The sequence below is a fragment of the Lolium perenne genome, chromosome 7, assembly GCF_019359855.2.
Source record: "Lolium perenne isolate Kyuss_39 chromosome 7, Kyuss_2.0, whole genome shotgun sequence".
NCBI lineage: Eukaryota > Viridiplantae > Streptophyta > Magnoliopsida > Poales > Poaceae > Lolium > Lolium perenne.
In genome coordinates, this window is record NC_067250.2 from 14,921,916 (window position 1) to 14,994,004 (window position 72,089).

A 72,089-nucleotide genomic window follows, 5' to 3' on the forward strand; every position below is an offset into this window, starting at 1 on the left:
ACGACGTCAATGCAGGGCTCTACCATACATTCCTACGCCGGTAGTTGAAACCCATCATAGACCTCATTACCGTTGGGACTTCTACGGGTTCCCACCCCAGCATCATGTCTCTCGAGATCATGTGCACCCAGTAATGAGCATCCGTTGATGAACGAGAGGTGGAAACACTTTTGACTACTCCGTCCCACTCCGGATCTTATGGTTAACACGGGTATTACGACACAAGAATCACTGGACGACATTTGTTGTTTAATCCTAGATGGATATAAACCCTTGCAATGGAACCTCCACCATATCAACACAATCCATGGTTCCATTGCCCACCACATAGTCATATTCATAGTTATGAAAATAGTGGTTTTGCCTTTTTATGCAATAGTGGTAAACATAGCACTTTGCAAGTAATTTGGTAAAATTACTCAAATGACATGAGCAAGCGATGAACTTGCCTTTCTTGGCTGCAAGATTATGCAGACAAGGTCTTCGATACGCAATAACTTCCAATTCTGAAATAGCATCATCGTCCGGTAAGGACGATGTTTAAAAGATTGGCAAGGATGCAATAATGCATAAGTATGAGATGCAATCGCTCTAAGCGTGACCTAACCCCGAGGATTTAGGATTAGTGAATGGTAATGATTAGTTCAGGGTGTGTTGCACTTTTAGAGTGATTCACAAACAAGGTTCTTATTCAGGGTTGTGTTGTTTTAGAATCATAAGCAAGTGGCAAAATGCATAGTAACAATCATACACACCCAGGAATAGTAGTAGTATAATAAGTAAAGAGCAGTTGTCTATTTTAAGTCCTATAGTGCATGGTTGATGATTACTTATTATATAATTCAAAAGAATAACTTTTGGAAGAACATTTTCTTTAATAAAGAACAAGTATGACAATTAGGTTGATGGGGTTCTATGGTTTACTATGGTTCCAAATGGGTTTCTGGAGTAAGTATTAGATGGATCACAATATAGTTGGATTTATCAAAAGCTAGGGATCATATGGTTCTAGTGAAGCATATTATAAGCAAATCTATATGTATAGGTGTTATCAAGGTTGGCATACCTTGTTGTTGATAGCTGGCTAGGGTTTATCAATCCCCTTAAGCAGGTCTGATGGCTACTCCCTATTTTTTTCAAAAGAATAACTTTTGAAGAACATACTTCTTAAGTAATAAGAAGTATTACAATTAGGGTTTATAGGTTCTATTAGATAGGGTTGATGAACAATCTCTATTTACTTCAAAAGAATAACTTTTGAAGAACATACTTCTTAAATGATAAGAAGTATATTAATTAGGGTTGAGGTTGTTCATGGTTTGCTACTTGATCCATTAAGTAAGGAATGATTGACTCCTAAATAGGATGGTTAATAAGTATCCAACACTAGTGGGGTTTAGTGGAGTATGGTTAGGTAATGCAAGATAATAAGCATGGTTGCTATTTGGTTTCCTCACAATGGTGTGATGCTAATCATGGATAGTTAAGGATGGTGATCTTGGGAATAGGAACTAGGGTTTTACACTTGGTTGATCCTACTAGATCAACAAGTTGTATTTAATTGAGAATATAACATAGCAAGTAACTAGTGATAGGGTGCTTACGTTTTATGTGGTCATGGCAGGTATTTATTTGCTACTATGGTTCTATGATTTGAAAGGAGGTACCTTGATCTTGTGTTCTAACCTAGGGTTTAGGTTAGAAGCACATTAAGTTTCACAAGAAATAGTGGAGCTAAGGTTTAAATGGCATTAGGGTTTTATGTTTCACATAAGATGATGAGGTTCTAGTTTTCTTCCTTATGGAACTTAGGGTTTCCTAATTGTCAATTAGTTCTTGGATTAATAACTTCATTTATTAAGTTGAAGTTATTAATAATAATAATATTGGATTTGACATTTTATTATTTTTTTAAAGAATTAATAATTAAGACAATTATTAATTAGGGTTTAAATCCTCCTATTAAGGATTTAATAAATTATAAGCAAAGGAAAATTAGTTTTAATAATTTCCTGATTTGCTTACTGCTTTTTATTATTTTTAGAAGTTTTTCTTAATTATTGAATTTTAATTGAATTTGGAATTAAAATTAAAGGCTTAATTAACAAGTATTAAATAAGTGAATTTTTATTAAAAATAAAAATCTCATTTTATATTTTTATTGAATAGGGTTTATCTTTATAAGAATTTTGATATCTTATATTTATTTTTCTGAGCTACATTGGATTTTCTACAATTTGTCAAAGTTGCAGCAAATTTCTGGATTTGAATTTAAACAGAATTAACTAGATGCACCCGGGATTCTACCCAAACAGTCACTGGTTGGTGGGCCATCGGCCAGGTCATCTGCCACGTCGTATTTGACCGAGTCAAAATCATTGACGTGGCCAGACACACGGTGGCCGGCGGCAGAGGGCGTCGATCGCCGACGATTCCGGGCGCGCGAGGATGGGCGACTGGTTCCATTCGAACCAGCGCACCACGAGGAGCCAAGAGGTGGTGGCGCCGCTCCGGTATAGTCACCGGAGCGTGCTCGGCGGCGATGGACGGTGGCAGTACCCACGGCTAACATCGCAGCGGTGATACGGCGAGCGATCGAGAGGGACAGGAGGTGCTTGAGCATCAGTGACTCACCCTGAGCACGTTGAGCTTGGTGGTGAGGCGAGAGGAGGTCGGCAACGCCGGAATTGCTAGCTCCGGCCGTCGGAAAGGAGGAGGTCATTGACGGTGCTCCAGGAGGCTACGGCTTGATTCCTCTTGCCCAGTGGGCAAGTCGAGCACGGTGATGACGGCGGTGACCACGGCGATGCTTGGGAGGGCTCCAGTCATCGGCGGTAATGGTGGCCGGGCGAGCTCGGGTTAGCGTCTGAGATGAATTCGAGCGGAGGAAGAAGGAAACTGAGACCAGGGTTCGTCCTGGGGCTTTTATAGGGCTCTGTGGCCTGCCTCGTCACGGGTTGGAGCAAGGGGAGGTCGCCAGCGCGAGGGAGAAGACGAGCACAGCGTCGCGGTGGCCTCCAGCGCACGGAGGGGATGAGGACGAGCTCATCCTCTATTTTTTCTAGACGAAGGGGTACGGCTTGTGTTGGGTTGTGATTTGAGCTGGGCCTGGCTGCTTGATGGGCTGTGAAGGTTGGGCTTCTGGTGGGCTGCGGCGGCAGGTAAGGTCTGGTAAGCCTCCTCTTCTTTTCCTCCTTTCTATTTTTATTTTCTGTTTTCAATTTGCCCATTTAAATTCATATTTGAATCCTGTTATATTTGCAGGTGTTTTATATGTTAATTCCATTTTGATGTTGTGTAGTGAATATCACATCATTATTCTGTTTGAAACAAGTATTTCACATTGGATTATGTTACATACTAATGGGTATTTGGATTTAAATGTTCCTATGGACATGAGTTTGAATATCATCTTGAACATATTCAAGTCATTTTCCAATGATATTTTTCTCACTTGGTGATATGTAGGTTTTATTTGGTATTACTTTGCAAGAAACAATTTCATGGTAATATTTATTACTGAATTGCAAATAAGAAGGTGGCTTTAATGGCATGATTTCATGTACTAAAATGTGTCTAATGACTTGAGCTCTTATTTAGAGAATTTGGTTTCTTGCATATGATTTTATGTGAGCATCAATGTATTAGATTTTATAATTTCTATTACAACCCCCTTTTAAGGTTAAACTATTATTATAATTTAATAACACCTTGAAATACCTAGAGTAGATATTACTCTTATCATGGTTTGGTATTGGTTCTAAGGATAAGTGGTTGATTGATGTCTATGCCCCCTCCTTTTCCTGTAGACAGTGTTGGGCCTCCAAGAGCAGAGGTTTGTAGAATAGCAGCAAGTTTCCCTTAAGTGGATCACCCAAGGTTTATCGAACTCAGGGAGGAAGAGGTCAAAGATATCCCTCTCAAGCAACCCTGCAACCACAATACAAGAAGTCTCTTGTGTCCCCAATACACCCAATACACTTGTCAGATGTATAGGTGCACTAGTTCGGCGAAGAGATAGTGAAATACAGGTGGTATGAATGAATATGAGCAGTAGCAACGGCGCCAGAAAAGTGCTTGTTGGCGTGCAGTAAGTAAACATGCAGCAGAACAGTAAATAAGCGGAGATTGCAGTATTTGGGAACAAGGCCTAGGGATTATACTTTCACTAGTGGACACTCTCAACATTGATCACATAACATAATAGATAAATGCTATACTCTACACTCTCTTGTTGGATGATGAACACCGCTATTTGTGTAGGGCTACAAGAGCACCTCAATGCCGGACTTAACAAGCTCCACAACATTCGATATTCATATTTAATTAACCTTAGAGTGCATGATAGATCATTGTAATTATACCAAGTACTAACATAGCATGCACACTGTCACCATCATACTATGAGAGGAGGAATAGATCACATTAATACCATCATAGTAATAGTTAACTTCATAATCTACAAGAGATCATAATCATAAACTACGCCAAGTACTACATGATGCACACACTGTCACCATTACATCATGAAGGAGGAATAGAGTACTTTAATAACATCACTAGAGTAGCACATAGATGAATAGTGATACAAAACATATTGCAATCATAAAGGGATATAAATAAGCACTTCACTATGCTATCCATAACAGTGAATAAGTATTCTGTGAAATATAGCCTAAGAGACCCACACGGTGCACACACTGTCACCTTTACACACGTGGGACAAGGAGTCTCCGGAGATCACATAAGTAAAATCCACTTGACTAGCATAACGACATCTAGATTACAATCATCATCATATGAATCTCAATCATGTAAGGCAGCTCATGAGATTATTGTATTGAAGTACATAGGAGAGAGATTAACCACATAGCTACCGGTATAGCCCTTAGCCTCGATGGAGAACTACTCCCTCCTCATGGGAGACAGCAGCGTTGATGGAGATGGCGGTGGTGTCGATGGAGAAGCCTTCCGGGGGCACTTCCCCGTCCCGGCAGCGTGCCAGAATAGAGTCTCCTGTCCCCAGATCTTGGCTTCGCGATGGAGGCGGCTCTGGAAGGTTTCTGCGGGTTTCGTCGATCGTTGTAGGGTTTTCACGATGGAGGCCTTAAGTAGGCGGAAGGGCGGCGTCAGAGGGGCCCTGGTGGGGCCACACCATAGGGTGGCGCGCCCACCCCCCTGGCCGCGCCGCCTTGTGGGATGGGGCCCCCCTGGCCCCCCTCTGGCCCTCCTTCGGTGCTCTGGAAGCTTCCGGGAAAAATAGGGTTCTGGGCGTTGATTTCGTCCAATTCCGAGAATATTTCCTTACTAGGATTTCTGAAACCAAAAACAGCAAAAAACAGGAACTGGCACTTCGGCATCTCGTCAATAGGTTAGTTCCGGAAAACGCATAAAATCATCATAAAGTATGTTCAAAACATGTAGGTATTGTCATAAAACAAGCATGGAACATAAGAAATTATCGATACGTCGGAGACGTATCATTGATCACCACCATGGTTTTAATCATATGGTTTAGCACTAGGTTTTTCTTATGTTCAAGAATTGAAGCATAAGATTTACTTGATGTGCAAATCTAGGGTTCAAATGCTATTTACCTAATGACACATGGTTTGGAATCTCAATTAGAGCCTGGTTTATATTATGATCACCATATTGGTACATAAAGTAGGTTTGAGGTTTAATTCTAGGTTGTGATATGAGATGACACCATATTGTATTTGCTAGGGTTTAATCTCCCATAACCAAGATAAGATGGTTACTTGCTTAATTTTTTATGTGCTCCTTTAGTAAATGAGGACTTGGGAATTGGTTTTATCTTCTACCAATAAATTTCTAATATTAGCCTTAATCTATCATTAAGGTAATTAAAGTGGTTATGGTTCTCTTTATAGTTAACTTTGGTCATGATGATGAATGGTTTCTCACCATACAAATTATAGACTTAAACTCTAAGTCTTTCTTATGTGTTTATGTCTTCTACTTCAAGTTCTTAGGGTTTATGATCACTACCCTAATTTATAATGATCAATGTTTGGCTTCCTAAGTTATTACTAGAAATATTTAGATATGGTTGTACCAATTACCCCTCTCACTCCACAAGGACTTGGATTATAATCTAGGGTTCTACTCAAGGAATGATGATATGACTATCTAAGCATGTGGTCTGCCTAAGAATTCTACCTTGCTATCTTCTGTAGCTTGTTCTTCAGGAATTCTGATAAACCTGCATCTTGTGGCATGCCTCCACCTCCTAGCTGCTTCATCTTGATCCTAACTATTTTATGGAGTGGCTCAATGTGTTGGTTTTCTTGCATCATGGTGCAAGATGATGGAATGAATGGAGTGTGAGACTCCCTTTTATAGGCTTGAGCAAGCCCTAGTATCATGACACATAGGTGGGTGACTCTTGTTTGGATTTGATGAGTAAGGTGCTTGGTTGTCATGCCCTCATCCATAGCAATCCCTTAAGCATGAGGTGGCATAGCTTAGGATTCAAGTTATGTAGATATTTTCATCCTATGTGGCATGCGTATTATCCTCTCATGTGATTTTTTTTTTTGGATGGCCAAGTGGCTTTTGTTACTAAATGTCTTATGAATGATCTTATGTTTATGGTTGAGTCACTATATCATATGTGATTGTATTTATATTATAATTGGGATCAAAATGTCAAGAATAAGAATTATACCCCAATTTTGAATGATGATTTTGATTTCACCAAGGCATGATCACATAAGTTTCAAAGTACACATAGTTTATTTTATTCAAATAGTTTGAACTATAATTCGTAATGTAAACGAATTTAGTTTTGTAATATTCCACCTACTTAATAAGTTATGATTAAAATCAAAATGTGTGGCTTTTATGCACTTAGGTCCTTGTGTTTTACCATATTTGGCAATTAGTTTTAAAGTGAATTCAATTATACCCCAAGTATAGTTTCTTAACTTTTAAGTGTTAATAACTTAGAGTTGCATCTTATCTCTTTGATGGTTATATACCTCTCCCAACTCTAGGGTTTAGTGATAAGCTTTTGTTGATGTTAAGTTCAAGAGTTTAATTCAAGAAATACCATGAGATTCATGGTAGGTATATTTATTTGTTAAAGACATGGAAAAGATAAGTGAAGAATGGTTTCTCCATTTATTGTTACTAGATTTCCAATTGAATAGATGTTCTTATGTTATGGCAAGGAATGCCATGTTATGATCTTTTATAAGATCAAGCAATTGATCATTGAATAAAATGTTGTTGTGTTAGTTCCACTTGATCTAACCCCTTAGATCAAATCATCTCTACCCAAAACAGGTTTTAACAAAGGTCACACTGAGGTTTATAGCACTTGACTTGATGAGCTACTTCAATTCCACCAAGGTCAAGTGAAACTTCAGTTACTGTGACTATTTTACTTTAAAGCGCGAAAATTCCCTAGATTTTCTATGCATGAATGCAATGCACACATCTGTTTCCTCTATATTTGTAACCCCATTACCTGGGATATTACAGTCTCTACCCCTTAAACTAAACTTCGTCCTTGAAGTTTGAACTCTCTCACGTTTCGGAGTGTGGATCTGACTTGTGGAGACTAAATATTCTCTCGAACTCTGTGGTGATCTCACTAGATATAATTGAATATATCCCTTGTCCAGATTCTTCCTGGAATCCAATATTGTTTGTCTCTGAACAGTGGCTTCTGACTTCAGTTCCATGATTTCTTTCCACATTATAATATTGTTTCCTTTCTCATTGAAGATTCAATGATTGACTCTTCTTCTGGTGCTGCTAGTCTTAAAATGAAGACTAATTTGATAACATACTCCTAATTGGTAAAATAGGTCTTTGTTTTCCCTTACTACCAAAACTACAATAATGGTACTTGGTAAGGTACTTACCATGGAAATGGTCGTGATGGTTTATTTCCCTAAGAATGGATTAGACTTATTTAGTCCATCCAATCATGGTTTATAGTTGATACCTATAACTATTTTGGGTTCTTTAGGTTCCATGAAAGGAAGCATTCTATTAGTCTTTGATTTTTGGTATAGTTAAACTCCTTCAGTGTTTGATCTTCTTGAGCTATATTTGATCTCCGGTATTTCCTTCGTCCAACTTCATTAACCTTAGTTTACTTGAGCTCTCGTACTTCTGAGTAAATACTACTCACTTTCTCAAGTTATAGTCCACTTCTTACTTCCTTGAGGTATAAACCTCGGCTTCTGGTCTGACATCCTTGTGAAAGTAATGTACAACAATCTTATGAGAATAAGATCGAACTTCCTCTCAGTTCAGACCTTCTTCATCTATCTAGCTCAAAATATTGAGTTATTGTACATCCAGCTCAATCTTTACTCTACCCCTTAGAGTTTTCTTATGGTCTTCAACTCCTTTTCCTCCAATCATTGGACTTATGGTTAGAATATTGGTCTGGGTATAACTTATGGTTTGTACTTCTTCTAAGGTCTCGCGAAGAATGTTTGTGGTGTATCCACTCAATTGTGGACCTCCAATGTGAATCTTTCGACTAAATGATTATAGGTCATTGTTATTTGGCTAACAAAATTTTATTTGTTCACAACTTCTTGGTACAAATAATCCAATGGTGGACTACTTGATACCAATTGTGGCTATTTGTTATCTAAAAGTGTACTCTATTATAGGTTTTGATCAATTGGTCGGGACATCTCCTACTTTATCACGCAGTATTGATCTTATACCCCAACTGTGGTCTTCTGATATCAACTATGGTCTTCTTATATCTGCTATGGTTTCATAGGTCATCTTCCTTCCTTCAGGGTTTATTTTGCAAGAAAACCACTGGCTAACACTATGAATATAGTATCCTAAGTGATTTCCCGTGCATTCCCTCTTCTATAATGACTATGGTTCTACTTCTACTTCACCATAATCATCATATTTCTCACCTTCATGCTTCTTATGTACTAAAGTACTCCTCTGTTGAGGCAAAGCATGAATTTTGATTGTTACTTCCTTCTGAATATTGTGGTTGCTTCCCACAACTTTGTTTCCTTTATCTGATGAACCTTCATCTTGTCTTCAGAATCTTCAGAATTCGTCACTTCCTCACACGAATACCATTACCCTCTAGATCTATAGCATCAAGTAAGAACTTGATATTGCAACATGCATTTGCATACCAAAGTCAAACTTCATGTATGGATCTAGTCAAATAATAAAAATCCAATAAAATCCAAGAAGATTCAGCTTTGTGCTTATAATACACACCATCATAAGCCTGAATAATAATAATTGAGTAGGACATCTCTAAACATCAGGCTCAGATGTGTAGTATATAACACTACATAAGATAGGTTTATATCGTGATACTTAGCACTTATATATGGAAGTCTACTATTTGTCTCAACCTTTACCTTAATTGCACATTTGTAATGAGATAAACTTGAAACAAAGTGGTCTAGGATAGCTAAGGTTAAACTAATTTACTGTGGAAGTACTAACTTAGCTTCCATTTTGTTGAGGACTACTTCACATGCTATCTCTAGATTCTAACATAGCTACTCTAAACTCCTAACTATTAGAGCATAGCTTCAATACTTCCAAGTGTTTCTATCCTAAGACTATGGTCATGATGTGCTTGACACACTTCCCATGGTTTTGGAACACCACTCTTGCACTACTGTTGAACACCTGACTTCTTATTGTACTCCTCCTAAGTATTTATGATGTTCTAGTCCATCACATAATGATTCTCTGGTGAATCATATATGATTACTATCACTACCATGTAAGTAGACATATTTTATTCCTATCTCTCTTCCTTACCTCCCATGATTGACTCATCATGGTCTATTCTACTGCATCTAACTTATATTTATTACTTACTATCAAATGTATCACAAGTTTGGATAAGTTTTACTTACCCATTACTTGTTTTGGTATACCCTTCTAGTAGGATATCTTCCTTATATACTTATCTTTATTACTTGATATTACTCCTATTATAGGTCTGGATAAATCTTACTTAATCATAACATGTGTTGGTACACATCTTCCAATAGGATATCTTCCTTATGGTTGTATCCTCTCTTTGGACTACCATGTATTGTATACCAACTGTGATCTACTCATCTATTATTTTAAGAATGTAATAGTGTACTACATGTCTGGGATTAGCTAACTAATCTTAACTTAGATGGGTAAGAAAGGTTGACTCAAGTGTGTCAGGATTACTCTCAAGTGAATATCCATCTCAAGTCATAAGAATATTTGGTTTAACTAAGACAACTTCCTATACACACTACCAATCCTATAGGTCTCCTTTACAGGGTTTTAATCCTAGGGTCAAAGCATTTGCTCTGATACCAACTGTGGTGACCCGGCATACCACTGCATGGTGTAGTATGCAAGTCTGATATAACACCAATGAAACACCGTTCCACTAGTATTATATCGCTCAGAGTGGTACAACAGAAACATATGCGGGTCCAAGGTATGTCTATAGAATTACAACAATGACTCAGTTACATAAGATCATCACAGCCTCCTACTTTACAATGAGGTAAAACTGCAAATAAACTCCAGAAGAACGACTCGTAGTCTAGTCTTATCACGAACTCTGTTTGTAGAGTATTTAACTAGCTAAAGAGGCTATGAATAGATTCTAGCTAAATAGGAGCTAGGTTTAGGAAACTAGTTCCTTTCTATTGCTAAGCTAGGTTTTATCCTTGTTGGATGTGGTGTTTGATTCTTCTGACAGGTTCCTGTCCCTTGAAGTAGTTGTTGACTCCTCGGTCTTCGAGTTGCACTATAGATCCTCCTTCGATGCCTCCATATCTAAGCAGGGGATTTAAGAGTGGTATGAGTACGAGCGTACTCAACAAGTTCATTATAGGGAAGAGGTGTTTAATGCACTAGCTACGGCATTAGACCAGAAAGTCTAATACCAATGCAGGTTTTCATAACCATTTCTTCAAAAGGTTGCTTTTATTCAGAAGAACTATGTCCGTCAGCCTTCACCGGTTTACTAGAACTTCATGGAGTTCCTTTCCGGCAGCGTTCGCAGTTCCATATCCCGGAACAGGGAGTGACAGGTCACAATTCATTACACTCTGCAGAGGTGTGTTGCTTTACCCATAAGAGATCTTAACCTTGGTGCCAACCGGGCATATTCCCCGTTCACACTTCCTTTGGTGTGAGGCCCGGTATAAGGTCTAGCCAATCATGTTCCTCCGCTACCTCGAACACCCACCATTTGTTGCAAACTCCGACCCTGGGTCCACGCTGTTGGAGATATGCCCAAGAGGCAACAATAAAAGTGGTTATTATATATCTTTATGTTTATGATAAATGTTTATATACCATGCTATAATTGTATTAACTGAAACATTGATACATGTGTGATATGTAAACAACAAAGAGTCCCTAGTATGCCTCTTAACTAGCTTGTTGATTAATGGATGATTAGTTTCATAATCATGAACATTGGATGTTATTAATAACAAGGTTATATCATTGTATGAATGATGTAATGGACACACCCAATTAAGCGTAGCATAAGATCTCGTCATTAAGTTATTTGCTATAAGCTTTCGATACATAGTTACCTAGTCCTTATGACCATGAGATCATGTAAATCACTTATGCCGGAAAGGTACTTTGATTACATCAAACGCCACTGCGTAAATGGGTGGTTATAAAGGTGGGATTAAGTATCCGGAAAGTATGAGTTGAGGCATATGGATCAACAGTGGGATTTGTCCATCCCGATGACGGATAGATATACTCTGGGCCCTCTCGGTGGAATGTCGTCTAATGTCTTGCAAGCATATGAATAAGTTCATAAGAGACCACATACCACGGTACGAGTAAAGAGTACTTGTCAGGAGACGAGGTTGAACAAGGTATAGAGTGATACCGAAGATCAAACCTCGGACAAGTAAAATATCGCGTGACAAAGGGAATTGGTATCGTATGTAAATGGTTCATTCGATCACTAAAGTCATCGTTGAATATGTGGGAGCCATTATGGATCTCCAGATCCCGCTATTGGTTATTGGTCGGAGTGAGTACTCAACCATGTCCGCATAGTTCGCGAACCGTAGGGTGACACACTTAAAGTTGGATGTTGAAATGGTAGAACTTGAATATGGAATGGAGTTCGAATATTTGTTCGGAGTCCCGGATGAGATCCCGGACATCACGAGGAGTTCCGGAATGGTCCGGAGAATAAGATTCATATATAGGATGTCATTTTATGTGAATTAAATTGACGCGGAAGGTTCTATGGAAGGTTCTAGAAGGTTCTAGAAAAGTCCGGAAGAAACCACCAAGGAAGGTGGAGTCCACATGGGACTCCACCTCCATGGCCGGCCAACCCTAGTGGGGGAGGAGTCCCAAGTGGACTCCCCCTTAGGGGCGACCAACCCCCATATGGGAGGTGGAACTCCCACCTCTAGTGGGAGTCCTAGCTTGGCTAGGTTTCCCCACCATATGGAAGGTTTTTGGTTCGGGTCTTATTCGAAGACTTGGAGACCAACTCTTGGGGATCCACCTATATAATGAGGGGCCAAGGGGAGGGGGCCGGCCACCCCAAGACCACAGCCTGGCCGACCCCCTTAGAGTGGCCGGCCACCCCCTCCCAAACCCTAGCCGCCCCGCTCCTCCAATTCCCGCACGCTTAGTGAAGCTCCGCCGGATTTCTCCACCACCACCAACACCACGCCGTCGTGCTGTCGGATTCAAGAGGAGCTACTACTTCCGCTGCCCGCTGGAACGGGAGGTGGACGTCGTCTTCATCAACAACCGAACGTGTGACCGAGTACGGAGGTGCTGCCCGTTCGTGGCGCCGGAACCGATCGTGATCAAGATCTTCTACGCGCTTTTGCAAGCGGCAAGTGAACATCTACCGCAGCAACAAGAGCCTCATCTTGTAGGCTTTGGAATCTCTTCAAGGGTGAGACTCGATAATCCCCTCGTTGCTAACCGTCTTCTAGATTGCATCTTGGCTTGGATTTCGTGTTCGCGGTAGGAAATTTTTTGTTTTCTATGCAACGTTTTCCTACAGTGGTATCAGAGCCGTGTCTATGCATAGATGGTTGCACGAGTAGAACACAATGGTTTGTGGGCGTTGATGCTCTTGTTATCTTTAGTTTGAGTACTTTGCATCTTTGTGGCATAGTGGGATGAAGCGGCTCGGACTAACTTTACATGACCGCGTTCATGAGACTTGTTCCTCGTTCGACATGCAACTTGTATTGCATAAGAGGCTTTGCGGGTGTCTGTCTCTCCTACTATAGTGAAGATTCAATTTACTCTTCTATTGACAACATTAGTATCAACGTTGTGGTTCATGTTCGTAGGTAGATTAGATCTCTCTCGAAAACCCTAAACCACGTAAAATATGCAAACCAAATTAGAGACGTCTAACTTGTTTTTGCAGGGTTTGGTGATGTGATATGGCCATGATATGATGATGAATATGTATGAGATGATCATTATTGTATTGTGGCAACCGGCAGGAGCCTTATGGTTGTCTTTAAATTTCATGTTGAGTAGTATTTCAAAGTAGTTGTAATAGTTGCTACATGGAGAACAATCATGAAGACGGTGCCATTGACCTTGACGCTACGCCGACGATGATGGAGATCATGCCCGAAGATGATGGAGATCATGTCCGTGCTTTAGAGATGAAGATCAAAGGCGCAAAGACAAAAGGGCCATATCATATCACATATGAACTGCATGTGATGTTAATCCTTTTATGCATCTTATTTTGCTTAGATCGCGACGGTAGCATTATAAGATGATCCCTCACTAAAATCTCAAGATAATAAAGTGTTCATCCTTAGTAGCACCGTTGCCAAGACTTGTCGTTTCGAAGCATCTCGTGATGATCGGGTGTGATAGAATCAACAAGTGCATACAATGGGTGCAAGACAGTTTTGCACATGCGGATACTAAGGTGGCCTTGACGAGCCTAGCATGTACAGACATGGTCTCGGAACACGTGATACCGAAAGGTAGAGCATGAATCATATGGATGATATGATGAACACTTTGAGTGTTCGCCATTGAAATCACACCTTGTCTCGTGATGATCGGGCTTAGGTGCGGTGGATTTGGTTCGTGTGATCACTAAGACAATACGAGGGATATTGTTTTGAGTGGGAGTTCACCTAGATTTTTAATTATGTTGAATTAAAATTTGAACTCAATTTGTCATAAATTTAGTCTAAACTATTGCAAATATATGTTGTAGATATGGCGTCCCCAATCAATTTTAACCAGTTCCTAGAGAAAGAAAAGCTTAAGAGCAACGGTAGCAACTTCACCGACTGGTTCCGTCATGTGAGGATCTTCCTCTCTCGGAAATCTGCAATATGTGCTTGATGCACCGCTAGGTGACCCTCCAGTGAAACAAACCGATGAAGTAAAGAATGTTTACGCGACTCGGAAAACTCGGTACTCTCAAGTTCGGTGTGCCATCCTATGCGATGCTGGAATCCGATCTTCAAAAACGTTTTGAGCACCACGATCCTCATGAGTTGATGAAAGAGTTAAAGACTATTTTTGAAACTCATGCGGCCGTGGAATGCTATGAAGCATCGAAACAATTTTTCAGCTGCATGATGGAAGAAGGTAGCTCCGTTAGTGAGCACATGCTCGCCATGACCGGGCATGCGAAGAAACTCAGTGACTTGGAAATAGTTATTCCTAACGGATTGGGATTAATCGTATCCTTCAATCACTGCCACCTAGTTACAAGAACTTTGTGATGAACTACAATATGCAGAACATGAACAAAGAGTTACCTGAACTCTTTGCCATGCTTAAAGCTGCTGAGATTGAGATCAAGAAAGAGCACCAAGTGTTGATGGTCAACAAGACCACCAGTTTCAAGAAACAGGGCAAGTCTAAGGAAAATTCAAGAAGGGTGGCAAGAAAGCTGCCACACCTCCTATGAAACCTAAGAACGGCCCTAAGCCCGATGCTGAGTGCTATTCGCAAGGAGAAGGGACACTGGAAGCGTAATTGCTCCAAGTATTTGGCGGATCTGAAGAGCGGCCTTGTCAAGAAGAAGAAAGAAGGTATATCTGATATACATGTTATAGATGTTTATCTCACTGGTTCTCGTACTAGTACCTGGGTATTTGATACTGGTTCGGTTGCTCATATTTGTAACTCGAAACAGGAACTAAAGAATAAACGAAGACTACTGAAAGATGAAGTGACGATGCGCGTTGGAAATGGATCCAAAGTCGATGTGATCGCTGTCGGCACACTTCCTCTACATCTACCTTCGGGATTAGTTTTAAGCCTAAATAATTGTTATTTTGTACCCACGTTGAGCATGAACATTATATCTGGATCTTGTTTAATGCAAGACGGTTATTCATTCAAGTCTGAGAATAATGGTTGTTCTATTTTTATGAATAATATCTTTTATGGTCGAGCACCTGAAAAGAATGGCTTATTTCTGTTAGATCTCGATAGTAGTGATACACATATACATAACATTGATGCTAAGCGAATTAAATTAAATGATAATTCTACTTATATGTGGCACTGTCGTCTTGGTCATATTGGAGTGAAACGCATGAAGAAACTCCATACTGATGGATTACTTGAGTCACTTGACTTTGAGTCACTTGATAGATGCGAAGCATGTCTAATGGGAAAAATGACTAAGACTCCATTTTCTCGGTATGATGGAGCGAGCTACTGACTTATTGGAAATCATACATACCGATGTGTGCGGACCAATGAGCGTAGCATCGCGCGGTGGTTATCGTTATGTTCTAACCTTCACAGATGATCTGAGTAGATATGGGTATATCTATTTCATGAAACATAAATCCGAAACTTTCGAGAAGTTTAAGGAATTCCAAAGTGAAGTAGAAAATCAACGTAACAAGAAGATCAAATTTCTACGATCTGATCGCGGAGGTGAATATCTGAGTTATGAGTTTGGCATGCATTTAAAGAAATGCGGAATACTTTCACAATTGACTCCGCGGAACACCTCAACGAAACGGTGTGTCCGAACGTCGTAATCGAACTCTCTTAGATATGGTTCGTTCTATGATGTCTCTTACTGATTTGCCGTTATCATTTTGGAGTTATGCATTAGAGACAGCCGCATTCACTTTAAATAGAGCACCATCAAAATCCGTTGAAACGACACCGTATGAATTATGGTTTAATAAGAAACCTAAGCTGTCGTTCCTAAAAGTTTGGGGTTGCGAAGCCTATGTAAAGAAGTTACAACCGGACAAGCTAGAACCCAAAGCGGAGAAATGCGTCTTCATAGGATACCCTAAGGAAACTATAGGGTACACTTTCTATCACAGATCCGAAGGCAAAATCTTTGTTGCTAAGAACGGAACCTTTCTTGAGAAAGAATTTCTCACTAAAGAAGTGACTGGAAGAAAAGTAGAACTCGATGAGATTGATGAATCTATACTCGTTGATCAGAGTAGCGCGATGCGGAAGTTGTACCTGCATACCGCCTACATCGGCAACAGAGGAAGCTAATGATAATGATCATGAAACTTCGAACGAGGAAACTACTGAACCTCGCAGATCGACAAGGGAACATGCCACTCCTGATTGGTATGATCCTTGTCTAAATGTCATGATTGTAGATAACAATGATGAGGACCCTGCGACGTATGAAGAAGCGATGATGAGCCCAGATTCCAACAAATGGCAAGAAGCCATGAAATCCGAAATGGGATCCATGTATGATAACAAAGTATGGACTTTGGTAGACTTACCTGATAGCCGAAAGGCTGTCGAGAATAAATGGATCTTCAAAAGAAAAAGCAGATGCTGATGGTAATATTCTCGTCTATAAAGCTCGACTTGTCGCAAAGGGTTTCCGACAAATTCAAGGAGTTGACTACGATGAGACTTTCTCACCTGTAGCGAAGCTAAAATCTGTGAGGATTTTGTTAGCAATAGCTGCATTTTTCGATTATGAGATTTGGCAGATGGATGTCAAAACAGCATTCCTTAATGGAGACATTGAGGAAGAGTTGTATATGGTACAACCCAAAGGTTTTGTCGATCCTAAAAATGCTGACAAAGTATGCAAACTTCAGCGTTCAATCTATGGACTGAAGCAAGCATCAAGAAGTTGGAACCAACGTTTTGATAAGGTGATCAAAGACTTCGGGTTTATACAGTGTCATGGAGAGGCCTGTATTTACAAGAAAGTGCGTGGGAGCTCTGTAGCATTCCTGATATTATATGTAGATGACATATTATTGATCGGGAATGATATAGAACTATTAAGCAGTGTTAAAGGTTATTTGAATAATAGTTTTTCAATGAAAGACCTTGGTGAAGCATCGTATATATTAGGCATCAAGATTTATAGAGATAGATCAAGACGCCTAATAGGGCTATCACAGAGTACATACCTGGACAAGATTCTAAAGAAGTTTAGAATGGACGAAAGTAAGAAAGGATTCTTACCTATGTTACCAGGCAAGGTCTTGAGTAAGACTCAAGGTCCGGCTACGGCAGAAGAAAGAGAAAGGATGAGTCAGATCCCCTATGCCTCGGCAGTAGGCTCTATCATGTATGCCATGCTATGTACTAGACCAGATATAGCACATGCTGTTAGTTTGACTAGCAGATATCAAAGTGATCCAGGAATGGAACACTGGACAGCGGTCAAGAATATCCTGAAGTACTTGAAAAGAACTAAGGATATGTTTCTTTGTTATGGAGGTGACCAAGAGCTCGTTGTAACAAGTTACACCGATGCAAGTTGGAACACTGATCCTGATGACTCTAAGTCCGGCTGCGCGTTCGGTTAATATGGTTAATTCGGTTCGGTTAATACGGTTTTTCGGTAAATACAGTTTCAATACTTCGGTAAATACGGTTTCGTATAAAAATACGGTTCGGTTTCGGTAATAACCATATAAATTCGGTTCGGTTTCGGTAATAACCAAATTAACCAAAGTTGACGCGAATTTTTGAATAACATCCATTTTTATGGACATATATTTGGTTTTTCTACTTTTTAATACCAAACTAAATGTGTTACAGGAGAAAGAAATGCTAAGTAATGAAAATGCGGCCAAAATAAAAATAAATGCATCAATATTGGGGACTAGAAGTCTAGAACTCACGATCTGTCACAAACTTATGTATACTAGCACGTACAGACCACAAATCTAGAGTAGCTCTCTTGCCTAATATGCACGTCAAAGATATATAAAAGTCTAACGTGAATTTGGGAGGGGCTTAGAAAGAAAAATTCTTTGTTTCATTGGGATCTTCGGTTTTCTTCGGTTAACCATGGTTTCTTCGGTTTTTAACTGAATTAACTGAAGTGTATATGGTTAGCACTTTTGCTAACTGAAACCTAACCATAAAACCATAAAAACTGAAATTCGGTTTCGGTTAGGTTTTTTTCGGTTCGGTTTTCGGTTTCAGTTCGGTTATGTGCAGTCGGAACTCTAAGTCACAGTCTGGGTACGTGTTTATATTGAATGGTGTTGCAGTAAGCTGGGCAAGCTCGAAGCAGTGCACGGTGGCGAAGTCTTCAACAGAATTAGAGTACATAGCGGCTTCAGAGGCTTCATCAGAAGCGGTATGGATGAAGAGGTTCATTGTAGAGCTCGGTGTGGTTCCTAGTGCATTGGACCCATTAATCATTTACTGTGATAACATGGGTGCCATCGCCAATGCACAAGAGCCAAGGTCACACAAGAGGCTGAAGCATATCAAGCTGCGTTACCACTCAATTCGCGAGTACATCGAAGATGGAGAAGTAAAGATTTGCAAAGTACACACTGATCTGAATGTAGCAGATCCGTTGACTAAAGCTCTCCCTAGGGCAAAGCATGACCAACACCAGAATGCCATGGGTGTTAGGTACCTTACAATGTAATCTAGATTATTGACTCTAGTGCAAGTGGGAGACTGTTGGAGATATGCCCAAGAGGCAATAATAAAAGTGGTTATTATATATCTTTATGTTTATGATAAATGTTTATATACCATGCTATAATTGTATTAACTGAAACATTGATACATGTGTGATATGTAAACAACAAAGAGTCCCTAGTATGCCTCTTAACTAGCTTGTTGATTAATGGATGATTAGTTTCATAATCATGAACATTGGATGTTATTAATAACAAGGTTATATCATTGTATGAATGATGTAATGGACACACCCAATTAAGCGTAGCATAAGATCTCGTCATTAAGTTATTTGCTATAAGCTTTCGATACATAGTTACCTAGTCCTTATGACCATGAGATCATGTAAATCACTTATGCCGGAAAGGTACTTTGATTACATCAAACGCCACTGCGTAAATGGGTGGTTATAAAGGTGGGATTAAGTATCCGGAAAGTATGAGTTGAGGCATATGGATCAACAAGTGGGATTTGTCCATCCCGATGACGGATAGATATACTGGGGCCCTCTCGGTGGAATGTCGTCTAATGTCTTGCAAGCATATGAATAAGTTCATAAGAGACCACATACCACGGTACGAGTAAAGAGTACTTGTCAGGAGACGAGGTTGAACAAGGTATAGAGTGATACCGAAGATCAAACCTCGGACAAGTAAAATATCGCGTGACAAAGGGAATTGGTATCGTATGTAAATGGTTCATTCGATCACTAAAGTCATCGTTGAATATGTGGGAGCCATTATGGATCTCCAGATCCCGCTATTGGTTATTGGTCGGAGTGAGTACTCAACCATGTCCGCATAGTTCGCGAACCGTAGGGTGACACACTTAAAGTTGGATGTTGAAATGGTAGAACTTGAATATGGAATGGAGTTCGAATATTTGTTCGGAGTCCCGGATGAGATCCCGGACATCACGAGGAGTTCCGGAATGGTCCGGAGAATAAGATTCATATATATGATGTCATTTTATGTGAATTAAATTGACGCGGAAGGTTCTATGGAAGGTTCTAGAAGGTTCTAGAAAAGTCCGGAAGAAACCACCAAGGAAGGTGGAGTCCACATGGGACTCCACCTCCATGGCCGGCCAACCCTAGTGGGGGAGGAGTCCCAAGTGGACTCCCCCTTAGGGGCCGGCCAACCCCCCCATATGGGAGGTGGAACTCCCACCTCTAGTGGGAGTCCTAGCTTGGCTAGGTTTCCCCACCATATGGAAGGTTTTTGGTTCGGGTCTTATTCGAAGACTTGGAGACCAACTCTTGGGGATCCACCTATATAATGAGGGGCCAAGGGGAGGGGGCCGGCCACCCCAAGACCACAGCCTGGCCGACCCCCTTAGAGTGGCCGGCCACCCCCTCCCAAACCCTAGCCGCCCCGCTCCTCCAATTCCCGCACGCTTAGTGAAGCTCCGCCGGATTTCTCCACCACCACCAACACCACGCCGTCGTGCTGTCGGATTCAAGGGGAGCTACTACTTCCGCTGCCCGCTGGAACGGGGAGGTGGACGTCGTCTTCATCAACAACCGAACGTGTGACCGAGTACGGAGGTGCTGCCCGTTCGTGGCGCCGGAACCGATCGTGATCAAGATCTTCTACGCGCTTTTGCAAGCGGCAAGTGAACATCTACCGCAGCAACAAGAGCCTCATCTTGTAGGCTTTGGAATCTCTTCAAGGGTGAGACTCGATAATCCCCTCGTTGCTAACCGTCTTCTAGATTGCATCTTGGCTTGGATTTCGTGTTCGCGGTAGGAAATTTTTTGTTTTCTATGCAACGTTTTCCTACACACGCCGGTCCCATTATTCCCATATATTTCAGGGTTGACCCCGACCACGACGTCAATGCAGGGCTCTACCATACATTCCTACGCCGGCAGTTGCAACCCATCATAGACCTCATTACCATTGGGACTTCTACGGGTTCCCACCCCAGCATCATGTCTCTCGAGATCATGTGCACCCAGCAATGAGCAACGTTGATGAACGAGAGGTGGAAACACTTTTGACTACTCCGTCCCACTCCGGATCTTATGGTTAACACGGGTATTACGGCACAAGAATCACTGGACGACATTTGTTGTTTAATCCTAGATGGATATAAACCCTTGCAATGGAACCTCCACCATATCAACACAATCCATGGTTCCATTGCCCACCACATAGCCATATTCATAGTTATGAAAATAGTGGTTTTGCCTTTTTATGCAATAGTGGTAAACATAGTACTTTGCAAGTAATTTGGTAAAAATGACATGAGCAAGCGATGAACTTGCCTTTCTTGGCTGCAAGATTATGCAGACAAGGTCTTCGATACGCAATAACTTCCAATTCTGAAATAGCATCATCGTCCGGTAAGGACGATGTTTAAAAGATTGGCAAGGATGCAATAATGCATAAGTATGAGATGCAATCGCTCTAAGCGTGACCTAACCCCGAGGATTTAGGATTAGTGAATGGTAATGATTAGTTCAGGGTGTGTTGCACTTTTAGAGTGATTCACAAACAAGGTTCTTATTCAGGGTTGTGTTGTTTTAGAATCATAATCAAGTGGCAAAATGCATAGTAACAATCATACACACCCAGGAATAGTAGTAGTATAATAAGTAAAGAGGAGTTGTCTATTTTAAGTCCTATAGTGCATGGTTGATGATTACTTATTATATAATTCAAAAGAATAACTTTTGGAAGAACATGTTCTTTAATAAAGAACAAGTATGACAATTATGTTGATGGGGTTCTATGGTTTACTATGGTTCCAAATGGGTTTCTGGAGTAAGTATTAGATGGATCACAATATAGTTGGATTTATCAAAAGCTAGGGATCATATGGTTCTAGTGAAGCATATTATAAGCAAATCATTATGTATAGGTGTTATCAAGGTTGGCATACCTTGTTGTTGATAGCTGGCTAGGGTTTATCAATCCCCTTAAGCAGGTTTGATGGCTACTCCCTATTTTCTTCAAAAGAATAACTTTTGAAGAACATACTTCTTAAGTAATAAGAAGTATTACAATTAGGGTTTATAGGTTCTATTAGATAGGGTTGATGAACACTCTCTATTTACTTCAAAAGAATAACTTTTGAAGAACATACTTCTTAAATGATAAGAAGTATATTAATTAGGGTTGAGGTTGTTTATGGTTTGCTACTTGATCCACTAAGTAAGGAATGATTGACTCCTAAATAGGATGGTTAATAAGTATCCAACACTAGTGGGGTTTAGTAGAGTATGGTTAGGTAATGCAAGATAATAAGCATGGTTGCTATTTGGTTTCCTCACAATGGTGTGATGCTAATCATGGATAGTTAAGGATGGTGATCTTGGGAATAGGAACTAGGGTTTTACACTTGGTTGATCCTACTAGATCAACAAGTTGTATTTAATTGAGAATATAACATAGCAAGTAACTAGTGATAGGGTGCTTACATTTTATGTGGTCATGGCAGGTATTTATTTGCTACTATGGTTCTATGATTTGAAAGGAGGTACCTTGATCCCATGTTCTAACCTAGGGTTTAGGTTAGAAGCACATTAAGTTTCACAAGAAATAGTCGAGCTAAGGTTTAAATGGCATTAGGGTTTTATGTTTCACATAAGATGATGAGGTTCTAGTTTTCTTCCTTATGGAACTTAGGGTTTCCTAATTGTCAATTAGTTCTTGGATTAATAACTTCATTTATTAAGTTGAAGTTATTAATAATAATAATAATATTGGATTTGACATTTTATTATTTTTTAAAGAATTAATAATTAAGACAATTATTAATTAGGGTTTAAATCCTACTATTAAGGATTTAATAAATTATAAGCAAAGGAAAATTAGTTTTAATAATTTCCTGATTTGCTTACTGGTTTTTATTATTTTTAGAAGTTTTTCTTAATTATTGAATTTTAATTGAATTTGGAATTAAAATTAAAGGCTTAATTAACAAGTATTAAATAAGTGAATTTTTATTAAAAATAAAAATCTCATTTTATATTTTTATTGAATAGGGTTTATCTTTATAAGAATTTTGATATCTTATATTTATTTTCTAAGCTACATTGGATTTTCTACAATTTGTCAAAGTTGCAGCAAATTTCTGGATTTGAATTTAAACAGAATTAACTAGATGCACCCGGGATTCTACCCAAACAGTCACTGGCTGGTGGGCCATCGGCCAGGTCATCTGCCACGTTGTATTTGACCGAGTCAAAATCATTGACGTGGCCAGACACACGATGGCCGGCGGCAGAGGGCGTCGATCGCCGGCGATTCCGGGCGCGCGAGGATGGGCGACTGGTTCCATTCGAACCAGCGCACCACGAGGGGCCAAGAGGTGGTGGCGCCGCTCCGGTATAGTTACCAGAGCGTGCTCGGCGGCGATGGACGGCGGCAGTACCCACGGCTAACATCGCGGCGGTGATACGGCGAGCGATCGAGAGGGACAGGAGGTGCTTGAGCATCAGTGACTCACCCTGAGCACGTTGAGCTTGGTGGTGAGGCGAGAGGAGGTCGGCATCGCCGGAATCGCTAGCTCCGGCCGTCGGAAAGGAGGAGGTCATTGACGGCGCTCCGGGAGGCTACGGCTTGATTCCTCTTGCCCAGTGGGCAAGTCGAGCACGGTGATGACGGCGGTGACCACGGCGATGCTTGGGAGGGCTCCAGTCGTCGGCGGTAATGGTGGCCGGGCGAGCTCGAGTTAGCGTCTGAGATGAATTCGAGCGGAGGAAGAAGGAAACTGAGACCAGGGTTCGTCCTGGGGCTTTTATAGGGCTATGTGGCCTGCCTCGTCACGGGTTGGAGCAAGGGGAGGTCGCCAGCGCGAGGGAGAAGACGAGCACGGCGTCGCGGTGGCCTCCAGCGCACGGAGGGGATGAGGACGAGCTCGTCCTCTATTTTTTCTAGACGAAGGGGTACGGCTTGTGTTGGGTTGTGATTTGAGCTGAGCCTGGCTGCTTGATGGGCTGTGAAGGTTGGGCTTCTGGTGGGCTGCGGCGGCAGGTAAGTTCTGGTAAGCCTCCTCTTCTTTTCCTCCTTTCTATTTTTATTTTCTGTTTTCAATTTGCCCATTTAAATTCATATTTGAATCCTGTTATATTTGCAGGTGTTTTATATGTTAATTCCATTTTGATGTTGTGTAGTGAATATCACATCATTATTCTGTTTGAAACAAGTATTTCACATTGGATTATGTTACATAGTAATGGGTATTTGGATTTAAATGTTCCTATGGACATGAGTTTGAATATCATCTTGAACATATTCAAGTCATTTTCCAATGATATTTTTCTCACTTGGTGATATGTAGGTTTTATTTGGTATTACTTTGCAAGAAACAATTTCATGGTAATATTTATTACTGAATTGCAAATAAGAAGGTGGCTTTAATGGCATGATTCCATGTACTAAAATGTGTCTAATGACTTGAGCTCTTATTTAGAGAATTTGGTTTCTTGCATATGATTTTATGTGAGCATCAATGTATTAGATTTTATAATTTCTATTACAACCCCCTTTTAAGGTTAAACTATTATTATAATTTAATAACACCTTGAAATACCTAGAGTAGATATTACTCTTATCATGGTTTGGTATTGGTTCTAAGGATAAGTGGTTGATTGATGTCTACGCCCCCTCCTTTTCTTGTAGACAGTGTTGGGCCTCCAAGAGCAGAGGTTTGTAGAATAGCAGCAAGTTTCCCTTAAGTGGATCACCCAAGGTTTATCGAACTCAGGGAGGAAGAGGTCAAAGATATCCCTCTCAAGCAACCCTGCAACCACAATACAAGAAGTCTCTTGTGTCCCCAACACACCCAATACACTTGTCAGATGTATAGGTGCACTAGTTCGGCGAAGAGATAGTGAAATACAGGTGGTATGAATGAATATGAGCAGTAGCAACGGCGCCAGAAAAGTGCTTGTTGGCGTGCAGTAAGTAAACATGCAGCAGAACAGTAAATAAGCGGAGATTGCAGTATTTGGGAACAAGGCCTAGGGATTATACTTTCACTAGTGGACACTCTCAACATTGATCACATAACATAATAGATAAATGCTATACTCTACACTCTCTTGTTGGATGATGAACACCGCTATTTGTGTAGGGCTACAAGAGCACCTCAATGCTGGAGTTAACAAGCTCCACAACATTCGATATTCATATTTAATTAACCTTAGAGTGCATGATAGATCATTGTAATTATACCAAGTACTAACATAGCATGCACACTGTCACCATCATACTATGAGAGGAGGAATAGATCACATTAATACCATCATAGTAATAGTTAACTTCATAATCTACAAGAGATCATAATCATAAACTACGCCAAGTACTACATGATGCACACACTGTCACCATTACATCATGAAGGAGGAATAGAGTAATTTAATAACATCACTAGAGTAGCACATAGATGAATAGTGATACAAAACATATTGCAATCATAAAGGGATATAAATAAGCACTTCACTATGCTATACATAACAGTGAATAAGTATTCTGTGAAATATAGCCTAAGAGACCCACACGGTGCATACACTGTCACCTTTACACACGTGGGACAAGGAATCTCCGGAGATCACATAAGTAAAATCCACTTGACTAGCATAACGACATCTAGATTACAATCATCATCATATGAATCTCAATCATGTAAGGCAGCTCATGAGATTATTGTATTGAAGTACATAGGAGAGAGATTAACCACATAGCTACCAGTACAGCCCTTAGCCTCGATGGAGAACTACTCCCTCCTCATGGGAGACAGCAGCGTTGATGGAGATGGCGGTGGTGTCGATGGAGAAGCCTTCCGGGGGCACTTCCCCGTCCCGGCAGCGTGCCGGAACAGAGACTCCTGTCCCCCAGATCTTGGCTTCGCGATGGCGGTGGCTGCGGAAGGTTCTGCTGCGGGTTTCGTCGATCGTTGTAGGGTTTTCACGACGGAGGCCTTAAGTAGGCGGAAGGGCGGCGTCAGAGGGGCCCTGGTGGGGCCACACCATAGGGTGGCGCGCCCACCCCCTGGCCGCGCCGCCTTGTGGGGTGGGGCCCCCCTGGCCCCCCTCTGGCCCTCCTTCGGTGCTCTGGAAGCTTCCGGGAAAAATAGGGTTCTGGGCGTTGATTTCGTCCAATTCCGAGAATATTTCCTTACTAGGATTTCTGAAACCAAAAACAGCAAAAAACAGGAACTGGCACTTCGGCATCTCGTCAATAGGTTAGTTCCAGAAAACGCATAAAATCATCATAAAGTATGTATAAAACATGTAGGTATTGTCATAAAACAAGCATGGAACATAAGAAATTATCGATACGTCGGAGACGTATCAGCATCCCCAAGCTTAGTTCCTACTCGTCCCGAGTAGGTAAACGATAACAAAGATAATTTCTGAAGTGACATGCTACCAACATGATCTTAATCATACTATTGCAAGGTATATGAGATGAATGCAGCGATTCAAAGCAATGGTAAAGACAATGATTAAACAACTGAATCATATAGCAAAGACTTTTCATGAATAGTACTTTCAAGACAAGCATCAATAAGTCTTGCATAAGAGTTAACTCATAAGACAATAGATTCAAAGTAAAAGCATTGAAGCAACACAAAGGAAGATATAAGTTTCAGTAGTTGCTTTCAACTTGTAACATGTATATCTCATGGATAGTTGTCAATACAAAGTAATATAACAAGTGCAATAAGCAAGCATGTAAGAATCAATGCACAGTTGACACAAGTGTTTGCTTCTAAGATGGAAGGAAATAGGTAAACTGACTCAACATAAAAGTAGAAGAAAGGCCCTTCGCAGAGGGAAGCATGGATTGCTATATTTGTGCTAGAGCTTTTATTTTGAAAACAAGAAACAATTTTGTCAACGGTAGTAATAAAGCATATGAGTTATGTAAATTATATCCTACAAGTTGCAAGCCTTATGCATAGTATACCAATAGTGCCCGCACCTTGTCCTAATTAGCTTGGATTTACATGGATTATCATAGCATAGCATATGTTTTAACCAAGTGTCACAAAGGGGTACCTCTATGCCGCCTGTACAAAGGTCTAAGGAGAAAGCTCGCATTGGATTTCTCGCTTTTGATTATTCTCAACTTAGACATCCATACCGGGACAACATAGACAACAGATAATGGACTCCTCTTTAATGCATAAGCATTCAACAACAGATAATATTCTCATAAGAGATTGAGGTTTTTTGTCCAAACTGAAACTTCCACCATGGATCATGGCTTTAGTTAGCGACCCAATGTTCTTCTCTAACAATATGTATACTCAAACTATTTGATCATGATAAATCACCCTTACTTCAGACGAGACGAACATGCATAGCAACTCACATGATATTCAACAAAGAAATAGTTGATGGCGTCCCCAGGAACATGGTTATCGCTCAACAAGCAACTTATAAGAGATAAAATGCAAAAGTACATATTCAATACCACAATAGTTTTTAAGCTATTTGTCCCATGAGCTATATATTGAAAAGATAAAGAATAGAAATTTTAAAGGTAGCACTCAAGCAATTTACTTTGGAATGGCGGAGAAAGACCATGAAGTAGGTAGGTATAGTGGACACAAATGGCATAGTTTTTGGCTCAAGGATTTGGATGCGCGAGAAGTATTCCCTCTCAGTACAAGGCTTAGGCTAGCAAGGTTATTTTGAAGCAAACTCAAGTATGAACTAGTGCAGCAAGACTTACATAAGAACATATTGCAAGCATTATAAAACTCTACACTGTCTTCCTTGTTGTTCAAACCTTTACTAGAAAATATCTAGACCTTAGAGAGACCAATCATGCAAACCAAATTTTAGCAAGCTCTATGTATTTATTCACTAATACGTGCAAAGTATATGATGCAAGAGCTTAAACATGAGCACAACAATTGCCAAGTATCACATTATTCAAGATATTATACCAATTACCACATATAGCATTTTCTGTTTCCAACCATATAACAATTTAACGAAGCAGTTCAACCTTCGCCATGAATATTAGGAGTAAAGCTAAGGACATATTTGTCCATATGCAACAGCGGAGCGTGTCTCTCTCCCACACAATGAATGCTAGGATCCAACTTTATTCAAACAAAACAAAAATAAAAACAAACAGACGCTCCAAGTAAAGTACATAAGATGTGACCGAATAAAAATATAGTTTCAAGAGAAGAAACCTGATAAGTTGTCGATGAAGAAGGGGATGCCTTGGGCATCCCCAAGCTTATATGCTTGAGTCTTCTTGAAATATGCAGGGATGAACCACCGGGGCATCCCCAAGCTTGGAGCTTTCACTCTCCTTGATCATATTATATCATCCTCCTCTCCTGACCCTTGAAAACTTCCTCCACACCAAACTCAAAACAAACTCATTAGAGGGTTAGTGCATAATTAAAAATTCACATGTTCAGAGGTGACACAATCATTCTTAACACTTCTGGACATTGCACAAAGCTACTGGAGGTTAATGGAACAAAGAAATCCATCCAACACAGCAAAAGAGGCAATGTGAAATAAAAGGCAGAATCTGTCAAAACAGAACAGTCCGTAAAGACGAATTTTTTAGAGGCACCAGACTTGCTCAGATGAAAATTCTCAAATTGAATGAAAGTTGCGTACATATCTGAGGATCACGCACGTAAATTGGCATAATTTTCTGAGTTACCTACAGAGAATTCAACCCAAATTCGTGACAGCAAGAAATCTGTTACTGCGCAGCAATCCAAATCTAGTATCAACTCTACTATCAAAGACTTTACTTGGCACAACAATGAAATAAAACTAAGATAAGGAGAGGTTGCTACAGTAGTAACAACTTCCAAGACTCAAATATAAAACAAAGTACTGTAGTAAAATAAACACATGGGTTATCTCCCAAGAAGTGCTTTCTTTATAGCCATTAAGATGGGCTCAGCAGTTTTAACGATGCACTCGCAAGAAATAGTATTTGAAGCAAAAGAGAGCATCAAGAGGCAAATTCAAAACACATTTAAGTCTAACCCACTTCCTATGCAAAGGAATCTTGTACACAAATAAATTCATGAAGATCAAAGTGACAAGCATAGGAAGATAAAACAGGAGTAACTTCAAGATTTTCAGCATATAGAGAGGTGTTTTAGTAACATGAAAATTTCTACAACCATATTTTCCTCTCTCATAATAACATTCAGTAGTGTCATGAGCAAACTCAACAATATAACTATCACTTAAAGCATTCTTATCATGAGTCTCATGCATAAAAGTATCATTACTCTCCACATAAGCATAATCAGTTTTATTAGTAATAGTGGGAGCAAATTCAACAAAGTAGCTATCAAATATAGGAGGCATATTGTAATCATATTCAAATTTATCCTCCATAGTAGGTGGAACCAAAAGACTACTATCATAAATAGGAGGCAAAGTATCATCAAAGTAAATTTTCTCCTCAATGCTTGGGGGACTAAAAAGATCATGCTCATCAAAACCAGCTTCCCCAAGCTTAGAATTTTCCATATCATTAGCAACAATGGTGTTCAAAGCGTTCATACTAATATGTTCCATGGGTTTTTTAATTTCCGCATCAAACCATCCATGTCTTAAATCAGGAAATAGAGTAAGAAGCTCATTGTTGTCCATTATGCCTAACTAGTGTAAACAAGAAACAAAAAGATGCAATTGCAGGATCTAAAGGAAATAGCTTCGAGCACTCACAACGGTACCAGAAAAGTGTTTGGTTACCTGGGACCAGCATGTGAGTACCTTTTACCTTTCCTCCCCGGCAACGGCGCCAGAAAAGTAGCTTGATGTCTACGCCCCCTCCTTTTCCTGTAGACAGTGTTGGGCCTCCAAGAGCAGAGGTTTGTAGAACAGCAGCAAGTTTCCCTTAAGTGGATTACCCAAGGTTTATCGAACTCAGGGAGGAAGAGGTCAAAGATATCCCTCTCAAGCAACCCTACAACTACAATACAAGAAGTCTCTTGTGTCCCCAACACACCCAATACACTTGTCAGATGTATAGGTGCACTAGTTCGGCGAAGAGATAGTGAAATACAGGTGGTATGAATGAATATGAGCAGTAGCAACGGCGCCAGAAAAGTGCTTGTTGGCGTGCAGTAAGTAAACATGCAGCAGAACAGTAAATAAGCGGAGATTGCAGTATTTGGGAACAAGGCCTAGGGATTATACTTTCACTAGTGGACACTCTCAACATTGATCACATAACATAATAGATAAATGCTATACTCTACACTCTCTTGTTGGATGATGAACACCGCTATTTGTGTAGGGCTACAAGAGCACCTCAATGCCGGAGTTAACAAGCTCCACAAGATTCAATATTCATATTTAATTAACCTTAGAGTGCATGATAGATCATTGTAATTATACCAAGTACTAACATAGCATGCACACTGTCACCATCATACTATGAGAGGAGGAATAGATCACATTAATACCATCATAGTAATAGTTAACTTCATAATCTACAAGAGATCATAATCATAAACTACGCCAAGTACTACATGATGCACACACTGTCACCATTACATCATGAAGGAGGAATAGAGTACTTTAATAACATCACTAGAGTAGCACATAGATGAATAGTGATACAAAACATATTGCAATCATAAAGGGATATAAATAAGCACTTCACTATGCTATCCATAACAGTGAATAAGTATTCTGTGAAATATAGCCTAAGAGACCCACACGGTGCACACACTGTCACCTTTACACACGTGGGACAAGGAGTCTCCGGAGATCACATAAGTAAAATCCACTTGACTAGCATAACGACATCTAGATTACAATCATCATCATATGAATCTCAATCATGTAAGGCAGCTCATGAGATTATTGTATTGAAGTACATAGGAGAGAGATTAACCACATAGCTACCGGTACAACCCTTAGCCTCGATGGAGAACTACTCCCTCCTCATGGGAGACAGCAGCGTTGATGGAGATGGCGATGGTGTCGATGGAGAAGCCTTCCGGGGGCACTTCCCCGTCCCGGCAGCGTGCCGGAACAGAGACTCCTGTCCCCCAGATCTTGGCTTCGCGATGGCGGCGGCTCTGGAAGGTTTCTGCGGGTTTCGTCGATCGTTGTAGGGTTTTCACGACGGAGGCCTTAAGTAGGCGGAAGGGCGGCGTCAGAGGGCCCCTGGTGGGGCCACACCATAGGGTGGCGCGCCCACCCCCCTGGCCGCACCGCCTTGTGGGGTGGGGCCCCCCTGGTGTGACGCCCCAAAACCGGTACCATGAGGATCCCAGCGAATCCGCCGAAATCCGCACGATATCGATTCTAGGAGACGCACCACCAAGCGCCTCGTACACGCCTAAGCATGCACGCGATGCAGGTGGAATCAATCACGAGCGATAACATTACAACAGGATTACAATAGAGCCCACAAGAAACATATATATTACAACAACGACTCCAACGAGTCAAGATACAAATATACAATACAAAGATCCAAATCATACAAAAGATCAAATATGTCCGAGTACGGACAAGATACAAATTTGGACTAAGAGTCCTGAAGATAACCAGTGTCGTCCATAACCCTGCCCAGGCCAAGCCGGAAGGGTAACCTTGCTAACGTCGCCTTCATCATACCGGTCTTCATACCTGCCCGGTTATATCCCGTAGAAGCAGCAATAAATACGGGTTCGTACTTAACAAGACTTCAAGACGTATAAGCAATCGTCAACCAGTCGTCCTTTGTACCTGAGGCACGCAGGGGACTTAGAGGACGCAAGAGGAACATCATAGGCAAAATGGTGGGGTTAAGCGGTAGCGCGCAAGCACTAAAAACCTATAGAGACACTCTACAACATTCGTCTAATCAGATAAGATGAGAGAGCGCACAAGCTAGCAGTTTTATACTCTGCAAACATAACACAGCTGATGCGTTCCCCCCTCGCAAGGAGGTACTTACAAGGGCACTCACACGGTTGTTAAGTTTTAACCATTTATTATTATAATTGTGCTAACTTACTACACAAGTTATTATGATTGAAACAACAGGTGTAAGTTGTCTATGGTCGAGTCATACAGCTCCAAGTCGTCCATAACCGCGGACGCGGCTTATCGATAAGATTTTACCCTGCAGGGGTGCCCAAATGTGCCCACACGCACGATCAACCCACTTGCGACAAGTGGATATAATGACTCGCACTCTCCTTCACGACAACAATGTCTAGGAAGCCACCTAACCAAGTTGAACCCGAATCGAAGTCCGGCCGTATCTCCGAAACGGACCTAGCTATTGCGTGCACGGCTTCCGAGGGTCAGAACACACACAGGAGCGAATGGCCCGCTTCAGCATGCAATAAACGCTCAGGCCGCAAACCTATACGTGCATACCAGAAACAAGGGATACAAGGCACCCAGGGGCTTCCCAAAATAAATAAGTAACAAGCTGGCATGCACGCAAACAACAAATGGTAAAACATTACGAAACTAGTTGTGGCCACTGGACAAAGCTGTAGATTCCGGCAGTGGTCGAGGGGAGACCCAGAAACATACCCACGTGTGGTTAGAGCGCTCAGTCTCGGAACAGATAACAAGAACTCGGGGTCCTAAGATATTTATGGAACACAAGTGAGCCGTCATAAAACGATCAGCTGACCCACCGATGTCTCCGCTTAACAACTATTAACAAGTAACCATGATACCCTCAACAGATATATCCATAAACCATATGTCATGATTCCCAACTGATAACCCGATAAGATAGCGGTAACAGTAACGAGATATAAACAGCACTAGCATGCACTACGACTCGCAAGGCAGACCCGATAACCAAACAATAGTTGTAGGTGGTTGGTGGAGGCAATATAGGCTGCATGAGGTAACAAGTGGAAGGGACACGTGACAAGAACGCAACTTAAAGCTAGCATGAGGGAGATGGCAAAATAAAATATGTAAGCGACTTCTGCAGGGGCAGGAGTATAAGGGAAATGCTTGCCTGTTAAAGCTTGCCGAGGGACATCCGGAGAACTTGTCGTATCTCACCGCACCACTTCGTGATCCTATCCGGGAAGAAGCAAATGCTGGAACAAACAACGTATGCAAGTCTTACTACTACGGATGAAGAACCAGCATGATGAAGATGATATGCATGACATGGAATAGATGTGCAATGCAATTATCATGATTAAGCGGGGTCGGAACCCCGGTCAAACAATTAAGGTTGGAGTTGCATTTCTACCGACAAAGTTAAAGGTTGGATAGCATGGCATATCATGGCAGAGGTGTGCTACTTCATTATTAGACGGAGCGGGGAATTCTTATCCGGTAATTCCAAAATACTCCGTGTTTATTTATTAGATGCGATGCAAACTATAACAGAACGGTGTGATGTGAGATGCAAACAAATGTATAGATGGCATACTAAGATTCTTCACATTTTCCTAATTTTATAACATAGATTATTTGCTCAAAACAGATTGGATAGAAAAATTGTCTTCAGATAGCTGAACATCTTTCTCCGGATTTGAACGGGATACATGCAGTAGAACAGAGCCACTGCACTGTTTAGTTGGTCTGTGTCAAAGTGCAGGTCAATGGTTTGGATGTATAGGTGAGAACTGTTGTGATGCGCAGCGCAGTGTGTGCATTTGACATGGTAAAGATGAGCTACCAGCTAGCAACCTAGCAGGCAAGCTGCTGGATCTGTTGTTGCCGTGCATGGCTCGCTAAACAAGCAGGTTAGCAGGTGGATGGATGGATGTGCATACGGATGAAGCTAACTAGCTAAGCAGCCGAGCAACTCGCTGGAAATTAGACTATGCACTTGTGGATCGATGGGAGCATGTACTGCATGGAAACAAGAATAGCACTGGACGGTGGCTTAACACTGACGAAACTGACGAAACCAACAGCGATGGTGCTCGGTGTTCAGGCTGTGCGTAGGTGTGCGTGAGAAATCTGATGTGCTCGCATAACCGTGTAGATCGGAGGCTTGTGCGTGGGGTTCTGCAGTGGATCAAACAAGACAGCCGTGCTTGCGTGAAGGTGCGATGTGGATGTGCAGCAACATAACCAGCAACGAACAAGCAGCAAAAAGTGGACATGCTCGTCCTTGGCCGTCGGCCATGGCGTGCGTGCGCGCAGAAGCTGACGAAGGGGACGCTACAGCGCCGGGTACATACGGGGAAACGAGGGGGAAAAGGCTGAGCTCACCGCGAGGCTGTTGGCGAAGACGAAGTCGACCTTGAAGAAGCTCCTGGCGCGAGGACCTTGGCAAAGAGCCGAAGACTAAGATGACCAGGGGATAAACGAACTCGCACAGCCGGCGTCCATGGCGGAGGTGACCTCGGATAGAAAACGGCGTCAGAAATAGGCGTCGTCGACCAGCGAGCAAACAGGATGGGGAAGAGGGGGAAAAGGGGTGCCGTCTCACCAGGAAGCGGATGAACACCTCGGGTGGGGTGGACGAGGTCGGAGGAGGCCGGAAACTTCGCCAATGCGTGGCGGCTGGAGCGGAGAACGACGATGTGGGTGTCGATTCCATGACCGATTGGATGCGCGCGTGTGTGTTGAGGAGCTTCAGCGTCTCACGGCGAAGCTATAGGTGGTATCGGCTTGGCGAGTGGTGGCCGGAACCGACGGCGCGACGGCGACTGGACGCAGGTGCTTGACTGAATTTTGCTTTGCTCTGCTCTCTTTCATGGGAAGAAGGGACGGCGGCGGCTTAAGGGGAAAGTGAAAAGCAACTAGGGTTTGGAGGAGCCTCGGTGGAATTAAGAGGAGAGGAAAGGGAGCAGGTGGAGAGGGGGGCCTCGCCCACGAAAGTGAGGTGCTCACGCAGCCTTCGTGCTCCATGTGAGGAAGACAAACATGAGTCCCTCCTGTAGGCTGTAGTGCTTTGACAGACCAGAATAGACATGCACTAGAATGGATGGCCTACGGCCCTTTTTCTTCATTTACTGGATTTGCAATAATGCAAGGAAGAACAAAAGGAGGTAGATAGAAAAAGGTAGAGGGAAAACAAGGGAATGTTGCAGACCATTTCCAAAACCACATTTTTATTTAAAACTAGTTTATCCAAAATATTTTAAATATTTTCGTTTCAAGTTTGTTAAATAAGAATAGAGCGAGGGAGAGTTTTATAAACCATACAAGAGAAAAATAAAACACGGTTTATTAAATATAATTTCTATTTTACCAAACTATGTAAAAGATATGATGCATGATGTCATGATGCTGCACAAAAACAAAAAAGAACAAACAAATCTATTAGGGTACTACCCGGGGCCGTTACAATCGATACCACTAACAAGGAATCTCGCCCCGAGATTCCACGCCCAGGTACGGGGGGAAGAGAGGTGAATTATCGGATCTTCTGGCGACGTGTCGATCTCCTCGACACCACTAACAAGAGTTCTTGCTCCATGTAGAACGGTCGACACCACCAACAAGAAATCGTTGTTCCGATGTCGATGATGCGCTTCTGTTGAGATCCTCCGAAGATCGAACCTAATAGGTTAAAGGGAGAGATCGTCCAACCCGCGTAGAGAACTAAGATTCAGAAAACTCAGATAAGGGAGAAGACTCAAAATCGCTAAGGTAAGAGGAGAAAGAATTGAGGTAAGGAGAAAAATTCAGAGCTAATCAGAACTATCCAACGAATTTTCAGAAAATAGTTTTGACTCTCTAAACTGAACGACCGTTGGCAAGGTTATCCTACAGGCTGGACTAGTGGGGTACCGTCAACCTGATGCTCTGATACCAACTTGTGACGCCCCAAAACCGGTACCATGAGGATCCCAGCGAATCCGCCGAAATCCGCACGATATCGATTCTAGGAGACACACCACCAAGCGCCTCGTACACGCCCAAGCATGCACGTGATGCGGGTGGAATCAATCACGAGCGATAACATTACAACAGGATTACAATAGAGCCCACAAGAAACATATATATTACAACAACGACTCCAACGATTCAAGATACAAATATACAATACAAAGATCCAAATCATACAAAAGATCAAATATGTCCGAGTACGGACAAGATACAAATTTGGACTAAGAGTCCTGAAGATAACCAGTGGCGTCCATAACCCTGCTCAGGCCAAGCCGGAAGGGTAACCTTGCTAACGTCGCCTTCATCGTACCGGTCTTCATACCTGCCCGGTTATATCCCGTAGAAGTAGCAATAAGTACGGGTTCGTACTTAACAAGACTTCAAGACGTATAAGCAATCGTCAACCAGTCGTCCTTTGTACTTGAGGCACGCAGGGGACTTAGAGGACGCAAGAGGAACGTCATAGGCAAAATGGTGGGGTTAAGCGGCAGCGCGCAAGCACTAAAAACCTATAGAGACACTCTACAACAGTCGTCTAATCAGATAAGATGAGAGAGCGCACAAGCTAGCAGTTCTATACTCTGCAAACATAACACAGCTGATGCGTTCCCCCCTCGCAAGGAGGTACTTACAAGGGCACTCACACGGTTGTCAAGTTTTAACCATTTATTATTATAATTGTGCTAACTTACTACACAAGTTATTATGATTGAAACAACAGGTGTAAGTTGTCTATGGTCGAGTCATACAGCTCCAAGTCGTCCATAACCGCGGACGCGGCTTATCGATAAGATTTTACCCTGCAGGGGTGCCCAAATGTGCCCACACGCACGATCAACCCACTTGCGACAGGTGGATATAACGACTCGCACTCTCCTTCACGACAACAATGTCCAGGAAGCCACCTAACCAAGTTGAACCCGAATCGAAGTCCGACCGTATCTCCGAAACGGACCTAGCTATTGCGTGCACGGCTTCCGAGGGTCAGAACACACACAGGGGCGGATGACCCGCTTCAGCATGCGATAAACGCTCAGGCCGCAAACCTATACGTGCATAGCAGAAACAAGGGATACAAGGCACCCAGGGGCTTCCCAAAATAAATAAGTAACAAGCTGGCATGCACGCAAACAACAAATGGTAAAACATTACGAAACTAGTTGTGGCCACTGGACAAAGCTGTAGATTCCGGCAGTGGTCGAGGGGAGACCCAGAAACATACCCACGTGTGGTTAGAGCGCTCAGTCTCGGAACAGATAACAAGAACTCGGGGTCCTAAGATATTTATGGAACACAAGTGAGCCGTCATAAAACGATCAGCTGACCCACCGATGTCTCCGCTTAACAACTATTAACAAGTAACCATGATACCCTCAACAGATATATCCATAAACCATATGTCATGATTCCCAACTGATAACCCGATAAGATAGCGGTAACGGTAACGAGATATAAACAGCACTAGCATGCACTACGACTCGCAAGGCAGACCCGATAACCAAACAATAGCTGTAGGTGGTTGGTGGAGGCAATATAGGCTGCTTGAGGTAACAAGTGGAAGGGACACGTGACAAGAACGCAACTTAAAGCTAGCATGAGGGAGATGGCAAAATAAAATAGGTAAGCGACTTTTGCAGGGGCAGGAGTATAAGGGAAATGCTTGCCTGTTAAAGCTTGCCGAGGGACATCCGGAGAACTTGTCGTATCTCACCGCACCACTTCGTGATCCTATCCGGGAAGAAGCAAATGCTGGAACAAACAACGTATGCAAGTCTTACTACTACGGATGAAGAACCAGCATGATGAAGATGATATGCATGACATGGAATAGATGTGCAATGCAATTATCATGATTAAGCGGGGTCGGAACCCCGGTCAAACAATTAAGGTTGGAGTTGCATTTCTACCGACAAAGTTAAAGGTTGAATAGCATGGCACAACATGGCAGAGGTGTGCTATTTCAGTATTAAACGGAGCGGGGAATTCTTATCCGGTAATTCCAAAATACTCCGCGTTTATTTATTAGGTGCGATGCAAACTATAACAGAACGGCGTGATGTGAGATGCAAACAAATGTATAGATGGCATACTAAGATTCTTCACATTTTCCTAATTTTATAACATAGATTATTTGTTCAAAACAGATTGGATAGAAAAATTGTCTTCAGATAGCTGAACATCTTTCTCCGGATTTGAACGGGATACATGCAGTAGAACAGAGCCACTGCACTGTTTAGTTGGTCTGTGTCAAAGTGCAGGTCAATGGTTTGGATGTATAGGTGAGAACTGTTGTGATGCGCAGCGCAGTGTGTGCATTTGACATGGTAAAGATGAGCTACCAGCTAGCAACCTAGCAGGCAAGCTGCTGGATCTGTTGTTGCCGTGCATGGCTCGCTAAACAAGCAGGTTAGCAGGTGGATGGATGGATGTGCATACGGATGAAGCTAACTAGCTAAGCAGCCGAGCAACTCGCTGGAAATTAGACTATGCACTTGTGGATCGATGGGAGCATGTACTGCATGGAAACAAGAATAGCACTGGACGGTGGCTTAACACTGACGAAACTGACGAAACCAACAGCGATGGTGCTCGGTGTTCAGGCTGTGCGTAGGTGTGCGTGAGAAATCTGATGTGCTCGCATAACCGTGTAGATCGGAGGCTTGTGCGTGGGGTTCTGCAGTGGATCAAACAAGACAGCCGTGCTTGCGTGAAGGTGCGATGTGGATGTGCAGCAACATAACCAGCAACGAACAAGCAGCAAAAAGTGGACATGCTCGTCCTTGGCCGTCGGCCATGGCGTGCGTGCGCGCAGAAGCTGACGAAGGGGACGCTACAGCGCCGGGTACATACGGGGAAACGAGGGGGAAAAGGCTGAGCTCACCGCGAGGCTGTTGGCGAAGACGAAGTCGACCTTGAAGAAGCTCCTGGCGCGAGGACCTTGGCAAAGAGCCGAAGACTAAGATGACCAGGGGATAAACGAACTCGCACAGCCGGCGTCCATGGCGGAGGTGACCTCGGATAGAAAACGGCGTCAGAAATAGGCGTCGTCGACCAGCGAGCAAACAGGACGGGGAAGAGGGGGAAAAGGGGTGCCGTCTCACCAGGAAGCGGATGAACACCTCGGGTGGGGTGGACGAGGTCGGAGGAGGCCGGAAACTTCGCCAATGCGTGGCGGCTGGAGCGGAGAACGACGATGTGGGTGTCGATTCCATGACCGATTGGATGCGCGCGTGTGTGTTGAGGAGCTTCAGCGTCTCACGGCGAAGCTATAGGTGGTATCGGCTTGGCGAGTGGTGGCCGGAACCGACGGCGCGACGGCGACTGGACGCAGGTGCTTGACTGAATTTTGCTTTGCTCTGCTCTCTTTCATGGGAAGAAGGGACGGCGGCGGCTTAAGGGGAAAGTGAAAAGCAACTAGGGTTTGGAGGAGCCTCGGTGGAATTAAGAGGAGAGGAAAGGGAGCAGGTGGAGAGGGGGGCCTCGCCCACGAAAGTGAGGTGCTCACGCAGCCTTCGTGCTCCATGTGAGGAAGACAAACATGAGTCCCTCCTGTAGGCTGTAGTGCTTTGACAGACCAGAATAGACATGCACTAGAATGGATGGCCTACGGCCCTTTTTCTTCATTTACTGGATTTGCAATAATGCAAGGAAGAACAAAAGGAGGTAGATAGAAAAAGGTAGAGGGAAAACAAGGGAATGTTGCAGACCATTTCCAAAACCACATTTTTATTTAAAACTAGTTTATCCAAAATATTTTAAATATTTTCGTTTCAAGTTTGTTAAATAAGAATAGAGCGAGGGAGAGTTTTATAAACCATACAAGAGAAAAATAAAACACGGTTTATTAAATATAATTTTTATTTTACCAAACTATGTAAAAGATATGATGCATGATGTCATGATGCTGCACAAAAACAAAAAAGAACAAACAAATCTATTAGGGTACTACCCGGGGCCGTTACACCTGGCCCCCTCTGGCCCTCCTTCGGTGCTTTGGAAGCTTCCGGGAAAAATAGGGTTCTGGGCGTTGATTTCGTCCAATTCCGAGAATATTTCCTTACTAGGATTTCTGAAACCAAAAACAGCAAAAAACAAGAACTGGCACTTCGGCATCTCGTCAATAGGCTAGTTCCGGAAAACGCATAAAATCATCATAAAGTATGTTTAAAACATGTAGGTATTGTCATAAAACAAGCATGGAACATAAGAAATTATCGATACGTCGGAGACGTATCATTGATCACCACCATGGTTTTAATCATATGGTTTAGCACTAGGTTTTTCTTATGTTCAAGAATTGAAGCATAATATTTACTTGATGTGCAAATCTAGGGTTCAAATGCTATTTACCTAATGACACATGGTTTGGAATCTCAATTAGAGCCTGGTTTATATTATGATCACCATATTGGTACATAAACTAGGTTTGAGGTTTAATTCTAGGTTGTGATATGAGATGACACCATATTGTATTTGCTAGGTTTTAATCTCCCATAACCAAGATAAGATGGTTACTTGCTTAATTGTTTATGTGCTCCTTTAGTAAATGAGGACTTGGAAATTGGTTTTATCTTCTACCAATAAATTTCTAATATTAGCCTTAATCTATCATTAAGGTAATTAAAGTGGTTATGGTTCTCTTTATAGTTAACTTTGGTCATGATGATGAATGGTTTCTCACCATACAAATTATAGACTTAAACTCTAAGTCTTTCTTATGTGTTTATGTCTTCTACTTCAAGTTCTTAGGGTTTATGATCACTACCCTAATTTATAATGATCAATGTTTGGCTTCCTAAGTTATTACTAGAAATATTTAGATATGGTTGTACCAATTACCCCTCTCACTCCACAAGGACTTGGATTATAATCTAGGATTCTACTCAAGGAATGATGATATGACTATCTAAGCATGTGGTTTGCCTAAGAATTCTACATTGCTATCTTCTGTAGCTTGTTCTTCAGGAATTCTGATAAACCTGCATCTTGTGGCATGCCTCCACCTCCTAGCTGCTTCATCTTGATCCTAACTATTTTATGGAGTGGCTCAATGTGTTGGTTTTCTTGCATCATGGTGCAAGATGATGGAATGAATGGAGTGTGAGACTCCCTTTTATAGGCTTGAGCAAGCCCTAGTATCATGACACATAGGTGGGTGACTCTTGTTTGGATTTGATGAGTAAGGTGCTTGGTTGTCATGCCCTCATCCATAGCAATCCCTTAAGCATGAGGTGGCATAGCTTAGGATTCAAGTTATGTAGATATTTTCATCCTATGTGGCACGGGTATTATCCTCTCATGTGATTTTTTTTTTGGATGGCCAAGTGGCTTTTGTTACTAAATGTCTTATGAATGATCTTATGCTTATGGTTGAGTCACTATATCATATGTGATTGTATTTATATTTGTCGTCGTGGTGAACGAGCAGATGCCATAGGATGGCTTAGATTGGGGCCGAATGGACGCAAGAGGATTCGGGGGAGGGTTTGCGATCAGGTGGGAAGAGATTCCGGATGGTTTCCTCAAGAACTTGGCCAAGGCCAGAAGTTGAAGAAGAAAGACACAAGGAAGAACTCCCTCTAGATCACCATGTTCATAGATTCACACAGGTTACGGGCTCTGCCTTCCTACATACACGCGTACATACTTGCCCTCTCTTTGAGAAGGGCTGCCCCCTCTCCTTATATAGGGGAGAGGGTGGCTTACACTGCAAGAAACCCTAACGGCATCTTTGACTGGACAAACTACTTTACAGAGCTACTGTACAAAGCTACTTTAATCATAGATGACACCGGGGCCTTCTTTTATCAGGGCTGCTGATGTCCTCCGGCTTCTTTGGACGTCACCTCTCTCTTTGGCGCCAGGGCTCTGAATAAAGTTACTTTGCTTGGCTCATCCTTGTCTTCTTGCTCTGAAGAGAATCTTTGACCAGACCTGCCGACAGGCTCTCCTTTCCGGTATCTTCTATACCGGGTTCCGGCATACCCCTTTGGGGATACCGGTTTAGCCTTGCTCTCCCGGATTCCTACTAGGCTTCCGGCAAGAACATTAAACCGGTATCTTGATGGCTCAAACCATCCGGTTTGGCATGCCTTTGGCATACCGGGGGTTATCCCCCCAACATTAGTCCCCGAAGCTGGTATAGTCTGGAGGATCCTATCCTACGGACCATGCCAGGTTTTCATCTTTTTAAGATACCGGTTTAGTCACTCATCTTTTGAGCTTGGTTCCGGCACCTTTACCCTTGTTCCTTTTCTTCTCTTCGCAAGGCTTGTTCCGGCACCTCTTTTCTCCGGCACCTTGTGTCTTTACTCCCTCCTCGGCGAAGTCGAGAATATATCGGGTCCCGCGCCTGCCAGTGACATGCGCATCAGAATCGACGCGCCAGTGTCCGCTGTCACATCGTTTCGACTCCCGCGCACGCATTAAATGCAGCGCAGCGGATCCCACTAGCCGCTCTGGATCCTTTGGGTATCTCCGTGTGGCCTCCTGTTTTTGCGTGTATCTCCTTGACACGTGGCGGCCCATGATGCGAACCGCCGTGGGCCGCGAGGCGAACCGCCGCGGCCCAGCGGTTCCACGCCCACTTTCTCTCTCTTATATAAACGCAACTGCCCGTTCCTCTTCATCTTCTTCGCATTCTTCTCCTTCGCGCACAGAGCTCCACGCCTTTGCGCCTCCGCCGCTCTCCGTCCGCCGTCGCCCGTTCGAGCTTCGGTGCCCGGCGAACTCACGCCGTGCCGCCGCCGGACTTCGCTGTGCGGAGATCTTCGGCAGCAACTTCTTCGCGTCTGCCGCATTTGTGCTTCTTCGCGAGCTTCTCCGCCTCGCCGTCGACGGTGCTCGCCGGCGGCTGTAGACCCGCTTCTTCGCCAGCAAACTCTCTCCCCAGCGACCGCGCCGCTCAAGGTTGGTATTAATTTCTCTTTACTCGCCGTTCGCTTGCTTTCCAGATCTTGAGCCTTTGGTGTTCTCATTTGCTCCTTTTTCTTTGGTTTTCCTCTTACTCGTAGATCTTCACGCGGGGTTCGAGTCTGGGATTTCTGTTTCTCCACCTACCCTCGCGATGTCCGACGAGGAATCCTCCTCCGCATCTTCTTCTTCCCTTTCTCTTAAGCGCCGTAGACCTTCTCCCGGTGAATCTACGGCCTCGGATCCAATGGAAACCGATTCCGGCAGCCAGCGGGAATCCGGTAACCCCAAGAGTCCGGCGGCAACCTAGAATCCGGTAGCTTTAGCCAAGCTTCCGGTAGCCAAGAGGCCAGCAGCTCTGGCCAAGCCTCTAGCAGCTCCAGCCAATCTTCCGGCGAGGAGCCTTCCCCACCCACTCGCGGAGCCTGGATGGGCTCCAACGTTACTGAGTTCGAGATTGATTGGCTGTACCGGTCTCGAAGGATTCCGGAAGGAGTGTCCTGTCGGATTCCGGATGACGAGATCGAACCGGATCCGGAAGACGACGAGTTTGTGGTTTTTCTTGCTCACTTTGAGCGTGGCTTCGGCCTTCCTGCCTCTACTTTTTCCGGGAGTTCCTAGATTTCTACGAACTCCAACCTCACCACCTTCACAGCAACGCCATTTTCTATCTCTCTTGTTATGCCACCTTCATGGAGGCTTACATCGGCATTCGTCCCACTTGTGAGACGTTTGCCCGCTTCTTCAACTTGCGGATCAACTCCGTCCGGGGCAAGGAGATTCCTAAGCCCAAGCCGCCCGTGCAGTGCGGCTCCTGCATCGTCGGCTCCCGCCAAGGGAGCACTTTTCTTAAGTTTACCGGCCTCGAGTCTTGCCGCACCTGGCAAGGAACTTTCTTCTACGTGAAGAACACCGGCCGCGCCGATCGCATCAACCTTCCTCCATACCAAGAGGGCCCCCAGCCAGAGCCAAGCTGGAGCTACAACCCGAGGACAGAACATGCCGAAACCAATCGGGTGGTGCGCTTCTTGGCCTCTTTGAAGAAGGAGACCAACATCTGTTCGACGATGTCATCCGGACTTTCATATCGCGCCGGGTGCTTCCTCTTAAGCGCCGCGCACATAGGATGAGCGAGATGTATGGCCCAAGCGATCCTACCAAGATCACCGGCCGTGCTCTCAGCAAGAAAGATGTTGTTCTCAAGGCTAAGCAGATTTGTCAAACTGCTATGCCTTTTACTTGGGAATGGGGCCTCCTTCCCCTCAGTTCCTCTAACCGTCCGACCCAAGAAGTAAGAGATTACGCACTTGGGGTTGTCTTTGCCGGTAAGTTTCTGCTTTTGCTAACCTTCTTTTTTACCTTGTTTCAGGCCAGGGACCGCTTCCCCTCTATCCAGGCAGAGCCGCGAGGACCTCTCCGGAAGCGTGCCTTTGACTCCTTCGACCCGGATCCCTACATCTATTGGAAGGACCTGAAGATGGGGAAGACCCCGGCTGCACGCCTTGGCCGGGACCCGCCGGAGCCCACCGGAAACCCCGAGGAGCTGGTTGTGCTCGAGGTATTTTCTTTTCCGGCTTCTTATACTTTGCCATTATCGCTTTCTCGCGAATCGCTTCTTAGCCATATCCAACTCACAGATCCACGAGCGCGTGCCGCCCCTGCGCGCCGATGCCGGTCCTGAGTTTGTGGACAAACTCATGGCCCAGGGCCAGAAGAACAAGCAGCCGGCATCTACTGCCGGCTCCAGCCATGCTCCTCCCTCCAAGCGCTTCCGGACGGAGCCCTTGGGGGAGAAAGAAGTGGGCGTGCGCCGCTACGGGCGCAAAGCGATGCCAACCGCTTCCGGGTAATTTCCTTTTCCGGCTTGCCTCCTTTTTTGCTAAGTTCCTTTTCCGGTTGCTTTTTCTCAACCACTTGTCTTTTCTCTTTTTCTCAGCCCCGCTCTCAAACTTGGCCCGAGGCCATCGGGCTCTGAGGGATCCGCAAGGACCTCAACCCCTCCTCCTCGTTCAAGCCGGCACCATCTCGGTGCCGGCACACCTGCCTCCCTTTCGGGGGCACAACTACGTCGCGGCGTGCGGCCCCTTCACTGTCAGATCACCGCACGGAGGAGGATCTTTCCTTCCTCCCGGAACACCAAGACACCGGCGCCAGCAACACCGGCGCCGGAGAAGAAGAAGCTGCCGGGCGGGCGGAGCCTTTTGCTCCTCCCGTCCTCGAAAAGACAACTTCCGCGCCGGAATCTTCCGCGCCGGAAGGCTCCAAGACGGGTGACGCTCCTAGCGCTCCCCCTTCTCCACGCACCATCCTCATGCCTCCGCCTGAGGCTCCTCGCGCCCAGCCCTCCAAGGCCGCTCCTGGCGCGCCGCCGGCTAAGACTTCCGGGGCCTCTTCTACCGCGCCGCCGCCCAAGCCCTCCAAGCTCATCAAGGGGAAGGCGACGGCCTCCAGCGCCCCTTCGGGCGGCCAGCAGCCCTTGGTGCTGCACGTCTCCAAGGCTGCCAAAAGCGCCGGCATGAAGGCCACCGGCCTCCTCGGCCGCATTACGGAGTTTCAGCCGCCAAGGCCGGGACACAGGGCACCTCCTGCCGTACGCCCAAAAGTGGAACGCCGCGGACATCACTCCGGCGACCCGCGGCATGGGCAAGGATCGGCTGCCGGCACCTGATCCTGTCGGGGATCGGTGTTCTGAGGAGCACTTCATGCGGCTCCGGGCTGCCGTAAAAGAGCTTGACAGCGCGTGGTACGATTCCACGAACAATCTGACGGTATGTTCTATTAACTTTCAACCTTTGCCGGTTTCTTCGTTTCCGGTTCTGCTTTATCTTTTCCTTAGTTTCATGCCGGTTTCTCTCTTGTCTATCTTCCCAGTCCCCGAGTTTTGTGGTGAGAGCGCAGCTCTTAGCGCAAAACTTAACTTAAGTTTTTAGCGCAAAACCGGCCTTTGCCCGATCCCGAGTTTCGGGTTAAACATCTTCTTCTTAACACATAATTTACCTTAGAAATGCGCAAAACCGGCACTGCCAGTCCCCGAGTTTCGGGTTAAGAACTTTGTTCTTAGCGCAAAACTTAACTTAGAAACGCAAAACCGGCACTGCCAGTCCCCGAGTTTCGGGTTAAGAACTTTGTTCTTAGCGCAAAATTTTACCTTATTTCTTCTTTTTCTTGAACAGGTCACCGCTGACACTCGGAAGGCCCTCTTCGAGGAGCTTTTATGGGAGCACCGGGAGCTCGCTGAGGCACATGACAAGTGCCAAGGTAAGTTTTTCGTTTCACCGGCATCTTTGCTACCGGAAACCTCTTTTCCTTGTGATATTTACAATTTCTGTTCAACAGTGATCCCGGAAGCTTCCATCGATGCTCTCAAGGAGCAGCTCGCCACGGCCCAACGTACTATTTTTTCCTTTCTCCTTTGAACTTGGTTTCTTTTCAGTTTTACTAGTGTAACCTTGCTAACACTCACTTTTTCCGGTTACAGGGGAAAAGGACGAGCTCAACCGGCAGCACCAGGATGAGCTGAACGCCCTCAAGACCAGCTACCAGGATCTCAAGTCTCAGCTGATTCAGCTGGGGCTCGATCACGCCAAGGCCCTCAAAGCCGCTGAAGTGAGCGCAGCGGCCAAGTTGGACGAGGCTCTGGAGGATGCTTCCAATGCCACTGTGGTGTTGCGGGCAGAGCTGGAGGAGATGACCAAGGCCCGGAAGGGTGCCGAGGAGAAGGCCGCGCGGCTGGAGGAGGGGCACAAGGAGTGCGATCAGCTGATCCTGCAGACCGACACACTTGCCCTCCGTAAGTTGTTTTCTTTTACACTTTGACTACTGCATACGAGCCTTTTTTCCTTCGACCCCATTTTTGTTTCCGCTATCTTTCCGTCCGGTCTCTCTTCTTCCGGATTCTTTTCTCTCCGGTCTCTTTTTCTTCCGGTCTCTTTTTCTTCCGGTCTCTTTTTCTTCCGGACTCTTTTCCTTAAGCTTTTTCTTTCTTTGCACAGGCCTCTTTCCGGACTCGCAGAGGTATGCCGTCAAGAAGGTCGACGCGCAGCGCAAGGACAAAGGCCAAGCGGATCTTACCGTGCCATGGACGCCCAAGGACCATCTGGTCGCGCTTAACGCGCGGGTGTCCCATATGCGCTGCATAGACCGCAATCTTTCGGACATCCCTGATGTAGCTACCCAGCTATACAGGACTTTATGGCCTGGCGAGGAGGTGCCGGACACCTTCTCCCTCATCAACGACCGCCTGAAGGTGCCGGCCGGAGGATCCGCGAGTGGCGGTGCTCTGCTGCCCGCGGCTGGAGCGGACTCCGCCCTCGCGTCGCCTGCTCCTGGTACCGGAGCTCAATCTGGACGCCCTTACCGGCGTGCGCGAAGGCGCAGAAACGGATCTGGACCCGATCCTCTCCGCCAAGCGGCAGGATCGCGCGTACCGCATCGCGGAGTATGCCGACATGCGCACCTTCATCCCTCCCCCTCCTGGCGTCACGGATTATCTCGACGAGGAGGAGGGTGAAGCCGAAGAAGAGGTCCTGGGCGATGCTGGTGCCGGCGATGCTCCTCCGGAGGCCCCTGCTGCATGATGATTTCCTTTGAAGTGTTTGCTCATTATATCTGTTGGTCCTGTTGCTTTAAGACAATATCTGTTAAATTCTGCCCCGGAATGCCGGGGCTTATGATGTAAAACTTAAGTTTGCCTGTGGTTGTGCTACAACATTTCCTGCCGGTAAGTTATACCGGTAGCTAAGTACTTATGAGTTTGCCTTAACATATTTTGCTTTTGGTTCCGCTTTTATCCTGCACTGCAAAGATTTCTCAATTGCTTCCGCATCCAATTTGATGCATACTTGGTTCTTTTGCCTTGGCTCTGCCTGCCTTCTCTGGGCGTTCTTTGGCGTATGAGCACAAGGTTCTTTCACCAAACAAGCATCTTCTTGAACTTAGAAATAACTTTGAAATTTTGCAAAAAACCGGTTAAACCGGGGTTAGTTAAACCTTCCGGATTGTTCTTTCCTGCTCTCCCTTTTCGCAGTTCATGTGCTTATCTCCTACCGGTTTATCTTGCTTGCCATGAAGCCGGTTTGCGGACAGCAGCAGAGTCGAAGACTCCGGTAGGATTTAGCACACTACTAAACCGGAAAGAAAAAACATTCAATAAGCAACCGGTAAACTGAAAAAATAGACAAGTTACATGCAACTTAAGTTGGGGTAGTCCCCGAGATTCACTCAAGGTTAGGCATCTTTTATTCATAGCATATAAGGTACAAAAAGGAACTTCTTACACCACCACTTCAAGAGTAGAAAGGACGCAATGAGCTACGTTCCATGGACGCTTGCTCTCCTCGCCGGACCTGTCCGCCTTTCCTTTCTTCCATTCCTGTGCATCTATCAAGTAGTATGCATCATTGTGAAGCACCTTGCTTACAATGAAGGGACCTTCCCATGGTGGCAAGAGCTTATGTCGGCCTTCAGTGCGCTGCACCAGGCGAAGTACAAGATCTCCTTCCCGGAAAACTCTCGGGTTAACCTTCCGGTTATGATAGCGTCTTAGGTTTTGCTGGTAAATGGCTGTTCTTGCCAAAGCCAGCTCTCTTGCTTCTTCTAGCAAGTCCACATCGTTTTCTCTAGCCTCTTTGACCTCTTGCTCAGTATAGAGCTGTACCCTTGGTGAATCATGGATGATATCGGTTGGTATCACCGCTTCGCTCCATAAACCATGAAGAAGGGAGTGTATCCGGTAGACCGGTTTGGAGTTGTTCTTATACTCCACAGTACTGATGGTAGCTCATCGAGCCAACATCCCGGTGACTTTTCCACCGCATCAATGAGTCTAGGCTTGATACCGGAAAGCACCAAGGCATTCATTCTTTCTACTTGGCCATTGCCCTGTGGATGTGCCACTGAGCACAAATCCAACCGGATGTTCTTTTCTTCACAGAACCTTTTGAACTCACCTTGAGCAAAGTTGGTTCCGTTATCAGTGATGATGCTGTGCGGGTATCCATACCGCAAAATGACATCTTTCAAGAATTTCACAGCTGTATGCCCATCACACTTTGCGATAGGTTTTACTTCCAGCCACTTGGTGAACTTATCCACCATGACCAAGATGTGAGTCATGCTGCTTCTTGCAGTTTTGAATGGTCCAACCATGTCAAGGCACCAAACAGCGAATGGCCATGTTAGCGGTATTGTCTTTAAACCGGATGCTGGGGTATGGTTCTGCTTGGCGTACCTCTGGCAGCCGTTGCATTTTCTTACCAAATCCTCAGCGTCCTCCAAAGCAGTGGGCCAATAGAACCCATGCCGGAATACTTTTGCTACCAAAGCCCTTGATGAAGCGTGATGCCCACATTCTCCTTGGTGAATTTCCTCAAGCATTTCTTTTCCTTCCTCCGGTTCCACACATCTTTGAAGGACACCGGTAACGCTTCTCTTGTACACCTCACCATTGATGAATGTGTAAGCTTTGGACCTTCTTTGTATCCTCCTTGATTCATTTTCGTCAGCCGGCAAGGTGCCGCTGATCAGGAATTCCTTAATAGGTTTAACCCATGATGGTATTTCTCGAACCAAAAACACCGGTGCATCTATCTCCATGCTATCTACCAGCATCGTTTCTTCCGGTATGGGTACAGCAGTCCCCGAGCCTACCGGAGCAGACCCCGGGTTCCCTTCATCGATATCCATGGGTACTACGTGTGACTCTGGTACAAAAATTGATTCTGATTCCGGGCTCGGCTTGATCGATGGCACTCTTAGGTGAGCCAAAGCTATTCCGGGAGGAATTTCTTGCCTAGATGAGCCCAACTTGGACAAAGCATCCGCGGCTTCATTTTCTGCTCGCGGCACATGGTGAAACTCACATCCTTCAAGAATCCGGCAATCTTTTGCACGTGAAACCGGTACGAGGCCATGTTGGCGTCTTTTGCATCCCAATCTCCTGAGCACTGCTGTACCACAAGGTCTGAATCGCCATAGCAAATGATCCGGTGTGCACCGATTTCTTTTGCGACCTTAAGCCCATGGATCAAAGCTTCATATTCAGCGACATTGTTCGATGCCCTGAAATGTACTTGCAAAACATACCGGAGGTGGTCTCCTTTTGGTGAAGTAAGCACCACACCGGCACCTAGACCTTCCTTGAGCTTAGATCCATCAAAGTGCATCTTCCAGTATTCTATCCTCTGATCTGGCGGTTTGTATTGCATCTCCGCCCAATCAACAAGGAAATCAGCCAAAGCCTGTGATTTTATGGCATCTCTTCTTTCATATACCGGCACGTACGGTGATATCTGGATCGCCCATTTTGCAATCCGGCCGCTGGCATCTTTGTTGCACATGATGTCGGAAATTGGTGCTTCACTCACCACCTTCATGGGGTGCTCCTCAAAGTAGTGCTTGAGTTTTGTGGCGGCCATGTACACGCCATAAGTCATTTTACGGAAGTGAGGGTAGTTTTGTTTTGAGAGGGAGAGCACCTCGCTCAAGTAGTATACCGGCCTCTGGACGGTTTTTTCTTCCTCTTCTCTTTCAACCACAACCACTACACTCACAACCCGGTTTGTTGCTGCTATGTATAACAGCATAGGCTCCCTTTCTAGAGGTGAAGCCAGTATGGGTGCTGTGGCTAGCATCGTTTTTAGCTCCTTAAACGCTGCGTGCACTGAGGGGTCCGGACGAACGTGTCAGATTTCTTCATGAGAGCATAGAGTGGCAGAGCTTTTTCTCCCAACCTGCTTACAAACCGGCTCAGCGATGCCAAGCTTCCGGTAAACTTTTGCACATCTTTTAACTCTCGAGGGATAGCCATTCTTTCTATCGCCCGGATTTTTACCGGATTAACCTCTATGCCCCGGCTTGAAACCAGGAAACCGAGCAGCTTGCCGGCGGGGACACCAAAGGTACATTTTGCCGGATTGAGTTTCATCCGGAACCGCCTTAGGTTGTCGAATGTTTGCCGGATGTCATCGATTAAAGTGTTTTTTACCTTAGTTTTTATCACGATGTCATCCACATAGACTTGCACATTTTTTCCAATTTGATCAAACAAGCATTTTTGCATACAGCGCTGGTACGTTGCACCAGCGTTGCGCAACCCAAAAGGCATAGTGACATAGCAATAAGCCCCGTGCGGGGTAATGAACGCAGTTTTTATTTGATCTTCCTTTTTTAAGGGAATTTGGTGGAAACCGGAATAGGCATCCAGGAAGGACAACAACTCACACCCAGCAGTTGAATCAATCACTTGATCGATTCGTGGCAAAGGAAAAGGATCTCTTGGGCAAGCCTTGTTCAGGTTGGTGTAGTCGATGCACATGCGCCACACCTTCGGAGCTTTTGCCTCCTGGTTCTCATCTTTCTTCTTTTCAACCATTACCGGATTGGCCAGCCACTCTGTGTGCGTGACCTCCACAATGAATCCGGCAACAAGCAGCTTGGTTACTTCTTCTCCTATGATCTTTCTTCTGTCTTCAGCGAACCGACGCAGTGGCTGCCGCACCGGCTTGGCATCTTTCCGGACGTTTAGAGAGTGCTCAGCCAGCTCCCTCGGAACACCTACCAAATCATCGATTGACCAGGCAAAGATATTCCGATTCTCACGGAGGAAGGCGACGAGCGCGCTTTCCTATGCTTGATCAAGGCCGGCGCCGATACGAACGGTGCGCTCTGGGTAAGCCGGATCCAGCACAATGTTCTTTGTTTCATTGGTTGGCTTGAATGCCGGTGTGCCCATGTTTTCACTCATTGCCGCCAAACTCATTTGTGAGGATTGAGCCAGCGTAACAGCTGTCTGCATTCTTTTCTTTTCCTCCGCGATCACCAGCGATTCTGCTAGGTTTGATCCGGCAGATGCAGTTTCCAGTGAGATCTTATAGTTTCCCACCACAGTCAATGGCCCATGAGGTGCCGGCATCTTCATCTTGAGGTAAGCCGTATGAGTGGTGGCCATGAAAGCAGCCAACGCCGGTCTCCCCAGCAATGCATGGTAGGGACTGTCCAGATCCACCACCTCAAACTCCAGATTTTCCACCCGGCAATTGTCACGTCCTCCAAATGCCACGTCCACCCGAACTTTTCCTATCGGGGCACGGGACAAGCCAGGGACGATCCCATGGAACGTTGTGCGCGTTGGCTGAAGCATGTTTTCTGTTATGCCCAGCGTTTGCATGGTGTGCCTGTACATGATGTTGATGCTACTGCCATTGTCTATCAGCACCTTGCTGAACTTCACTCGAGTTTGCGGCCCTTTCATGATCGGGTCCACAACAAGAGCATATCCACCCGGATTTGGCATGATCTTTGGGTGATCCTTGGATGACCAGGTAATTTCCTGATTGGACCACATCATGTACTTGGGAACTGCCGGCATCACAGCATTGACCTCCATGGAGCGCCGGTGTACACTTTGCCGGTCTGTTGGCTCAGTGACAAAGACAACACAGCACAGATGCGGATCTTCGTAAACATTCCGGCCTAAAGGTGCCGGTGGAGGTGGCTGGTTATCATTTTGCTCCACCCGGTTAACTTGCTGAAATCTTCTTTGCCGGTTTGGCTGCACCGGTAAGGCGTTTGCCCCGGTAAGTGGTGGTGGTGGCGGTAGCTGTTGTTGCTGCCGCGGCATGTCTTGCGGTGGCCGCGCATCTTTCACTGTTCCTTTTTGCATCAAGTACTTGGTCCAGGTACAATCCTTCGTCAGATGGTTTGACGGATGTGCCGGATTCGGCGTGTGCCACCGGCAAGGTTGATCCATGGCAGCTTCCATGGTGTATTTCGCGGGTTCTTGCCAGTTCTTCTTCTGGACCCAGGGTTTCTTTTCCACCCATTGTTTCTTAGGACCCGCCCATGGCTGCGATCCGGTTTTTTGCCTCTGGCTGTCGCTGGCCTCAAAGTTTTCCTGCACACGGCAGCAACTTGCTGCGGACCGTACCTTCGATCCGGAAAATCTTCCCTTCTTTTGTTATTCCGGTTGTCCGGTGTTGTTCGTGGCGCGGCTGTTCCGGCTCCGGTTGCATCCGGCTGCGTTGGGTCTCCCAACGCATAGCTATCCGCCACACGTATCATCTCTGCCAACGTTGTCGGCATGTTGCGCTGCAACTTTTGCCACAACGGTGAACCTCTTCTGCATCCTTTGCTAAACCAAGCAATGGCTTGTGCCTCGATCACCCCCTCACAGGAGTTCCTTGTGGTGTTCCACCGGGCTAGATAATCCCGGTCTGTTTCGTTCGGGCGCTGCACGCACAGAGCAAGTTGCTGCGGCCTGTTTGGCCTCTGATAGGTGCTGCTGAAATTGCTCACAAAGGCCTCCTCAAAATCCAGCCAGCCATTTATGCTTCCTGCCGGCAAGTTGTTTAGCCAGATTCTTGCCGGTCCAACCAAAACGATGGTATGATTCTCACGGCCCAACGCCGGTTTCCTCCTCCTGCTACGGTTCCTCCACCGCCTGCAACGTATACCGCGGTCACGTAATCCGCGAGCCAATCTTCCGGCTTTGTGGTGCCGTCATACGTTTTTGTGTCACGGGGCAACATAAAGTTGCGAACTGGTGGTTTTTCTTTCATGATCCTTGGGCCAAAACACTTTGGACCTGGAGGACCTTCCTCCTCGATCATTTCTGACAAGTATACTCTATCCAGACGGTGCCTCGCATCCCGTTCCGGTAAGTATCTCTCTCCCAGGCGTTCTCCCAATGGGTTCCGGTATGCTGCCGGTCTCGTTGAATCGGCTTCATCGTGACATTCCGGTACCGCGGCCCTTGCCTGCCGATACCTTGGGGGATCTATTTCCTCCTCCTCGTACGCTGCCCTTGCAGCTCGATAGTTTTGCCCGGTCTCATATCTACCGGCATGATTGTTTCCGGCATAGCCTCTAGCGTAGCCTCGCTCTGCCCCTTGGCTTTTTCTACCGGCATCGTGTTGCCCGGCTTGTTGCTTTCCGGCAAGAACCGGATCGTACACAGTCATCTGCTGCGCATTCACTTCTTTTTCTCTCCTTTTGTCCGGATGGGGGGACGAAGCCTGCCCATGGGATTTGCTACCGGCATTCTTTGTTGAACGCGCGGATTTTGAGGCCGGCATTTGCCTTGTTCAGCTTAGCCAGCTGCTCAGCATTTTGCTGCTCAATGGTTTCCAGCAGCTCTCTAACACGCTCTTGCTGCTTTACCCACGCCTCTCCGCAAACGACTCGCACAGCTCTACAGCGGCCTTAGCAGCTCTTATAGTTTTATCCGGGCTGCTATACTTAGGCTTTTCCACGATGCTAACAGATGCAGAGGCGCTCTTGCCGGTAAGAATCTCTTTGCGCAAATCTTGATCTAGGTTGCGAGCTTTTAGCCGGTTTTCCGGCATCCTAGCAGCATGCGCGCTAACAGAAGCAAAGCCATGGGCAGCGTTATACTCACGTACGGTTAGGTTCAGCTCGCGCTGCGCCCTGACGATGTCCTTGCCGCTTTCTAGCATCTTCTGGCGCTGCGCCTCCAGCTCCGCCTGAGCCGCTGCCGGATCGATGTTCTGCGCGATGGGGGTGGCGAGGACGTTCATCGCCGCCTGGAGCGGTGTCTCCGGTGGCGCGGATGATGCTCCCGCTGCGCCTGCGCCGCGCTCCAGCGGTGGCTTAGCCGCACGGGTCGAAACCGCGCGACCGGCACCTTCAGCCGCAACCTCCTTTCCTGCACCAGCCACACCGGTCATCATTACCTCGACGCTGCCGGCGGCGCGGCCAGCACAGAGCCATCTTGGCGGGTCCGGTGCCACCAGCACCGGCGAGAGGCGCTGGCGCACGGGGACGGTGCCGAAGTAGACGCGATGGCTGCCGAACTCGATGATGCGGCCGTTCTTGGGGAAGACGCCGCCGTTGGCGAAGCAGCCCGCGTTGTCGTTGATGAAGTCCATGGCGTAGATGCTCTGCACCAACGCGGACACCGTACGCTCGCCGGAGATCTCGAGAACGCCCGCCCGAATGTGAACTCCATCAAGCGCCACTTCATGCCCCACGGTGGGCGCCAACTGTCGTCGTGGTGAACGAGCAGATGCCATAGGATGGCTTAGATTGGGGCCGAATGGACGCAAGAGGATTCGGGGGAGGGTTTGCGATCAGGTGGGAAGAGATTCCGGATGGTTTCCTCAAGAACTTGGCCAAGGCCAGAAGTTGAAGAAGAAAGACACAAGGAAGAACTCCCTCTAGATCACCATGTTCATAGATTCACACAGGTTACGGGCTCTGCCTTCCTACATACACGCGTACATACTTGCCCTCTCTTTGAGAAGGGCTGCCCCCTCTCCTTATATAGGGGAGAGGGTGGCTTACACTGCAAGAAACCCTAACGGCATCTTTGACTGGACAAACTACTTTCTGAGCCACCGTACAAAGCTACTTTAATCATAGATGACACCGGGGCCTTCTTTTATCGGGGCTTTGATGTCCTCCGGCTTCTTTGGACGTCACCTCTCTCTTTGGCGCCAGGGCTCTGAATAAAGTTACTTTGCTTGGCTCATCCTTGTCTTCTTGCTCTGAAGAGAATCTTTGACCAGACCTGCCGACAGGCTCTCCTTTCCGGTATCTTCTATACCGGGTTCCGGCATACCCCTTTGGGGATACCGGTTTAGCCTTGCTCTCCCGGATTCCTACTAGGCTTCCGGCAAGAACATTAAACCGGTATCTTGATGGCTCAAACCATCCGGTTTGGCATGCCTTTGGCATACCGGGGGTTATCCCCCCAACAATATTATAATTGGGATCAAAATGTCAAGAATAAGAATTATACCCTAATTTTGAATGATGATTTTGATTTCACCAAGGCATGATCATATAAGTTTCAAAGTACACATAGTTTATTTTATTCAAATAGTTTGAACTATAATTCGTAATGTAAACGAATTTAGTTTTGTAATATTCCACCTATTTAATAAGTTATGATTAAAATCAAAATGTGTGGCTTTTATGCACTTAGGTCCTTGTGTTTTACCATATTTGGCAATTAGTTTTAAAGTGAATTCAATTATACCCCAAGTATAGTTTCTTAACTTTTAAGTGTTAATAACTTAGAGTTGCATCTTATCTCTTTGATGGTTATATACCTCTCCCAACTCTAGGGTTTAGTGATAAGCTTTTGTTGATGTTAAGTTCAAGAGTTTAATTCAAGAAATACCATGAGATTCATGGTAGGTATATTTATTTGTTAAAGACATGGAAAAGATAAGTGAAGAATGGTTTCTCCATTTATTGTTACTAGATTTCCAATTGAATAGATGTTCTTATGTTATGGCAAGGAATGCCATGTTATGATCTTTTATAAGATCAAGCAATTGATCATTGAATAAAATGTTGTTGTGTTAGTTCCACTTGATCTAACCCCTTAGATCAAATCATCTCTACCCAAAACAGGTTTTAACAAAGGTCACACTGAGGTTTATAGCACTTGACTTGATGAGCTACTTCAATTCCACCAAGGTCAAGTGAAACTTCAGTTACTGCGACTGTTTTACTTTAAAGCGCGAAAATTCCCTAGATTTTCTATGCATGAATGCAATGCACACATCTGTTTCCTCTATATTTGTAACCCCATTACCTGGGATATTACATGTGCCTCGTCTCCGACCTACTGCTGCCTGTCCCGCATGGCTCTCGGCATCGAATAGTTTTTTTTAAATAACTAAGTTATTTTTGTTCCGCCGCAACGCGCGGGCATATTTCCTAGTTAGTACTTAAACATTGATGTTTATTTAAATAATTATTTAAAATTAAAAATAATAAAGAGTTTGTGATATCACAATCTAAGGGTTAATATGATTGATATGGTAGTATTATCACCAATGTTTCATGAAGAAGATGGAAGCTCCACCGGAAGAACGAAGATGTTAAGCGTGTTAGGGGTGGAGGATGGGTGACCCGGGTGGGAAGTTTTACTAAGGGGTAATTTGACATAATATTAAGTGTAGTGTTAGAATTAAAATGATTATTGTGAAAGATTAAAAAAATTGAAAAAAGAATTAAATTTTTTTGAAGTTAACGGACGGGACGGTGTGGCCTGCACAGAGGGCCTAGACGCCAATGACCACCCTCGGTGTATCACAGCTACGCTGAGGACCGGGTTTACGCCGACGGCACACGTGGCTCTACCGAGGCAGATCTTTTCCGAAGAGCTATGCCGAGGGCTGCTCTCGGCGTAGCCTACGCCGATGGCCCAATATGGCTACACCGAGGGTTTCCGGACGTCAGCTAAGCGAGCCATTCCTGTAGTGTTGTTGGATGAATAATGAGACATCGTCGTGCTATGCGTGTGCTAATCTCGAAGATGTCGCTCGTTGCGGTGCTGGATCATATTAGATCGCCAAGAATACTTCACCAACCATTATTTACCAAACCTTTTCTCTCATGTTTTTCAAGGGTATGACGATATTCTTATCTCATAACTTGCATCTATTCAATCTTGGTTTTTGCCTGCGTTTTTTACACAATTTGTATTTTCTATTGAGTGTTCCCTTTCAATATCTACACAAGATTTGTTGTGGGGAAATCGTGAGCGAATGCGTGTGCCACATGTTTTTTTGCTAAGGAAAATTGTGTGAACATATAATTGTTCCAACCATGTGGAATTCACAACCAAAAACACCAACATATCTAAGTTCACACATATATCACCATTCAACTTAAATTGACAAGCAAAGTAGCCAAGTATCTTGAATTACTAAAATTAAATTTTTCTGTTAGTCATATTTGACAACATTTGGCAAATATAAGCACAAAGCACTGGTAGATATATCACATGAGTTCACATGAAAAAAAAAGTTTAACATAGACGAACTGTTGGCATCTAACATGCTAACCCGTGCATATCACTCAAAGGTTATATATACCTAGGCGAACTAAACATTATTTTTAATGATGAGGTTGAAGGTTATAATAACATATAGAAAACTCATACTGAATAGAAAGTTTATACTTTGTGAATGCGATTTTGCTATGTCTCAGTCAACTGAGATTTTCTTAAGTCTAAGTCACTTATATAAATAAGTGCTTTGAGTTGCACTTGTTCTTCCAGAAATGTGCAACTGGAGCGAGTTGGACTTTTCTTTGAACTACAGTTGCACTTTTCTGAGGTGACTGAGACTTAAAAAAATCTCAGTTAACTGAGACATATACACACCCTTGTAAATATATGTCCAAAACAACATCTGCTTGTGTTATAGACATAGTACATAAGAACACTACGTGAAAAGAAATAAGTGGTCATCAATGGCAACCACATGCTTCCTGCCCATACCGAAGATAGAGCAAAACAATCAATGCATTCATATATTTTTCTCCTACCAAGAAACAAGTAGTGAAACATTGAAGCATGTGCAACCAACAGGCAAAACCATGTTACTCCTAGGTCATTAATTTAACTTACTCCCTCCGTCTCAGATTAACAGGCGCGCACGTAGTTTACGAAATTGCTTTGACCATTATTTTAGTCAATAAAATATGAAATATATGGCACAAAAATTATATCATTGGAAAGCTTTTTCGTATACGAATCTAACGATATATATTTTGTAAACATAAAAGTTATATTTTGTTGACCAAATCAATGGTCAAAGTTTATGTTAAACTACGTGCGTGCCTATTAAACCGAAACAGAGGTAGTATATAATTTAAATTATATAATACAAAAATTATATCATTAGAAAATAGAACATCTGAACTTTCTAATGATATAATTTTTATAGTGTTGGAGATATGCCCAAGAGACAATAATAAAGTGGTTATTATATATCTTTATGTTTATGATAAATGTTTACATACCATGCTATAATTGTATAAACCGAAACATTGATACATGTGTGTTATATGAACAACAAGGAATCCCTAGTAAGCCTCTTGTATAACTAACTTGTTGATTAATAGATGATCATGGTTTCGTGATCATGAATATTGGATGTTATTAATAACAAGGTTATGTCATTGATGAATGATGTAATGGACACACCCAATTAAGCGTATCATATGATCACGTCATTAAGTTCAGTTTGTTATAAGCTTTCAATACATAGTTACCTAGTCCTTCGACCATGAGATCATGTAAATCACTTATACCGGAAGGGTATTTTGATTACATCAAACGCCACTGCGTAAATGGGTGGTTATAAAGGTGGGATTAAGTATTCGGAAAGTATGAGTTGAGGCATATGGATCAAGAGTGGGATTTGTCCATCCCGATGACGGATAGATATACTCTGGGCCCTCTCGGTGGAATGTCGTCTAATTAGCTTGCAAGCATATGAATGTTTCATAAGAGATGACATACCACGGTACAAGTAAAGAGTACTTGTCGGAGACGAGGTTGAACGAGGTATAGAGATACCGATGATCAAACCTCGGACAAGTAAAATATCGCGTGACAAAAGGAATCAGTATCGTATGTAAATGGTTCGATCGATCACTAAGTCATCGTTGAATATGTGGGAGCCATTATGGATCTCCAGATCCCGCTATTGGTTATTGGTCGGAGAGAGGTCTCAACCATGTCTGCATAGTTTGCGAACCGTAGGGTGACACACTTAAGGTTTGATGTCGTTTAAGTAGATATGGAATATGGAATGGAGTTCGAAGTTTTGTTCGGAGTCTCGGATGGGATCCAGGACATCACGAGGAGGTCCGGAATGGTCCGGAGAATAAGATTCATATATAGGAAGTCACTTTCCAAGTTTGGAAAATGATCCTGTGAATTTATGGAAGGTGGTTTCTAGAATTATCCGGAATAAATCACTATGGAAGGTGGAGTCCCGGTTGGACTCCACCAACCCTAACTTGCCCACCAAGTGGGAGGGTGGAGTCCATGGTGGACTCCATGGACTCCACCTCCTTGGCCGGCCAAGCAAGGGGGGGAAAGGGGAGAGTCCCAACCCAACTAGGTTTCGTCCATATGGCAGTTTTTGAATTGGGGTCCTATTCGAAGACTTGGGCAACCCTAGATGTGTTCCACCTATATATACATGAGGAGAGGGAGGGGGGCCGGCCACTCTAAGACATAAGTTTGCCGCACCACCCCTTCCCCTTTGAGGCCGGCGCCCATAGCCCCCTCTCCTTAAACCCTAGCGCCCCTCCTCCACATACTACTCCCGCAGCGCATAGGAGAAGCCCTGCCAGAGTTCTCCACCACCACCGCCACCACGCCGTCGTGCTGCCGGGATTCCGAGGGGGATCTACTACTTCCGCTGCCCGCTGGAACGGGGAGGAGGACGTCGTCTTCATCAACATCGTACGTGTGACCGAGTACGGAGGTGCTGCCCGATTGTGGCACCGTCAAGATCTTCTACGCGCTTTTGAAATCGGCAAGTGATCATCTTCTGCAACAACGAGATCTAATCTCGTAGGCTTTGGAAATCTTCAAGGGTTAGTCTCGTGATCCCCTCGTTGCTACCGTCTTCTAGATTAGATCTTGGCTTGTGTTTCGTTCTTGCGGTAGGAAATTTTTTGTTTTCTATGCTACGAATCTCAACAGTGGTATCAGAGCCGTGTCTATGCATAGATTGGTTGCACGAGTAGAACACAATTGTTTTGTGGGCGTTGATGCTTTGTTGTCTTTAGTTCGTGTACTTTGCATCTTTGTGGCATAGTGGGATGAAGCGGCTCGGGCTAACTTTACATGACCGCGTTCATGAGATTTGCTCCACGCTCGACATGCAACTTGTATTGCATAAGTGGCTTTGCGGGTGTCTGTCTCTCCCACTATAGTGAAGATTCAATTTACTCTTTCTATTGACAACACTAGTATTACCGTTGTGGTTCATGTTCGTAGGTAGATTGGATCTTGCTCGAAAACCCTAAACCACGTAAAATATGCAAACCAAATTAGAGGCGTCTAACTTGTTTTTGCAGGGTTTGGTGATGTGATATGGTCATGATGTGATGATGAATATGTATGAGATGATCATTATTGTATTGTGGCAACCGACAGGAGCCTTATGGTTGTCTTTAAATTTCATGTTGAGTAGTATTTCAAAGTAGTTGTAATAGTTGCTACACGAGGTGAACAACCATGAAGACGGCGCCATGGACCTTGACGCTACGCCGGCGATGATGGAGATCATGCCCGTTGATGATGGAGATCATGTCCGTGCTTTGGAGATGAAGATCGAAGGCGCAAAGACTAAAGGGCCATATCATATCACATATGAATTGCATGTGATGTTAATCCTTTATGCATCTTATTTTGCTTAGATCGCGACGGTAGCATTATAAGATGATCCCTCACATTAATATCAAGATAATAAAGTGTTCTCCCCTCGTATGCACCGTTGCTACAGTTCGTCGTTTCGAAGCATCTCGTGATGATCGGATGTGATAGATTCTACGTTCACATACAACGGGTGTAAGCCATGTTTGCACACACGGAATACTTGGGTTTGCTTGACGAGCCTAGCATGTACAGACATGGCCTCGGGACAACGGAAACCGAAAGGTTGAACACGAGTCATATGGATGATATGATCAACATGTTGATGTTCACCATTGAAACTACATCATCTCACGTGATGATCGGTTTTTGTGTAGTGGATGTGGATCGTGTACCACTTAACAACTATGAGGGATGTTGTATTAAGTGGGAGTTCATTAGTAATTAGATTAAAACATGAACTAATTATCATAAACATAGTCTAAATAGTATTTTGAATTAATTTGTAGAATTGGCATACGTTTTCTACTATGTGCTAGTCTTGTAATTGAGATAGAAATACTGTTAAGTCTGACAAGAAACTTTACGGACTGGTACCGTATTGTTAAAGAATCAAAAAATGATTAAGTCCTATTGCAAACTTTTAGTAAACCTTACATTGCTGATTCAAAGAAAAAAGGTTTCTATTAGTACCTAGAATCATCTTGTCTCCGTGAAACTTGAAGTTCAAATCTGTTTGAAAAGTAAGGAGCTGAATTTTTTTTTAGAAATAAGCGAGGTATGAGATATTTGTGATATCTAAGACCTTGTTGCAAGGTGAAATAATATAATTTGGTGAGACTACATAAACTCATAAATTTTATGGGAATGTATGAAGGTTGAAGACGCCAGGCGTCCCAATCCTCCAACTATTAGGGCACTAACGATATTCGCATATTCATGAATTGATCGTCCTTAGTATGCACCGTTGCTAAGACTCGTCGTTTCGAAGCATCTCGTGATGATCAGGTGTTATAGATTCTACGTGTGCATACAACGGGTGCAAGCCAGATTTGCACATGCGAATACTGAGGTTAAACTTTATGAGCCTAGCATGTACAGACATGGTCTCGGAAAGTCGTCATGATGGATAAAATTATGAGTGAAATTGTTCATCATATTACAAAGTTACTAATAGTGAAATCTGGAACACTTGTCATATGATGATCAACTTCAAAGTAAGAACCTCAAGGTTATTGGTATTTGACAAATGGACATATAAGTTATTGAAGGTGAAGTGTTTTCTGAGAATGAGGAAAGCTAAAAGAGAAACTACAAAAGATATTTTGGCAGAAAGAAAGAAAAGACTAGAAAGTCTAGCCCAGGTGTATATAAATGATATACATGTTATGGATGTATTCCTTGTTTGGTCACATAATGAAATTCTTGGGTATTTGTACCAGATTGGTTGGTATGAGATGTCATACAGTACAACGCAATACAAGAATACGATGGCCTAAGTGACTGATAAGGAATATGGTAATAATGCACGTCTGGAACATAATAAAGTGTTATTATGTTTGTCTTTGGCATTCTACCTAGCCCTTAGAATTTATAATAAAGAACTTAATAATTGTTATTTTGCTATGGTCAAATGAAAATAATGAGTTGTTCAAATTATGACATTACTCCATGTGCAATGGATAAGTTATTACAAATCTTAATGGTTAAACACACATACATAACACTGACGCTAAAATGCCATAAGGCAAATGAATTGAATTCCACTTATTTGTGGAACCGCCATTTAGGTCATGTTAGAAAGAAACGCATGAAGGAACTCCATGCAAATGGATTTTTGGAGTCATTTGATTTTTGAATCGTTTGGCGCTTGCAAATCTTCTCTAAAAGAGAATGACTGAAATACCGTTCATAGGACAAGAGTTGAAACGGGCAACTAACTTAGTGGAAACATACATGATGATGTATGTGGTTCACAGGGCATAGTTGTGCGCGGGAGATTCTTCTACTTCATGAAAACCTCCAACAATGAATTGAGTATTGATACGTCCAAAACGTATCTACTTTCCCGAACACTTTTGCTATTGTTTTGCCTCTAATTTATGTATTTTGGATACAACTAACACGGACTAACGCTGTTTTCAGCAGAACTGTTCTGGTGTCTCGTTGTTGTGCAGAAATCCAACTTTCAGGAAAATCCTCGGAATTTATGCGAAAGGTCTTTTTTTCCAGAAGATTGACGGAGCTAGAAGGGAAAGCCAGGTGGAGGCCCGAGGGCCCCACACACTAGGCCGGCGTGGCCCAGGAGGGGGGCGCGCGGCCCTAGCGTGTGGCCCCCTCGGCCGGCCTCCGGCGCCCTCCTTTGGACTACTTAACGCCTTCGACCAAAAAACGCACGGGGAGAAGTCGAAGTCGCCAGAAACCCTCCAGAACGCCGCCACATCGCGAAACTCCGTCTCGGGACCAGAAACTCCGTTCTGGCACTCCGCCGGGACGGGGAATTGGAGGAGATCATCGCCATCATCACCACCGACGCCTCTCCATCGACCAGCCATGTTTCCCCCATCCATGTGTGAGTAATTCCCCCGCTGTAGGCTGAAGGGGATGGTAGGGATTGGATGAGATTGGTCATGTAATAGCATAAGATTGTTAGGGCATAGTGCCTAGTGTCCGTAATTGGTACTTTGATGATATTGTTGCAACTTGTTATGCTTAATGCTTGTCACTAGGGCCCGAGTGCCATGATCTCAGATCTGAACATGTTATTGTTTTATGATGATATTCATTGTTTTATGATCTTACCTGCAAGTTGTATACACATGTCGCTGTCCGGAACCCGAGGCCCCAAAGTGACAGAAATTGGGACAACCGGAGGGGAAGGCGGTGATGTGAGGATCACATGTGTTCACGGAGTGTTAATGCTTTGCTCCGGTGCTCTATTAAAAGGAGTACCTTAATATCCAGTAGATTCCCTAGAGGCCCGGCTGCCACCGGCTGGTAGGACAAAAGATGTTGTGCAAGTTTCTCATTGCGAGCACGTACGACTATATACGGAACACATGCCTATGGATTGCTTTGTACTTGGATACCGTTTTATTATTATCTGCAAATGCCCTGCTTTGATTGTTACATGAGTTTCTCTCATCCATGCAACGCCCGTTCATCCATCCTTGTGCCTATAGTATTTTAATCCTGCTATTTACTAGAATCACTATTGCTGTCTCTGTTACTCTGCTGCTGTTATTTCACTACTGCTACTGCTATAAACTGTTACTACTGATAAACTCCTGCGAGCAAGTCTGTTTCCAGGTGCAGCTGAATTGACAACTCCGCTGTTAAGGCTTTCAAGTATTCTTTGTCTCCCCTTGTGTCGAATCAATAAATTGGGTTTTACTTCCCGCGAAGACTGTTGCGATCCCCTATACTTGTGGGTCATCAAGACTATTTTCTGGCGCCGTTGCTGGGGAGCATAGCTTTATTTGGAAGTTCACTTGGATTGATATTGTTCGCTGCAAATTCTCCATCATGGGTAAATCTCGCGATCCTAAAGTCGCCATATTACCATCCACTACAAGAAAAGGTACAACTCTGAGTACCTCTGCTGCTCTTGATTCACCGTCTGTGATGAGTCAACTTGTTTCACCGCCGCAAGCTTCACTTGCTGGTACTTCTGCTGAATCTGAAAACTCTTATAATATTAATAATGTTTCTGCTGTGCTTGATGATAGTGGTTCATTGGGATCTTTTCTAGATGATACAATTGCTAGGTCTAGACAAATTGAAAATACTGAAACTCCTAATGAAAATGCTGCTACACCTGTTAGTTCACCTGAGTCTGTTGATTATTCTAGTGATGATCCTGATGAGGATTATGTGGAGCTTAATGATGATTTTATTGATAAATGCAATGGTATTACTGATGCAAGAAAAATTAAAAAGTTTCTCGCACAATACTGTTAGATATAAGCTATCTCCTGATCCTAAATTTTCCACATCTCCTATAAACATTAAGGATAAAGATTATGATTTTTCTCTTGATCTATCTCATATAGCTATTGTAGAGAAAGCACCCTTTTGTGGCACTGAAAAAGAAAGTGCTGTAGAACATATGAATGAACTTTCTTCTATGAGTAGCTTGTTTTCTGATGATGTCAAGATGCGTACTTATTTTGTTGCTAAAATTTTTCCTTTCTCATTAAAGGATGATGCCAAAACTTGGTATAATAATTTGCCTCCTGGTTCTATTAAAAGTCCAGGTGATTTGCTTAATGTTTTCTTTCGGAAATACTTTCCTGCTAGTGCTCAACATGCGGCTTTACAAATTTTTTATAGCTTTGACCAGGAAGATGGAGAGAAATTGCCTGAAGCTTGGGCAAGATTTTGTTCTCTTATCAGAGCTCGACCTGGACATGATTTGGAAAAGCATGATTTACTTGATATATTCTATAGTGGACTAACCGTAGAGTCTAGAGCATATCTGGATAGTTGTGCTGGTTGTGTTTTCAGGAAAAGAACTCCAGACGAAGCTGAAGAATTATTGGCTAAAATAGGCCGGAATCAGGATGATTGGACTACACCTGAACCAACCCCGACACCAATATTGAAGAAGAGGGGTTTGATTAAATTAAATGATGAAGATATGAGGGAAGCCAAGAAGTCTCTTAAGGAGAAAGGTATTAAATCCGAAGATGTGAAAAGCTTACCTCCCATAGAAGATTTATGCGAGATAATTCCCCCTTCATCCATGATTGAGGTAAATTCCCTTCAACTCTTTACTAGGGAAGATATTTCGTATTCAAAACCTCCTGCTCAATGCTTAGATGAGTTTGATAATTATATTGTTAAGCAAGAAAATTTTAATATGAGAGTAGAGAATCATCTAATGATACGTCCAATTTGCATCACTATTTTGTATCATAATTTGCTGTTATTCATTGATATATTTCATATTGGGACACAATACTTATGTTATTTCATCTATTTTGCATGTTTCATCATTATTGGAGGATCAAGCACCGGAGCCAGGATTCTGCTGGAAAAAGCACCGTCAGAATGCAATATTTCAGAAGATCAACTGTGGAAGGAAATTATACCAAAAATCCTATTTTTCCAGATGACGAAGGAAGCCAGAAGGGGGAGCCAGCTGGACCCAAGGTGGGCCCAGACCATAGGGCGGCGCGGCCCATGGCCTGGCCGCGCCACCTGGTGGTGAGGGGGGCCCACAGCCCCTTTCGCCTCCTTTTCTTCGCGAAACCCTTCGTCCCGAAGACCTAAGCCACAGAGGATACCTCGCGAAGAGTTACAGCCGCCTCTGCGGGGCGGAGAACACCAGAGAGAAAAGAGCTCTCCGGCGGCTGGAATCCGCCGGGGAAATTCCCTCCCGAGAGGGGGAAATCGACGCCATCGTCACCGTCATCGAGCTGGACATCATCTCCACCACCATCACCACAATCTTCGTCATCATCACCACCATCTCCACCGCAGCACCTCGTCACCGCTGTAGCAATTTGGGTTTGATCTTGATTGTTTGATAGGGGAAACTCTCCCGGTATTGATTCCTAATTGTTGTTGATGCTATTGAGTGAAACCATTGAACCAAGGTTTATGTTCAGATTGTTATTCATTATCATATCACCTCTGATCATGTTCCATATGATGTCTCGTGAGTAGTTCGTTTAGTTCTTGAGGACATGGGTGAAGTCTAAATGTTAGTAGTGAAGTATGTTGGGTAATATTCAATGTTATGATATTTAAGTTGTGGTGTTATTCTTCTAATGGTGTCATGTGAACGTCGACTACATGACACTTCACCTTTATGGGCCTAGGGGAATGCATCTTGTACTCGTTTGCTAATTGCGGGGTTGCCGGAGTGACAGAAACCTAAACCCCCATTAGTATATCGATGCAGGAGGGATAGCAGGATCTCAGAGTTTAAGGCTGTGGTTAGATTTATTCTTAATTACTTTCTTGTAGTTGCGGATGCTTGCAAGGGGTATAATCACAAGTATGTATTAGTCCTAGGAAGGGCGGTACATTAGCATAGGTTCACCCACACAACACTTATCAAAACAATGAAGATTAATCAGCTATATGAAGCGAAAGCACTAGACTAAAATCCCGTGTGTCCTCAAGAACGTTTGGTCATTATAAGTAAACAAACCGGCTTGTCCTTTGTGCTAAAAAGGATTGGGCCACTCGCAGCAATTGCTACTCTCGCACTTTACTTACTCGTACTTTATTCATCTATTACATTAAAACCTCTTGAATACTTGTTTGTGAGCATCTGCAGTGATTCCTACATCGAAACTGCTTGTCAACACCTTCTGCTCCTCGTTGGGTTCGACACTCTTACTTATCAAAGATACTACGATACACCCCCTATACTTGTGGGTCATCAAGACTATTTTCTGGCGCCGTTGCCGGGGAGTGAAGCGCTATTGGTAAGTGGAATTGGTAAGGGAAACTTCTACTGTTAGTGCTGATTTTATTTCTGCCTGCTGCTATAATTCATTATGGAGAGATCTTCTCTCGAATGTTTGTTTGGGAAATCTACTACTACTGCAAAGGTAGTGGATAAGGCGCCAGGTGAGGAAGAGATACCATACAAAATACCTATGAAAATTATTGAACGTGTAGTGGATAATCACGTTATACAGGGGATGGAACTGTCCACCCTGGAGATCATTTACTGTTCTTACATGAATTATGCGGTTTATTCAAGTGTGCAGGTATTGCTATGGATGATGTGAGGAAGAAACTATTCTCTATATCGCTGTCTGGTAAAGCGGCGCATTGGTATAAATTATTGGATAATGGGGATTCTCTTGAATGGAATGATATTGTGCCCCGGTTTTATTCTAAGTTCTATCCTCCAAGTGAAATTCATAAGGATCGGAACCGCATATATAATTTTTGGCCTCATGATGGAGAGAGTATTGCCCAAGCATGGGGGAGATTGAAGTCTTTAATGCTCAAATGCCCCATTCATGAGCTTCCTGGTAATGTTATTATTGATAATTTCTATGCAAGACTTTCTTTTGAAGACAAGACCTTGCTGGATACTTCTTGTTCTGGATCATTCACGCGCAATAAGGAAGAGTTTAAAAGGGACCTTCTTAATCGGATCCAGGAAAATACTGAAGGATGGGAAATCGACAAAGAAAGAGAATCAGGTATAAATTATGATTACAAATGCATTGAAGCTTTTATGGAAACTGATAAATTTCGTAATATGAGTGCTACTTATGGTCTTGATTCTCAAGTTGCTGCAAATCTTTATAAAGCTTTTGCCTCTCATTATGAATTGCCTAAGAAGAATTTTGATAAGTTTCATGAACCGTATAAAGATAAAATTGATTCATCTATAAATAAATGCGTTGTAGTCGGAACTATGGATCATGTTATTCCTGAAGCTTATATTGAAAAAACTCCTTTCCCTGCTAAAATGAAGGAGTACTCTGTTATAAATAGTGCGGTTCATAAAAGTGAAAAGAAACCTATAGAACCTGAAGAACAAATAAAAATTGAACCTACTGTTGCAATAGTTAAAGATCTTGTGACTGAAAATTTGGAGGAAGGTCATATTATTTTCTGTGAAGATGCTTCTAATATTGTTTCACATCCTAATAAATCCAAGCAAGCTAGTGTTCCTATGCTATCTGTTAGAATTGGTGATCATTGCTATTATGGTTTATGTGATATTGGTGCAAGTATTAGTGCTATTCCTTATGAGCTTTATACGGAGATTATGCACGGAATTGGTTCTTGTGAACTTGAAGATATTGATGTGGTTATTCAGCTGGCTAATAGAGAAACTATCTCTCCAATTGGTATTGTTCGAGATGTGGAAGTTCTATGTGGTAAGATTAAATATCCTGCTGACTTTTTGGTACTTGGTTCTGCTGCTAGTGATTATTGTCCTATCATTTTTGGTAGACCTTTTCTAAATACTTGTGGAGCTATTATAGATTGCAAGAAAGAGAAAATTTTGACTAAATTTGCTGGTGAATCTTATGAGTTTAACTTCTCTAAATTTACCAAAACTCCTTATAAAGCTGATTTGCCTAGTAATGATTTTAAAATGGAACAGTGTGCATCTATTGTTCTTGTTCCTAATAATCCTTTGTAGCAACATTTGGAGAATAGCGAGAGTGAAGTTTTTAGGAAGGAAAGAGATGAGCTTGAGGAAATTTTCCTTCGCCAACCTATTCTTAAGCACGATTTACCGGTGAAAGATTTGGGTACAACACCGCCACCAAAGGAAGATCCTGTCTTTGAATTAAAACCTTTGCCTGATAATCTTAAATATGCTCATATTGATGATAAGAAAATATATCCTGTTATTATTAGTTCTACGCTTACAGAGTTTGAAGAAGAAAGACTATTGGAAATATTGAAGAAACACCGAGGTGCTATTGGCTATACTCTTGATGACTTGAAGGGGATTTCTCCCTCTATTTGCCAGCACGCCATTAATATGGAAGAAGATGCGAAACCTGTTGTTGAACCTCAGCGTCGTCTAATTCCTAAGATGAAGGATGTGGTAAGAAATGAGGTATTACGACTTCTTGAAGCTGGTATTATATATCCTATTGCTGATAGTAGATGGGTTAGTCCTGTGCATTGTGTTCCTAAGAAAGGAGGAATGACTGTTGTGCCTAATGATAATGATGAGCTCATACCTCAAAGAGTAGTTGTAGGTTATAGAATGTGCATTGATTTTCGTAAAGTTAATAAAGTTACTAAGAAAGATCATTATCCGTTGCCTTTTATTGATCAAATGTTAGAAAGGTTATCCAAAAATACTCATTTTTGTTGTCTTGATGGTTATTCTGGATTTTCACAAATTGCTGTTAAAGCTAAGGATCAAGAGAAAACCACTTTCACTTGTCCCTATGGAACCTATGCTTATAGACGTATGCCTTTTGGTTTATGTAATGCTCCTGCTACTTTTCAAAGATGCATGTCTGCTATTTTCATGGTTTTTGCGAGAGTATTGTAGAGGTATTCATGGATGATTTTTCTGTCTATGTGAATTCTTTTGATAATTGTTTGCGGAACCTTGATAAAGTTTTGCAAATATGTGAAGAAACTAACCTTGTTCTTAATTGGGAGAAATGCCACTTTATGGTTAATGAAGGAATTGTATTGGGACATAAAATTTCCGAGAGAGGTATTGAAGTTGATAGAGCTAAAGTTGAAGCAATTGAGAAGATGCCCTATCCTAGGGATGTTAAAGGTATTCGTAGTGTTCTTGGTCATGCTGGGTTTTATAGGAGGTTTATTAAAGATTTCTCCAAGATTTCAAAGCCTCTTACTAATCTTCTTCAAAAAGATGTACCTTTTGTTTTTGATGACGATTGTAAGGAAGCTTTTGAAACTCTAAAGAAAGCCCTAACAACTGCTCCTATAGTTGAACCTCCTGATTGGAATTTACCATTTGAAATTATGTGTGATGCTAGTGATTTTGATGTAGGCGCTGTTCTTGGACAGCGAGTAGATAAAAAATTGAATGTTATTCATTATGCTAGTAAAACTCTTGATGCTGCTCAAAGAAATTATGCTACTACTGAAAAAGAATTGTTAGCTGTAGTCTTTGCTTGTGATAAGTTTAGATCTTATATTGTTGATTCAAAATTTACTATTCATACTGATCATGCTGCAATCAGATACCTTATGCAAAAGAAAGATGCTAAGCCAAGGCTTATTAGATGGGTACTTCTGTTGCAAGAATTTGATTTACATATTGTAGATAGGAAAGGTGCTGATAATCCTGTTGCTGATAATTTGTCTAGATTGGAAAATATTTCTTATGATCATGTTCCTGTTAATGATAGTTTTCCAAATGAACAATTGGCTGTAATAAAGGTGAGCTCGCGAGACAGTCCTTGGTATGCTGATTATGCTAACTTTATTGTTTCCAAGTACTTGCCTCCAACCTTTTCAGCTCAGCAAAGTAGGAAATTCTTTTATGACTTGAGGCATTATTTCTGGGATGACCCACACTTATATAAAGAAGGAGTGGATGGTATTCTGCGAAGATGTGTTCCCGAATATGAACAACAGGAAATATTGAGTAAATGTCATGGGAGTGCTTATGGAGGACATCACGCCGGAGAAAGAACCGCGCAAAAGGTTCTACAATCAGGTTTTTATTGGCCAACTCTCTTCAAAGATGCAAGGAAGTTTATTTTATCTTGTGATGAATGCCAAAGGGTTGGTAATATCTCCAGACGCAATGAAATGCCTATGAATTATACTCTTGTTATTGAACCATTCGATTGTTGGGGATTTGACTTCATGGGACCCTTTCCCTCTTCAGAAGGTAACACTCATATACTTGTTGCTGTTGATTATGTTACTAAATGGGTGGAAGCCATACCTACAAAAAGTGCTGATGGTGAGACCTCTTTAAGAATGCTCTTAGATATTATTTTTCCTCGATTCGGAGTTCCTAGATATATTATGACTGATGGAGGTTCTCATTTTATTCATGGTGGTTTTAGAAAAACTCTTGCTAAATATGGCATTAATCATAGAATTGCTTCTGCCTATCATCCTCAAACTAGTGGGCAAGTAGAACTATCAAATAGAGAAATTAAATCTATCTTGCAAAAGACTGTTAATAAAACTAGGAAGAATTGGGCTAGTAAATTGAAGGATGCTTTATGGGCTTATAGAACTGCTTATAAAAACCCCGTGGGAATGTCACCTTATAAAATGGTTTATGGAAAAGCTTGTCATTTACCTTTAGAATTAGAGCACAAAGCTTATTGGGCTGTTAGAGAATTAAATAAAGATCCTAAACTTGCCGGTAATAAGAGGTTGTTGCAATTGAGTTCTCTAGATGAATGGAGAAGTGAAGCTTATGAAAATGCTAAACTCTTTAAAGAGAAAGTTAAAAAATGGCATGATAGAAGGATTATCAAAAGAGAATTTAATATTGGGGATAAAGTCCTATTGTATCGGTCTCGTCTCAGATTCTTTGCAGGGAAATTACTCTCGAAATGGGAGACTTTGAATAGGTAACAGTACTGGTAATGAAAAGTACGCAATTTACTTTCCGGACAATATTTTCGCTGTTTTTGGAAAATATGAAAAATTACGAGTTCGAAACGGAGTGGAAAGGACGCACGAGGGCGTGCCACCACAGGCCGGCGCGGCCTGACCTGGGCCCGCGCCGCCCTATGGTGGCACCGCCTCGTCGCCCCTTTCCGACTCTGGTTCGACCTGGTACTTTCCGTTTGTTGTAAAAAAATTTGTTATATAATCTCTCGGACCCCTGGAGGTCCGTATATCGTTTTCTCGACGAGT

The 72,089-nt window shown here is 43.5% G+C and overlaps 3 long non-coding RNA genes across 4 annotated transcripts; 1 reads left to right on the top strand and 2 right to left on the bottom strand.

Moving 5' to 3' along the window:
- Positions 1-31,289: 31,289 nt before the first annotated feature.
- Positions 31,290-34,710, bottom strand: LOC139833432 (uncharacterized). 2 transcript variants are annotated; one of them, XR_011749187.1, is made up of 3 exons: positions 34,085-34,710; positions 32,868-32,952; positions 31,290-31,624 (listed from the first exon to the last, which is right to left on the bottom strand). It is a non-coding gene; the product is annotated as an uncharacterized lncRNA (long non-coding RNA). The 2 variants fall into 2 exon arrangements; XR_011749186.1 differs by having other exon boundaries at positions 31,290-31,525; positions 34,085-34,703.
- Positions 34,711-35,802: 1,092 nt separating this feature from the next.
- LOC139833393 (uncharacterized) lies at positions 35,803-39,206 on the bottom strand. Its single transcript, XR_011749062.1, has 3 exons — positions 38,592-39,206; positions 37,375-37,459; positions 35,803-36,032 (listed from the first exon to the last, which is right to left on the bottom strand). It is a non-coding gene; the product is annotated as an uncharacterized lncRNA (long non-coding RNA).
- Positions 39,207-45,793: 6,587 nt separating this feature from the next.
- Positions 45,794-46,305, top strand: LOC127316231 (uncharacterized). The gene is made up of 3 exons (XR_011749557.1): positions 45,794-45,880; positions 45,959-46,012; positions 46,101-46,305. It is a non-coding gene; the product is annotated as an uncharacterized lncRNA (long non-coding RNA).
- The last annotated feature ends 25,784 nt before the right edge of the window (positions 46,306-72,089 follow it).